The 62,926-nt window shown below is 46.9% G+C and overlaps 1 protein-coding gene across 3 annotated transcripts; it reads left to right on the forward strand.

Annotated features, from left to right (window-relative positions):
* The first annotated feature begins 28,964 nt into the window (after window positions 1-28,964).
* tsen54 (TSEN54 tRNA splicing endonuclease subunit) lies at window positions 28,965-60,476 on the forward strand. 3 transcript variants are annotated; one of them, XM_085963320.1, is made up of 11 exons: window positions 28,966-29,272; window positions 31,258-31,422; window positions 33,958-34,021; window positions 35,116-35,199; window positions 37,159-37,257; window positions 39,411-39,463; window positions 44,757-44,864; window positions 50,198-50,880; window positions 53,919-53,979; window positions 57,325-57,441; window positions 59,875-60,476. In XM_085963320.1, the coding sequence occupies exons 1-11, from the start codon at window positions 29,214-29,216 to the stop codon at window positions 60,023-60,025; spliced, it is 1,644 nt and encodes a 547-aa protein (XP_085819446.1). In that variant the 5' UTR covers window positions 28,966-29,213; the 3' UTR covers window positions 60,026-60,476. The 3 variants fall into 3 exon arrangements, with proteins under 3 accessions (XP_085819447.1, XP_085819448.1, XP_085819446.1); XM_085963321.1 differs by lacking the exon at window positions 37,159-37,257 and having other exon boundaries at window positions 28,965-29,272; XM_085963322.1 differs by lacking the exons at window positions 53,919-53,979; window positions 57,325-57,441 and having other exon boundaries at window positions 28,965-29,272; window positions 59,875-60,024.
* Window positions 60,477-62,926: the final 2,450 nt, after the last annotated feature.

Here is a 62,926-nt window from a genome sequence, read left to right on the forward strand (position 1 = left end):
TCATCAGTTCCAGAGTCTGAGCTGATTGTCTTCACCGAGTTCTCACTCTCTGCTTTGTCACTGTCACTGCTGCATATGCCCTCATCCAATATTCTGGACAATCATTCAGGTTTGACATCTTTTTTTCCGGAATCTACCGTTATTGCTTTTAGGGAGTGCCAGTCCATATTTATTTTCCTGATCCACTCCCGTCCCAGAAGTGGTGGACCTCCCTCAGGTAGTACATATATGTCCATTCCTTGGTGTTCTTTGCCCTTGTGTATCACTTTGACTTTTATCTTTCTGATGGGGTATACTCTTTGCCCCGTGTATGTCTGCAATACTACCTCCGTATCCCGTAGGGGAATATGTGTGAATAACCTTTTGTAATCTTGCTTATTCATGACCGTCAACGCCGATCCGGTGTCCAATTCCATCTTCACTTGGACTCCTGCTATCTGCAGTGTGACCCAGATAGTTTGTCGGTCAGCTTCGTTACTCACACTGTGAATTCTCAGACTACCCAGTTCCTTGCTGTTGGAGTCTGAATCCGAATTCTGTTCATCCGAACTCTTCTCAGCCACCTTATGTACCTTTCTGCACTTTTCCTGCGGTGACTTTTTGTTGCCGGTCTTCTTTCCTGACCGGCATACTTTAGCTATGTGACCAAGCTTGCCACATTTTCTACATTCCTGGTTTTTAAACCAGCATTGGTTCTGATCGTGTGTTGTCTTTCCACAACGATAATATTTCGTTGTACCCAAAGCCATTTGATCTACGCTGAGTACCGCTGCCTTCAGCTGCATTTCCGCAGTGCCTCTCGCTGCGGCTTCGTGCGATGCTGCAATAGTGACAGCCTTATCAAGTGTAAGATCATTCTCTTCAAGCAGCCGCTTTTGTGTTCCTTCTTTCGACAATCCACACACGAATTTGTCTTTCAGTGCCTCTGTCAGGCTTTCCCCAAACTGACAGTATTTCGCTAGCTTACGCAGTTCAATTAAATACTCCGGATTGCTTTCCTCTTTCAGTTGCGTTCTCGCATAAAATTTAAATCGTTCCGCTAACATCAGCGGTGTGGGGTTCAAATGATTCTTCAGGACAGCAACAATATTAGCGAAAGTCTGATCCGCCGGTTTAGCTGGTGATAGAAGATGCTTCAATAGCCCGTATGTCTTCGCACCCATTGAGTTTAGTAAGGTTAGTGCTTTATCTTCATTTGATATTTTATTTGCCTTACAATATATCTCTATGCGTTCTACATACGTGGCCCAATCTTCAACATCGGGATCGAAATCGTTGATGTTACCACGCTTAGGCATCCTCGCAATCTTCTTGAGAAACAAAAAGAATTTTTTTTTTTTTTTACAAAATGGCGGATTCCCGCGCTTGTCTTCTTCCCCCGCCTACGAAAATGGCGGCTTCCCGCGTTTGCCTTTCTCCCCCGCTGGCTGTAATGGCGATTGCCGTATTGCTGCATTCGCCCTCCCCAGCGGTTCTCAAATCGTGCCTCCCAGCCCCTCTTGCAGTCCGGTCCTTTCCCCCCGGCTGCGGCTGAGTTCTCCGCGGTTTTTTAAAATTTTCTCCCGCGCCTTACGCTGTCCCGGTCACTGCGCCTCGCGGCCTCGGTAGCTGCCCGGCCTTTCTCACCGGTCGCGGTCGAGCTCTCTCTCGACGCTGTTGCGTCTCCCAGCCCGCTTGCAGCCCGGTCTTTTACACCGGCTGCGTTTGCATTCACCGCGGCTACCGTGCCTTACGCTGCCCCAGTCTCAGCGCCTCTGGCCCCGACTTCTGTCCGGCTCTTTTCCCCGGCCGTGGTCGAGTTCTCCGCCCTTATATCCTCCGTTTTTCCCTCCCCTACTTCACAGCCAACGTGGCCGACTTGCTGCTCGTCGCTGATCGGCTTACCCACCACCGTGATAGAAGGGATGATCACTGCCTGTTGCTGATGGAAGGCTTCGTGTCAGAATTCTTCCTTTGCTCTGCAGACCCGAGTCTTTTCTCAGCAGAATGATGAGGGCGGATGCCTCTTCTCGACGCCCGTTAAACTGCCTTGGATGTATCTCTGCCGCAGGGTAAGATCGTACTCGTCGCCACTGTTAAGTCTGTGTGTTATAATGAGAATTACTACACAGACCACAAGAGTAAATTTTAACAGGTCTTTACTAGTCGAAGGTCAGGGCTGAACTGCCCAATAAATCATTACACAGCACTTATATACCGGTGTGGTCACCACCGGTATTATAGTATACAGCAGCCAAGATAAAGTAGTGCCACTCTTAAAATAGTTCTCTTAAAGGTGGAACGGTTACATACACCACATATGTACCTTTAAGGGAATAACTGGTCTTAGACTGCAGTACCGGCAGTGACCACCCCTGTATAAAAGGCCCTAGCAGGCTTCTGTAGTTTCAGTTTCAAGCTGCCCCTTGTTCAGTAAAGTACCTGTTAAACTGTTCTCCCGAAGTCCGTGTATTATTGAGGTGCGGACTTTACAGTGGCGATGAGTAAGTTCGAACTCACCTGCAGTGTGGCATCATCTCACGGGGATCTCGCCTGAAAGGAAGGTCCTGGAAGGTCGTAGTCTGAGCAACGGGCGTCAACCGAGGGCAACCGCCCAAAGAATCCATCGGTGTTTGGAGAATTGCGGGAGGGACTGTGGTTCCAGCGAATCGTGCTGGTAACAGGTAGCACGCTGACCCTTCCGGACTGCGGCGGGTTCAAGCTCGATCGAGCGGCTCTACGAAACGGGCCGCGCAGTGTCACCGGGAAAAGAAAACAAGAGAGAGAGGGTGGAGCGCACAGGGCGCGGTCGGTGCTCGAGAACAGGACAGCGTAGAGAAACCAAATGGGGGAGGAAGGAAAGCGAGATGCGCCAAAGCTGCAGGTCACCGCCATTACCCCGTAGAACGCTAGGAGCAGCGTGGCAGTAAGGGGAAGAAGCAAAAGCGCGGGAGGCGCCATTTTATTCCATTGGGGAAGAAGCAAAAGCGCGGGAGGCGCCATTTTAAATCGCCCAAGATGCCGAAAAGTGGCAGTATCACTGCTTTCGACAACGAGGTAGAAGACTGGACCACGTATGTAGAAAGAATCGAAGTGTACTGCAAGGCAAATGAGGTGGCTGATGGAAAGAGGGCGTCGGTATTATTAAATCTGATGGGTGCGAGTACGTACGGCCTATTGCGGAATTTAATTACCCCAGCTAAACCAATGGAGAAAAGTTTTGAGGAGATTGTTCATATCTTACAGGAACACCTAAGCCCTACACCACTGCTGATAGCAGAAAGATTCAAGTTCCATAAAAGAAACCAGCACAAAGATGAGAGCAATGCTGACTATCTTACGGAACTACGCAAGTTATTGAAGCACTGCCAGTTCAGAGCAGGACTGGCAGACACCTTACGGGATAAGTTTGTCTGTGGGCTCCAGAGTGAAGGAACCCAGAAATGACTACTTTCAAAAAAGGACCTGACGCTAGAACAGGCTTTCAGCGTGGCAGTATCCTACGAAGCAGCAGCACGGGGAGCTGCGGAAATACAACAGAAACCACAAGAATACGGCACTAACGAAATGGCGTATGGAGCCGAAAAGTGCAATCGCTGCGGCAGAACAACCCATGAGCAGAAGGACTGCTGGTTTAAAGACAAAATATGCAGGCAATGCGGGAAAATGGGACATATAGCAAGAGTCTGCAGGTCGAGAAAGAAGACCAACACAACAAGAACTACTAAGGAACAGTACAGGAAAGTAAAGAAACTGACAGATAGTAGTTCCGAAGATCAGGAGAGTGATAAGGACTCCGGGAGCAGGCGACTAAGTTGTTTAAAATTACACAACGTGATCGCGAAAGAAGATCACCGAACCATTTGGGTCACCCTCATGATAGCAGGGTCCCCAGTGAAGATGGAATTGGACACAGGATCAGCCCATCTGTCATGAATCGACGAGACTACGAGCGGCTATTCTCACACATACCCTTAAAGGACACGTCCATTGTATTGAAGACATACACGGGGCAAAAGGTCTACCCCAGAGGAAAAATAAGGGTGCCAGTTGAATATAACGGAAAGGAAACACAGAAACTATACATGTATATACTACGAGATGGAGGACAACCATTATTGGGATGTGAATGGATCCGAAGACTACAATTGGATTGGCATTCCATTCTGGCACTAACTGTGACTGACAAAAAAGATGATGACATCGCACCTGGACGTCTGTCACAAATTCTATCTGACGCGGAAGAGGTGTTCCAACAAGGACTTGGGACTCTAAAAGGAGTAAAGGCAACCATAAAGGTTGAGGATAACGCAACCCCAAAATTTTTCAAGGCCAGACCGGTGCCATACGCGATACGCCCAGCTGTGGAAGCTGAACTGGAGAGTCTGGAGCGTTCGGGGGTGCTGTCTAAGGTGGACTGGAGCGAGTGGGCCACACCCATCGTTCCTGTAATGAAGAAAGCAGTGAGCAGCACGCCTGGGGAGCCAAGGAAGGTTCGCATCTGTGGGGACTTCAAGGTGACTGTGAACCCAGTCCTGCACACAGTACAGTATCCGCTTCCGCGGATAGAAGATATTTCCACCTCACTATCTGGAGGGAAACGTTTTACAAAGATTGACCTGGCTCAAGCGTATCTACAAATGGAGGTGGAAGAAGCATCTAGGAAATACCTCACGATAAACACTCACAAAGGCCTTTACCAGTACAATCGACTGGTATTTGGGGTAGCATCGGCCCCGGCTATGTGGCAGAGGGCAATGGAAGAAGTCCTGCAAGGGATCCCGGGGACCCAGTGTTATTTGGACGACATCCTGGTTACGGGCAAAAATGACAATTAACACCTTACCAACCTGGAACAGGTGCTCACGAGATTGCAGGAATATGGGCTACGAGCCAACCGTCCCAAATGCGAGTTCTTCAGGAGACAAATCTCGTATTGTGGCCACATGATTGATGAGAAAGGGTTGCATAAGTCGCCGGACAAGATTGAGGCTGTAGTCAAGGCTCCAGCACCAGAAAATGTGTCGCAACTGAGGTCGTTCCTTGGGTTGGTCAACTACTACCATAAGTTCTTGCCGAATTTATCTACAATTCTGCACCCACTGAACGCCCTCCTTCAAACTGGTGTAACATGGAAATGGAGTGATGAGTGTAAGCGTGCCTTTCAGAAATGTAAATGCCAAATCACTTCAAAAGAAGTATTGGCCCACTACAACCCAACACTACCGATTCGGTTGGCATGTGATGCGTCACCTTACGGTGCTGTCACACAAATTCTGTGACGGTTCAGAGAGGCCAATAGCCTTTGCATCGCGCTCACTAACCTCAACCGAGCGTAACTACGCCCAGATTGACAGGGAGGCCCTCAGCCTGGTGTGGGGGGTGAAGAAGTTCAATCACTATCTGCACGGGCAGAAATTCACCCTACTGACTGACCATCAACCCCTGGTCTCAATTTTTAACCCAAAGAAGGGCGTTCCAGTGATGACGGCGCAACGGCTGCAAAGATGGTCACTTTTTCTAGGGGCACATCAGTATGACATAGAGTACAAAGGTACGAAACAACATGGAAACGCTGATGGGCTGTCGCGCCTACCATTGCCTACGACGGAAGAAGCACCTGCAGTGGACCCGGTGGAGATATTCCATGCGACCATAGTCGAATGTTTGCCTGTTACAAACGCAAGTATTGAGAAGGAAACCCGAAATGACCCGACACACTCTCGGGTCTATGATTTGACGGTGAAGGGATGGCCAGCATATGGCGACTCACTGTTGCCAGCATTCTCGCCAAGGAGGGAACAGCTGTCAGTGTGCCGGGGAACCTTGATGTGTGGATCCGGAGTGGTAATTCCACCCAAGTTGAGAGATAGAGTACTCAATGAGCTTCACGAGGGTCATCTGGGAGGGGTAAAAATGAAGAGCCTAGCCAGGGCGTTTGTGTGGTGGCCGGGAATTGATAAAGAAATCGAGGATATGACCAAGAGATGCACAGGATGCCAGAAGGTCCAAAACGCTCCACCACAGGCCCGCTACATCCATGGGAGTGGCCCTGATCTCCATGGCAAGGGGTACACATTGATTTCGCTGGTCCATTTATGGACTCAATGTTTCTAATCGCTGTGGACGCCCATTCGAAATGGCCAGAGGTCATTAAAATGTCCTCCACCACCACGGAGAAGACTATTGCAGTCCTAAGGACCATCTTCGCCAGGAATGGGTTACCAGAACAGATCTGTTCCGACAATGGCCCACAGTTTGTGTCTGAGAATTTCCGGAGGTTCCTGAAGAATAATGGGGTGAAACATTACACATCTGCCCCATATCATCCAGCCACAAATGGATTGGCTGAGAGGTTTGTTCAGACCTTTAAAAAGGCCATAAAGGCAATGTATAATGACGACATACCACTGCAACACAAGGTGGATAACTTCCTGTTTGCTTACCGGAATGCGACACATGCAGTAACCAACCAAACTCCAGCCGTACTGTTTTTCAACCGGAGACTAAGATGTCGCTTGGATTTGCTCAAACCAAACATAAGACGAGATGTTGAGGATAAGCAGTTCCAGAACATAAATGAGAAGCCAACCAGGAGCTTCAAGATAGGGCAACCAGTCTTGGCCCGCGACTACCGAACAGAAAAATGGCAGCCAGGCATGATATGCACACAGCAGGGACCACTAATGTACACAGTGGATGTTGGAGAGAGCATCGTGAAACGCCATGCTGACCAGATTCTAGAGTCACAGGAACAAACCAAACCTGTACCACAAGCATGTGCACCTGGTAATGAGCCCGAAGTACAGATTGCGTCTACCTCAGAAGCAGGGATATTGGAAGCTGACGAACCAACCAATGACAATGAGCCAGAATTGACTCCACCGCCAGAACAGGATACTCGAGAAAGGCGCTATCCAGTCCGGATCAGGAAGCCTCCTCAAAGACTGAACTTATAAATGACTATTTCAGTTGATGTATATATTATTGAGAAAATTGTAATTGTAATTAGTTATTATTTAGTTGTTAAATGAATGTTATGTACTGTTTATCTAAAAGGGGAGGAATTGTTGTGTATGTACCTTTAAGGGAATAACTGGTCTTAGACTGCAGTACCGGCAGTGACCACCCCTGTATAAAAGGCCCTAGCAGGCTTCTGTAGTTTCAGTTTCAAGCTGCCTCTTGTTCAGTAAAGTACCTGTTAAACTGTTCTCCCGAAGTCCGTGTATTATTGAGGTGCGGACTTTACACTTTCGTGTCTCCATCCCTCTCTCTCCCCTCCCTCCACTGGTCTTGATCTCTTTCCCCGTCTCCTGCATCTCGTCTTCTCGCTCTCTCTCTGTACCCCATCTCTTCCTATCTCTCTCTCTCTGTACCCCATCTCGCTCCCATTCCTCTCTCTGTACCTCCATCTGTCTCCCATTCTTCTCTGTACCCCTTCCCTCTCTGCGTCAATCTTCCCCCACCTCCATCTCTCTCCCCTTGGCACTCTTCCACATCTCTCTCTCGCTCTCTGTACTCCCATCTTTCCCTTTCCCCTCTGTACCTCCATCTCTCTCTCTCCCATTCCTCACTTGTTACTTCCCTCTCTCTCTCTCCCTGTCATTCTTTCCCATCGCTCTCTCTCTCTGTACCTCTGTAATATATGTGGGTAGAACAAATGTTGGACAGAGATACAATGAGTTGCTAGTCCATGTGCTTGTTTACTAGGCCAGAGCGAACTGAGCATGCTCATACCAAACCATGTGACAAACCATGTGATAATACATTATCCTGCTTTCCCCTTAAAAAACACGTATGTATTCCCCTCTCAAATACAACAAAACTATGGTCCCACCTTTCCCAGCATTTACATGGACCACATAACAAAAACTTCTGGCTTTTTTTCTTTTAAATGAACTACAAATCCAGTTTAATAACAGGTTTGCGGAGCCTTCCTGATCTCCTTACAGAAGGTTTTGGTGTTGAACCAATTTTCGGGCTGTTTTGTTTTGGTTCCGAACTCAAAGATGATCCTGTTTCTATCTCAGACTTGTTTGAACCTGGTACTTCAGTTACTGAAGTTTGAAGTGAGTCAAACTCATGCATGTGTTCATGATCAAGTGGTTCAAGATCATGTCTTGGTTCATCTCTAGCAGAGATCATTTGATCTACATGAACGCTTCTGGATTTTGTCACCAATTTCAACTAAATATCTCTTGGTTCCACCAGCCTCTACTCTGGTTCCTACATCCCACTTGTATGCACTCGACTTTCCAGGGCGACTGAGAACATGAACACACTAATTTGTTTGAAACTGCATTCTATTTTTTTTTGATTGGTGGCTGAATAACGTTTCTGACTCAACTGTTTCTGTTCAACTCTTGAGGCCAAATTCAGTTGAACAAGACTCAATCGTGTTCTCAATCTCCTCTTCATCAAGAGTTCTGCTGGGGTATATCCAGTTGTAGTGTGCGGAGTAGTTCTGTACTTCAGCAAGAAATTTGCCAAACGTTGCTTCATGCTGAGTCCCGAACAACCCGGCAACACTTGCTTTTTGAGCGCTTCTTTCACTATTCTAACTGATCTTTCGGCTGCTCCATTTGGAGCTGGATGGTATGGTGGAATGAGAGTGTGTTTGATACCGTTCCGTTTCATGAATTCTTGGAGTAGAGCAGAACGGAACTGAGGGCCATTGTCTGAAACAAGCTCTTCAGGTAAGCCAAGACATGCAAAGATAGACCTCAACTCATCTATGGTATGTTCAGTTGTAGTATTTGAACCCATGTGTTTCACTTCAATCCACTTTGAGTGACTATTTACAAGTACCAGGAAATAATCATTTGCTTTCTCACAGAAGTCTACATGTACTCTCTGAAAAGATCTACTTGGCCATGACCAGGGTTGTAGTGGAATTTTGGGTGGTTTGTTTCTGCAATTTTGGCAAACGATGCATTTGCTGACAAGTGATGTAAGATCACTGAACCAAAGCTTCTTGCAATTGATTTCATACTGACGATCCCTGATGTTCAGTATGAAGTTCGTCCAGAATTATATCTCTCAAAGAAGTAGGTACCACCACTCTGTTTTCCCACTTGATACAACCTTGCTCACAGGACAATTCAGTATGACGGTTATAGAATGGTTTCAACTCTGTGTCCATACACTGATCAGTCCATCCATTCAAGGAGTTTTCATACACTCTTTTCAGTATTGAGTCCTTTTGTGTCTCATTTGCAATCTCAGTTGCATTCATTGGAAAGTCTTTGTCAACTGCACCTAGCGTGAAAATCTCACCTTCACTTCCAACACATGAGTCTTCATGTGGCCACCTGGACAAGGCACCTGAGATTGCGTTTTGCTTTGAAGTGCAATATTCAATCGTGTAGTCATATTGTGACAACAACATTGTCCAACGTTGCATTCTTGATGCGGCCATTGCAGGGATGGCAGATTTGGGCCCGAATATTGCTAGGAGTGGTTTGTGATTGGTTATCAGGGTAAACTTTCTGCTGATCAGGAACTGTTGAAATTTCTTGATTCCCAACACTATGGCGAGTGCTTCCTTTTCAATTTGTGCAATTTCGCTCTTTGTGAGGGTTCGCGATGCGAACGCGATTGGTTTCTCTTGGCCATCGTCCATTACGTGGCTTATGACAGCTCCCGCACCATAGCTGGAAGCATCACACGCTAACTTAAGCTCACGCTCTGTGTCATAGTGCACTAGAGAGACTTCTCTTACAAGCGACATAAGCTTCCTGTTGCGCTTTTGTCCACTTCCACTGGATATCCTTCTTGAGGAGCTCGTGCAATGGAGCTAACATGGTCGCTAACTCAGGTATGAAACTTGCGTAGTACTGGACCATTCCAAGGAAAGATCTGAACTCGGACACATTCTGTGGCTTTGGAGCATTGATGACAGCATCAACCTTTTCCTTCACTGGTTGCAAGACATTTGCATCAACTTTCAGACCAAGGTACACAACCTCAGGCTGCACAAAAGCACATTTGTTCCTTTTCAATTTGACATCATGGGCATTCAATCTTTGAAGCACTATATCTAACACTTCTAGATTTTCTTCCTCACTGCTTGTTGCGATCAGCACATTGTCTTGATTGCATAAGCAATTTGAAACTCCTTGCAAAATCTTATCCATCGTAGCCTGGAAGATTTTGGGGGAGGACTTTACGCCATACGACAGCTTGGTGTATGAGTACAGTCCCTTGTGTGTGTTGATGGTGAGATACTGTTGACTCTCTTTGACAACATTCAGCTGAGCATAAGCTTGTGACAGGTCAAGCTTGGAGAAAACCTTTGACCAAGAGAGTGCTGCGTACAAATCTTGTGATGTAGGCAATGGGTACCGTTCATCGTCAACTGCTTGATTGATAGTAACTTTGTAGTCACTGCACAAGCGTACAGTTTTGTCTGCTTTGGGCACTACCACAATCGGGGTAACCCATTCACTTTTGTCAGTTTTTGCTAGCGCTCCATTCTCTCTCAGTTTCTCTAGCTCTTCCTCCACCTGACTTTTCAATGCATAGGGGACCGGCCTTGCCTTACAATAGACAGGCTTCGCGTTGGACTTGATGCGGATATGCACATCATACCCAGTGATGCCCTCATAACTGTCTGTGAACATGCTTTCGTACTTGTTCAGCATTGTGTCGAGTCGCTTCTTCGAAGCATCTACACTGAAGATGTTTTTCCAGTCTAGTTTTAACTTTCTCAACCAGTCTTTGCCTATGAGGGTTGGCCTGTTGTTGTAGCTCGCTACAATAATAGGCAGCTTTACTGACTGGCCATTGTGTTGAACTGTACATTCCATTTGTCCACATGTCTCTAGGATTTCTCCAGATTAGGTTTTTAACTCTATGGTACTCTTTGTAAGTGGTACCTGATTAAACCTACTCTCATATGTGTCTTTACTCATGATAGAGCAGTCTGCCATTGTGTTGATACATATATCAATATATTGCTCGTTGATCAAAAGTTTTGTACAGAAGTCTTTTTCAAGACTGCTAGCATTGCTGCTAGTGGCATAGATACTGTAGATACCTAGTTCTTCAACATCAGGTGTGTTTGTGATGGAATAAGCCATATTTCAAGAGATACACCATAATATTTCAAGAGATACACCAGAGAGCTTGGACCTGGGAGAGAGCAGAGGCGCGACCGGCGGCAGTTAAAAGCGGCGGCAGCAAACGAGGCCCGACCAGAGAGCTTGGACCTGGGAGAGAGCAGAGGCGCGACCGGCGGCAGTTAAAAGCGGCGGCAGCGAACGAGGCCCGACCAGAGAGCTTGGACCTGGGAGAGAGCAGAGGTGCGACCGGCGGCAGTTAAAAGCGGCGGCAGCGAATGAGGCATACCAATTCAACAGCAGAGGAGAGAGGTAAAAAGTAATCCAAGTGTGACGTCACCAGGAAGCAGGTAAGTGATTGGTTGGTGAGTATTTCTTTTATTGCAAGATTAAATTCTGCGGTTTATATTTTCTTGGGGCTTGTGGTGATTATTCTTGTTTTATAAGAAGCATTGTAATTGGTTGCCTGTTTTCCTGCCTTGAGATATATGCTGTAAACTTATTGGTTAGTTGATTCCATGTGACCTGTGGTGGCCATCTTAAATTCAGTTCTCTACAGTTTGGTTGAGACTGGGTGCTTAACATGTACTGCTGGTTTTTTAAGGTTAATAAAGCCTAGCTTTTGAAAGGTAAGCTACTCTTTATTTCAATGTATTAACCTTTTGCTATAATGGAACGATATCTTCGACCGGAACAATTTAATGCTGACCCTAATTCTGCAGGAGTGGATGATCAATGGAAACATTGGTATCGTACATTTAAAAACTTTTTGGGCGTGTTGGATCAGCAATCTCTGAATAAGTTGGATATACTAATCAACTACATTGCTCCGGATGTGTATAAGTATATTTTGGACTGTGAAACTTATGAATTGGCTATTGCTACGTTGGAAAAAAATTTTGTTAAACCAAAAATGAGGTATTTGCACGTCACCTTTTATCTGCCCGTAGGCAGCAGGCGGGAGAATCCTTGGATGCTTATTTACAAGCACTCCGGCGCCTTGGTGCTAACTGTAATTATAAGGCCATGTCTGCAGAAGAACATAAGGAAGAGTCGGTACGGGATGCATTTATTAATGGATTACTGTCTAGATCAATTCGTCAGCGGATATTAGAAAATAAGACCTTGGATCTTAAGAGTGCTTTTGAGCAAGCCTCTACATTGGATTTGGCTCAGAGAAGTTCGGATTCTTATGGTCTTTTTGATCGGCCTGCGACCGTGGTTTCAGCAGTTCCGGATGAAAGGGAGTCACGTGGATTTAATAGGAGTGGTTTATCAGATTCCGAAACAGTTTCTACTTCGGCAGCTGTTGCCTCTAGGATTCAGAAGTGTTATTTTTGCAGGAACGCCCGGCACCCCCGTCTGAAGTGCCCTGCCCGGGAGGCTGTGTGTAGTAAATGCGGCAAGGGAGGTCATTATGCACGTGTTTGCAAATCGGTTGCCTCCTCTGCGACCATTCAGCCTTTAGATAGGGCGTTTATTGCATCAGTTTCTGCCGCCTTTTCCCATGGCCTAAACAAAGCTATAGTTATGGCCCAAGTTAATGGGTTAGAAGTGAAGGCCCTTATAGATACGGGCAGTACTGAGAGCTTTATAAGTCTTCAGTTTGTGAGGGAGAAGCGTTTGAAAATTTTGCCTGCTTCCTATCAGGTGTGTATGGCTCAGACGACTCTCACCTCACAAGTAGCTGGTTGTTGCCTTGTGAAATTAATTCTCCTAGGTAATACGTATACTGATATATGCCTATCCGTTCTGCCTAATCTCTGTGCGGACATTTTGATTGGTCATGATGTGCTTCAATTACATGAGTCCCTCAGTCTTTCTTTCGGAGGAACTAAGCCACATTTGTCTATTTGTGGATTAACTTCTTTATTCATTTCTCCATTATCACTTTTTTCCAATTTGATGCCGGACTGTAAGCCAATTGCTACCAAGTCAAGAAGGTATAGCAGTCAGGATAAAGAATTTATTAATTCTGAAGTTCAACGTCTTTTATCGGAAGGAATCATTGCACCTAGTTTTTCGCCCTGGCGGGCACAGGTAGTTGTCACCACTAATGAGAGACATAAGAAGCGAATGGTGATAGACTACTCTCAAACTATTAACAGGTATACTCAATTAGATGCGTACCCCCTGCCTAAGATTGATGAGCTTATCAATAAAGTATCTCAATATAAGGTTTTTAGCACTATTGACCTAAAGAGTGCTTATCATCAGATTCCTATCGCTAAGAGGGACAAACCATATACGGCCTTTGAAGCTGGCGGAAAGCTGTACCAGTTTTGCCGAGTACCATTCGGTGTTACTAACGGTGTCGCCTGTTTTCAACAGGCAATGGATGCTTTTATAAGTGATAACTCTCTCTCTGACACCTTCTCATATTTAGATGACATCATGGTGTGTGGCAAATCAAGGGTGGAGCACGATTTTAATCTAGAAAGATTCCTTCAAGTTGCGGAAAAAGTTGGCTTAACTTTCAATAAAGAGAAGTGTATCTTTTCGACCACCGAGGTAAATTTACTGGGGTATATTATCTCGGGAAACAAGATTAAACCAGATCCAGAATGGCTGCGACCACTGATTGAGTTACCTTGCCCTACTAATTCTAAGGCCTTGCAACGAGTTGTTGGACTGTTTTCTTATTATTCTAATTGGATTGCAAACTTCTCGCAGAAGATCCGGCCCCTTATTCGGGTTACGACATATCCTCTATCATGGGAGGCCAGGATGTGTTTTGATAATCTTAAAAAGGATATCCTTGGAGCAGTTGTGCATTCTATTGATGAGCAGGTTCCCTTTGTGATTGAGACGGACGCTTCCGATTTTGCAATTGGGGCTACCCTGAACCAAAATGGAAGACCTGTGGCCTTTTTCTCACGTACTCTGAACAATAGTGAGCAGAGACATTCATCAATAGAGAAAGAGGCGTACGCAATAGTAGAAGCACTGCGTAAATGGAGACATTATTTATCTGGGCGACATTTTACGTTAGTAACTGACCAAAAATCTGTGTCCTTCATGTTTGATGTCAAACATTTCGGAAAGATTAAGAATGATAAAATAATGAGGTGGAGGATCGAGTTGGCATGCTATCATTTCGATATAGTCTATCGTCCGGGGAAGGATAATGTTGCCGCTGATGTGCTGTCGAGGGCTTATTGTTCTGTGCTTCACAGAGATACGCTTATTAATCTTCATAATGCTTTGTGCCATCCTGGTGTTACGAGGATGATACACTTCGTACGCAGTAAGAATTTGCCCTTTTCAGTTGAAGACGTCAAGCGGATGACTTCGTCATGCTCTGTCTGCGCCCAGTGTAAACCGAATTTCTTTAAGCCTCAACGAGCTCATCTTATAAAGGCTACTTCTCCCTTTGAACGCCTGAGCATTGATTTTAAGGGGCCTCTTCCTTCAACGACTCAGAATCGATATATATTTACTGTTGTGGATGAGTTTTCAAGGTTCCCTTTTGCTTTTCCTTGTGCAGATGTATCAGCTGCTACAGTTATTAAATGTCTGACTCAACTTTTTGTCATCTTTGGGATGCCTGCGTATATCCATTCAGATCAGGGAAGTTCTTTTATGTCTTCCCAGTTGAAGGAATACCTCCAGAGTTGGGGAATTTCTACTAGCAGAACTACCCCGTATAATCCCCAGGGTAATGGACAGTGCGAACGATACAATGGGGTGATCTGGAAGGCAGTATGTTGGCTTTGACATCCCGGAACCTTAAGAATACACAGTGGGAAATGATACTGCCTGATGCCCTGCATTCCATTAGACCATTGCTTTCAACGGCTACTAATGTGACCCCCCATGAAAGGCTCTTCAACTATCCGCGGAGATCCTCTATGGGATATTCGGTACCTTCATGGCTTACTATGCAGGGACCTGTGCTGCTCCGACGCCATGTTAGACTGTCAAAGTATGATCCTTTAGTGGAGGAGGTGGAGCTATTGGAGGCAAATTCCCAATATGCTCATATTCGATTCCAAGATGGGAAAGAAAGTACGGTTTCAGTTAAAGACTTAGCTCCTTGTGGTGGCCAGCCCTCTCCTGAGGACATTAACAATAGCCATAATTCAGATAATGTTGATGTCGTCACAGATACTACGAACATTTCCAATCCTATTGCAGACACTTACAATTCTCTCAGTCTGCCCCCGATGGATGTTCATGACCCTCCCAGTCTACCTTCTAATGGGACTTCCAATCCGGAAACCGTTGATAATCGGGATATTGATAGCCTCCCTGCAGAAGATATTTCTGTGTCTCCTGGTGTGGGAGGGCAAGGAACTCCACCAAGGCTAAGAAGGTCGACACAAACAAGATATCCGGTCGACCGATTAAAAATGGACTTTTAAAATAATTAATAATTTAATAGTAAAATTTTAAAATTGTTGAAGGCATTATACATGTATTGCTCTAGTCATAAATAACTAATTGTAAACTGTAAAGGCTACCTAGGTTGAAGTATATTTTAAAAGAAGGGGTGAATGTGGTGATTATTCTTGTTTTATAAGAAGCATTGTAATTGGTTGCCTGTTTTCCTGCCTTGAGATATATGCTGTAAACTTATTGGTTAGTTGATTCCATGTGACCTGTGGTGGCCATCTTAAATTCAGTTCTCTACAGTTTGGTTGAGACTGGGTGCTTAACATGTACTGCTGGTTTTTTAAGGTTAATAAAGCCTAGCTTTTGAAAGGCAAGCTACTCTTTATTTCAGGGCTCTGTGGTGTAGTGGGGACAGTGATAAATAAGCGCCCTAGAGTATATTTTTAACTGGTGGTATTGAATTCATTTAAATTAATTAAAGGGGTAAGTCATGCCAGGAGAGCCCAGCCCCGTGTTGTGCTCCTCTTGCTCTATGTGGGAATTCAAGGATGCTGCCAGTGTCCCTAATGACCATGTGTGCCAGAAATGCATCCAGCTGCAGCTACTAACGGGCCGTATTGAGGCGCTGGAGCTGCGGATGGATAGGTTGTGGAGCATTCACGATGCTGAGAGGATCGTGGATTACACGTATGATGAGTTCGTCACGCCGCAGGGTAGAGCTGCACAGGCAGAAGGGAAATGGGTGACCACCAGGTGGAGCAGTAGGAGCAGGCAGGAAGTGCAGGGGACCCCTGTGGCCATCCCCCTTTCAAACAGGTATACCAATTTGGATACTGTTGAGGGGGATGACTCACCAGAGGAAGGCAGCAGCAGCCAACTTCCTGGCACCGGGGGTGCTTCTGCTGCTCAGGAATGGAGGGAAAAGAGTGGGAGAGCAATAGTGGTAGGGGATTCTATTGTAAGGGGAACAGATAGATGCTTCTGTGGCCGTAGACGTGACTCCAGGATGGTTTGTTGCCTCCCTGGTGCCAGGGTCAAGGATGTCACTGAACAGCTGCAGGGCATTCTGAAGGGGGAGGGTGAACAGGCAGAGGTCGTGGTTCACATTGGGACCAACGACATAGGTAGGAAGAGGGATGAGGTCCTGCAACAAGAATTTAGGGAGCTAGGTAGCAGATTAAAGAGCAGGACCTCAAAGGTTGTAATCTCTGGATTACTCCTGGTGCCACGTGCTAGTGAGTATAGGAATAGGAGGATAGAGCAGATGAATGCGTGGCTAAAGAGTTGGTGCAGGAGGGAGGGCTTTAGTTTCCTGGATCACTGGGCCTGCTTCTGGGAAAGGTGGGACTTGTACAAGTCGGACGGGTTGCACCTGAACCAGAGCGGGACAAATATCCTTGCGGGGAGGTTTGCTAGCACTGTTCGGGGGGGTTTAAACTAAAATGGCAGGGGGTTGGGAACCTGAGCAGGGAGACAGAGGAAAGGAAAACAGGGATAAAAACAAAAGATAGGAAGGAGAAATACAAAAGTGGCAGTCAGAGAAATCAACGGTTTAAATCAAACATGGCCACAGTAAATAATAATTCTAATAGGTCTAAGAGCGTTAAAAAAACAAGCCTGAAGGCTTTGTGTCTTAATGCGAGGAGCATTTGTAATAAGGTGGATGAATTGGCTGCGCAAATAGAGGTAAACGAATACGATTTGGTTGGGATTACAGAAACGTGGCTCAAGGATGGCCAAGACTGGGAACTCAACATCCAGGGGTATTCGATATTCAGGAAAGATAGGCAAAAAGGAAAGGGAGGTGGGGTAGCATTACTGGTTAAAGAAGGGATTAATACAATTGTAATGAAGGATATTAGCTCTGATGATGTGGAATCTGTATGGGTAGAATTGAGAAATACTAAGCGGAAAAAAACATTAGTGGGAGTGGTATATAGACCTCCAAACAGTAAGGTGGAGGTTGGGGATGGCATTAAAAGGGAAATTAAAGAAGCATGCAATAAGGGCACAGCAGTCATCATGGGTGATTTTAATCTACATATAGATTGGGCCAACCAAATTAGTAACAATACCGTGGAGGAGGAATTCCTGGAGTGTTTACGGGATGGTTTCCTGGACCAATATGTCGAGGAACCAACCAGAGATCAGGCCATCTTAGACTGGGTATTATGTAACGAGAAAGGATTAATTAGCAATCTTGTTGTATGAGGCCCCTTGGGTCGGAGCGATCATAATATGATCGAATTCTTCATTAAGATGGAGAATGAAGTAGTTGACTCAGAGACAAGGGTCCTCAATTTAAATAAAGGAAACTACGATGGTCTGAGGAGCGAGTTGGGTAGGGTTGGTTGGGGAATGGCGCTCAAAGGGTTGACGGTGGATAGGCAATGGCAAACATTCAAAGACCGAATGGATGAGCTACAGAATTTGTTCATCCCAGTTTGGCATAAAAATAAAACAAAAACGGTGACTCAACCGTGGCTAACAAGGAAATTAGGGATAGCATAAGATCCAAGGAGAGGACATATAAATTGGCTAGAAAAAGCAATAATCCTGAGGATTGGGAGCAGTTTAGGAGTCAACAAAGGAGGACAAAGGGATTAATTAAGAAAGGGAAAATAGAATATGAGAGTAAGCTTTCAGGGAACATAAAAACTGACTGTAAAAGCTTTTATAGATATGTGAAGAGTAAAAGATTGGTGAAGTCAAGCGTAGGTCCCTTACAGTCAGAATCAGGGGAATTTATAATGGGAAACAAGGAAATGGCAGACCAACTAAATACATACTTTGGTTCTGTCTTCACAAAGGAGGACACAAATAACCCCCCAGAGATGCCGGGGAACATAGGGTCTGATGAAAGAGAGGAACTGAAAAAAATCAGTATTTGTTGGAAAATGGTGTTAGGAAAATTGATGGGACTAAAGGCCGATAAATCCCCAGGGCCTGATGGTCTACATCCCAGGGTAATTAAGGAAGTGGCCCTAGAGATAGTAGATGCATTACTGGTCATCTTCCAGAACTCGATATACTCTGGAACGGTACCCATGGATTGGAGGGTAGCTAATGTTACCCCACTATTCAAAAAAGGTGGTAGAGAAAAAGCGGGGAATTATAGACCGGTAAGCCTGACATCGGTAGTGGGGGAAATGCTAGAGTCTATTATAAAAGATGTAATAGCAGAGCACTTGGAAAGCAGTGACAGGATCGGACAAAGTCAACATGGATTTACAAAAGGTAAATCATGCTTGACTAATCTACTGGAATTTTTTGAGGATGTAACTGGTAAAATAGATAAGGGAGAACCAGTGGATGTGATGTATTTGGACTTTCAGAAGGCTTTCGATAAGGTCCCACATAAGAGATTAGCGTGCAAAATTAAGGCACATGAGATTGGGGGCAAGGTATTGACTTGGATAGAGAACTGGTTGGCGGACAGAAAGCAAAGAGTTGGAATAAACGGGTCGTTTTCCGAGTGGCAGGCAGTGACTAGTGGGGTACCGCAAGGATCGGTCCTAGGACCCCAGCTGTTCACAATATATATTAATGATCTGGACGAGGGAATTGGATGTAATATCTCCAAATTTGCAGATGACACAAAGCTGGGCGGGAGGGTAAGCTGCGACGAGGATGTCGGGAAACTCCAGTACGATTTGGACAGGTTGGGTGATTGGGCAGAAACATGGCAAATGCACTATAATGTGGATAAATGTGAGGTTATCCACTTTGGTGGCAAAAACAGGAAGGCAAAAACATTTGAATGGCAATAGATTGGGAGAAGGGGAAGTGCAAAGAGACCTGGGTGTCCTTGTGCACCAGTCGCTGAAGGTAAGCATGCAGGTGCAGCAGGCGGTTAAGGTGGCAAATGGTATGTTGGCCTTCGTAGCAAGAGGGTTCGAGTACAGGAACAAGGATGTCTTGCTACAGTTGTACAGGGCCTTGGTGAGACCGCACCTTGAGTATTGTGTGCAGTTTTGGTCACCTTACCCGAGGAAGGACGTTCTTGCCATGGAGGGAGTGCAGCGAAGATTCACCAGGCTAATACCTGGGATGGCAGGAATGACGTATGAGGAGAGATTGTGTCGATTGGGCTTATACTCACTGGAGTTTAGAAGATTGAGAGGGAATCTCATCAAAACCTATAAAATTCTGTCAGGTCTGGACAGACTAGATGCAGGAAGGATGTTTCTGATGGCCGGGGAGTCCAGAACCAGGGGTCATAGTCTAAGGATAAGGGGTAAGCCATTTAGGACTGAAATGAGGAGGAATTTCTTCACCCAGAGAGTGGTGAACCTGTGGAATTCTCTGCCACAGAGGGCGGTGGAGGCTGGTTCATTAAATATATTCAAGAAAGAGTTGGATATATTTCTTGAGGCTAAAGGGATCAAGGGATATGGGGAAAAGGCAGGGACAGGGTACTGAATTTGGATGATCAGCCATGATCACATTGAATGGCGGAGCAGGCTCGAAGGGCCGAATGGCCTACTCCTGCTCCTATCTTCTATGTTTCTATGTTTCTATATGAACAGAACTCTGATATTTATTAATACATGAGAAACTGGGTTTAAAAATCTAAAAACCTCAGAGACCCAAGCTGTAAACAGAAATACAGGCTTCTGAGATAAAGATCAGTTGTTAACAAAGTTGTAAAAACCACACAAGCATTGAAATGGGAATCGATTGTTAATGCTAAAACAATGGCCCTATTGAAATAGCAGTTTGGCGCTTCTGAAAGGTCTGCGGTTTGGAACCAGCACAATGGAATGACCCAAGTAAAGTGTTAGAAACTGACACTTCGAACAGGAACAGAATATTAAAAAACCATGTGCCTTTGTAAAAGTAACATCAAATAAGACAGGAAACAGAGCATGCTGGGAACAGCACCAGGCATACCGAAAAATGAGGTGTCAACCTGGTGAGGCTACAACACAGGACTACTTGCATGCCAAACAATGGAAGCAACATGCGTTAGACAGAGCTAAGCGATCTCACAACCATCGGATCAAATCAAAGCTCTGCAGTCCTGCCACATCCTGTCATGAGGGGTGGTGGACAATTAAACAGTTAACAGGAGGAGGAGGCTCCAAAAATATCCCCATCCTCAATGATGGTGGAGCCCAGCACGTGAGTACAAAAGACAAGGCTGAAGCATTTGCAGCTATCTTCAGCCAGAAGTGCCGAGTGGATGATTCATCTCGGCCTCCTCCTGAGGCCCCCAGCATCACAGATGCCAGTCTTCAGCCCATTCAATTCACTCCATGTGATGTCAAGAAATGGTTGAAGACACTGGATACTGCAAAGGCTATGGGCCCTGACAACATTCCGGCAATAGTACTGAAGACTTGTGCTCCAGAACTAGCTGCGCCCCTAGCCAAGCTGTTCCAGTACAGCTACAACACTGGCATCTACCCGGCAATGTGGAAAATTGCCCAAGTATGTCCTGTCTACAAAAAGCAGGACAAATCCGACCCAGCCAATTACCGTCCCATCAGTCTACTCTCAATCATCAGCAAAGTGATGGAAGGTGTCGTCGACAGTGCTATCAAGCGGCACTTACTCAGCAATAACCTGCTAACTGACGCCCAGTTTGGGATCCGCCAGGGCCACTCAGCTCCTGACCTCATTACAGCCTTGGTCCAAACATGGACAAAAGAGCTGAACTCAAGAGGTGAGGTGAGAGTGACTGCCCTTGACATCAAGGCAGCATTTGATCGAGTGTGGCATTAAGGAGCCCTAGCAAAACTGAAGTCAATGGGAATCAAGGGGAAAACTCTCCATTGGTTGGAATCATACCTAGCACAAAGGAAGTTGGCTGTGGTTGTTGGAGGTCATTCATCTCAATCACATGACATCACTACAGGAGTTCCTCAGGGCAGTGTCCTAGGCCCAACCATCTTCAACTGTTTCATCAATGACCTTCCCTCCATCATAAGGTCAGAAGTGGGGATGTTCGCTGATGATTGCACACTGTTCAGCACCATTCGAGACTCGTCAGATACTGACGCAGTCCGTGTCCATATGCAGCAAGACCTGGACAACATTCAGACTTGGGCTGACAAGTGGCAAGTAACATTCGCACCACACAAGTGCCAGGCAATGACCATCTCCAACAAGCGAGACTCTAACCATCTCCCCTTGACATTCAATGGCATTACCATCGCTGAATCCCCCACTATCAACATCCTGGGGGTTACCATTGATCAGAAACTGAACTGGACCAGCCATATAAATACTGTGGCTACAAAAGCAGGCCAGAGGCTGGGAATTCTGCGGCGAGTGTCTCACCTCTTGACTCCCCAAAGCCTTTCCACCATCTACAAAGCACAAGTCAGGAGTGTGATGGAATACTCTCCACTTGCCTGGATGAGTGCAGCTCCAACAACACTCAAGAAGCTTGACACCATTCAGGATAAAGCAGCCCGCTTGATTGGCACTCCATCCACCACCTTCAACATTCACTCCCTCCACCACCGGCGCACTGTGGCTGCAGTGTGTACCATCTACAAGATGCACTGCAGCAACTCGCCAAAGCTCCTTCAACAGAACCTTCCAAACCCGCGACCTCTACCACTTAGAAGGACAAGGGCAGCAGCCACATGGGAACATCACTACCTCCAAGTTCCCCTCCAAGCCACACACCATCCTGACTTGGACCTGTATCGCCGTTCCTTCACTGTCGCTGGGCCAAAATCCTGGAACTCCCTTCCTAACAGCATTGTGGGTGTACCTACACCATGTGGACTGCAGCGGTTCAAGAAGGTGGCTCACCACCATCTTCTCAAGGGCAATTAGGGATGGGCACTAAATGCAGGCCTAGCCAGCCAGCAACGCCCACATCCCATCAATGAATAAAAAAAAAAATGCAACCAATTGAGATAGCTAGAAATGCATGAAACACTCAGTTAAAGTGGTTTTAATTTACCTACAGCACACTTTGAAGATATGACTTCAATAGATGCATCAAGCAATTACATTGTTTTTGTATTGAACTTGGAACACCACGGAGTCACAACGTCTGTGGCCAATATTAAGAATTGAATGAAAGACCTTTGATAAGAATGGCATCAAATAAAGACTACTGTCATAGTGTTTTATGATAAGTTTTTGGAACACCTAAAGGTAGAGATATAATTATGCACGCAGCAGCTAAATTGAAAGTAATAATAGAAAGAATTCAACAGAGAGAATGAATAAGATAATTAGCTTACATCAGCAGAAAACTTCAAAGAATAAACCACTAAAAAAGAGTATAAAAGATAGGATTTTCAAATGGGAAAATAGAAGTCGCTGGAAACAGGCAAGCGATTCTTGGCTTCAGAATCACTCTGTAAGCCTACAACTCTGAGTCTTGGGTAATCAAGGTATTTGATTTTGGTGGATATTCTGGATTAAGAATAAGTAGAAGTGTGGAAATGTAACGAAGTTAAGATTTGAGAATAAGGATCTCTGAGCATAAGATTGTGTAAGCTAATTGTATTTTGAACTGTAAAAGTTGTGATTGAATCAACAGCTGTTAACTGAATGTCAGCTCTTAAATAAAACTATATATTTTTAGAATTGTCTCACAGAGTATTTCTGTATCAATCTCACAAACCCAATTTCTGTACACTCTTTTGTAAGGAGTTGCAGAATTCTGGGGGGTATTCCGGACCCTCATAATATCCGGAAGGTTACAGTCCAGTTAAACTTATGAAGAGTGCTATCTGGAGGACGGTAACATCTTCAGCCATTCCTTTCCTTTAGGGAGAGATAGCCTGAACCTTTAGACCCATTTAAGTGTCTTATAGAATTCGGCTATCTCTAACTTTAGTTGAAGGTGAACGTCTGGGGAATACGCCTGATCTGGCGTAGCCCGAAAAGGGCTAGGACTTGTAATTATCCCTTCATGTTCACTTCAATATTGTGAATTCCTCCCTTTTGTTGTCACTGCTTTGCATTGCCACGAGAATGGTTCTTACTTCCTGCTTTAGATCTAGCTCTGCAAGCTGTTGAAAGATGGCCTTGCTTCTGGCAGTGAAAACACTTTCCATTTCTGTATTGGCAGGACTGTGATGAGTGATTTCCATTGCAGTGAAAACAATTCACTGAACTGCTCTCACCGACATGCTTTTGACCTGGTCTCACAGCTTTAGGTTTGGCGGTGGCTTTGTGACTGTAGACCTCAGCTGCACTAGTCACTTGAGTTGGATGGAGTTCCCTTGCATTCTTAGACGGCATCTCCATAGATAGGGCAATTTTGCATGCTATGTCAAATGTTAGATCTGGAGTGTTCAGTAACTTGGACTGTGTGCGCTCATCCACCAGTCCACACACAAACTTATCTTGCAACGCACGATCCAAAAATATGCCAAAGTTACAATGCAAAGACAGGTTTTTAAGAGCTACAATGTACTCACTGATGGTTTCACTTTGTTTTTGGTTTCTGGTACCAAACTTATAGCTCTCTGCTATTTCTAATGGCTTTGGGTCGAAATGGTCCTCGAGTTTCTCGACAATGTCTTCAAACAACCCATCCCTTGCTTTCCCTGACGTGAATAGGTTTGTCATCCGGTCTGATCTCTGTTAGAAAAATTGCTTTATTCCATTCCCGAATTCGTTTATTTTGATCTTGAACATTCTCATCTGCACATTTGGTCTCAATAATGTTATTAGCCTTAAAAATGTTTCCATCCGCTCAATGTAAGAACTGAATGGTTCACGAGCCCAGTCATACATGTCGAGGGTTCCGATGAATCCCGTAGGCGTGGCCATGATTGTCCCGATCCTGTCGAACAGTGACTCAGCACGCTACCCGTGTACCTGTGAGAACCAACGTCACTGTTGCTGTGTATACATACACGCGAAGGCGAAGCACAGACGATTAACAGTAAAACATCGCAAAAATTCAGTTTAGGTGCCACATATTCACCTTAAACTTGTCCACTCGAATGTTGAACACTGTGTCCTTCCATGATCCCTAAAAATGGCTTTGACATCCCATCCCGTTGCCAAAATGTAATATATGTGGGTGGAACAATTGAAAGATAGAAACATAGAAGATAGGAGCAGGAGTAGGCCATTCGGCCCCTCAAGCCTGCTCCGCCATTCAATGTGATCATGGCTGATCATCCAAATTCAAATGAAGGACAGGGACACGATGAGTTACTAGTCCATGTGCTTGCTTTACTAGGCCAGAGTGAACTGAGTATGCTCATACCAAACCATGTGATAATACGTTACATACCTCCATCTCTCTACCTATCTCTCCCATCTCTCTCTCTGTTCCTCCATCTCTTTCTCTCTGCCACTGTTCCTCAATTTCTCTCTCTCTCTCTACCTCCATCTTTCTCCCATTTCTCTCTCTGTACACCATCTCACTGTCACTCTCCGCCATCTCTCCTTCCCCCAACCAAGTCTCACTCTCACCAGATCACACTCACTGACTCTGCCAAACTGCTTGAACAACGGCTGGAGCTCGTCCCGCTCCACTTCCGGGGGCAGCTTCCCCACGAAGAGCTTCACCATCCTCGCCGTGCACTGCACCGTCACGATGAAACTCGGCCTGGGGAAGGGAGAAGTGCAGGGCTGGAGCCCGACTCCAACTGCCCCCAATTCACAAGATGGTGGCCGTGGCACCGCCTTCCTTGCCCTTCCATTGGCTGCTCCCCGTCACTTCGCTTTGTGACTGGTTCCCTCTGCTGTCAATTAACTGCCAGACCTGTGAACAGCTGTCAATCAAAGAATCTTACAACTGATTGGCCTGACCGAACCCATGTGTCCCAGAGCAGCCAATCACCAAGAGGCGTAATGAAAATTAATTTTAAAAAAATCATGATTTTTCACGGTTAAATCGCGAGATCGTGAATTGAGATAAATTTTCATTAAAAATCGCATGTCTCACGATTAATTCGCAAGAGTCGGCATTACTGCATTCAGCATGCGCAAGTCAGTTACAGCATTGGTTAGAAACAGAGGAAATAACCCCTCTAATACCCCATCAAAGCAGTCCCACAACAGAAATAGCACAGATCAGATGCAGAGCAAATCCTCTTCTACATTGATCCGTAAAACTTGCACAAGTCAGGTGCAGCGTAGGTTAAATGTAATGTAAAGCAGAGGTTCTCAACCAGGCGTCCTCCAGGGGTCCGCAAGAGGGTTTCCGGGGGTCCGCCATAAATAAACTCCGGGATTTAAAAGAAAAGAAAAATACACCGTCGCGTAAAGATGGGATCGAGCTGAGCAAACTGGCGGCTCCGGCCCCCACATGGACCTCTGCTAGCCCCCCCCCTTCCCTCGAACGTCTGTGCGAGGCCAGAGGCAGCTGTTACTGAGAAGGGAGAGAGATGGCGGTCGCTGAGCACAGATCTCCCAGGCTCGAGCTCTCTGCCCTCCCCTCTCCTCGGCAGGTCCTGCTGTATACACAGGCGGACTGGCCTGCTGGCTGAACGGTTACAGTGCAACTGGCAGAGCTCCGCTGGAACCACCTACGTGTCCAACTGATTCGACATCTAGACTCGCGACCAAAAGCGTCCAACTGCACCCTTAACTTATTCTGCGCAATATCGGAAACTCCCGGTTAGCCGATAGATATTAGTAAGAGTGCTGACTCACACTGTAATATCGTTACAAGGCTGCTGGCTGTCCTGGGATGGCAGGAATGACGTATGAAGAGAGATTGGGTCGATTAGGCTTATATTCGCTAGAGTTTAGAAGAATGAGAGGGGATCTCATTGAAACTTATAAAATTCTAACAGGACTAGACAGACTAGATGCAGGCAGGAAGTTCCCGATGGCGGGGGAGTCCAGAACCAGGGGTCACAGTCTAAAGATAAGGGGTAAGCCATTTAGGACTGAGATGAGGAGGAATTTCTTCACCCAGAGAGTGGTGAACCTGTGGAATTCTCTACCACAGAAGGCAGTTGAGGCCAACTTATTAAATATATTCAAGAAGGAGTTAGATATATTTCTTAAGGCTAAAGGGATCAAGGGATATGGGGAGAAAGCAGGGACAGGGTACTGAGTTTGGATGATCAGCCATGATCTCATTAAATGGTGGAACAGGCTCGAGGGGCCGAATGGCCTACTCCTGCTCCTAGCTTCTATGTTTCTATGTTTCTATGTTTGGTACCTAATCTCATTCATTCTTCACCTGCGAGCCTTGACCTTGAAAGTTAGCAGTCTTGCTCCACCATGAAGGGCATCACAGGCAGGCCTGATTGTTCACACCCAATGTTGGTCTCCTGGTAGGCTTTCAACCTTCCAGGATTGTCTTGGAATCGCCAGGAATAAAACATTAATCTGGACACTGCTGTGAACAATTTGGGAGAAAAATCATACGGGCTTGAAAAAAATTGTGTTTTTTTCCCTTTTCCTTTTGTTTATGAGTTATGAAAATATGGGAGGTGGTGGGGGGGCGGCAGGGGGGGGAATGTCTGTTTGACTGACAATCAAGCAGAGAACCGAGAACAGTCGGTGAGGGAGTCGGGGGATTGCGGGGGGAAAGAGGGAGACTGGGGGTCAAGTGATTGGGGCTCATGTGAAGGGAAAGAGGGAGTGGGATGGGCGGGCATGGGGAGCAGTATTTTCTGCAGTGCCGGGATAGCAGCAGCAGCAGCAGTAACATGGTGAGTGGGAGCAGCGCTGAGAGAATTTTTATATAGAAAAAAATACTTGTGTTGCAGGGGGTCCGTGGAATTTTTATAACACAGGAGGGGGGGCCTCAGAAGCAAAAAGGTTGAGAAGGCCTGATGTAAAGCTTGCCACAACAATGGCTAAAGAAAAACCTTTAACCCAGCCTCAGAACTTATCCATTGATGTGTGTGTGTTTTACTGCTTTCATTAAACTTCTTAATTGAAGGCCTCGACCTCTCCCAAAAGCCTAGGCTTGAACTTATTATTTTTGCCCAGGGCTGTAAGTCACATTGCATTTCATCTTTGTATTCTCCACTGTGAAACTGGGAAGGAATAAAAGTTAAATACATAGTAAAGGAAAAATATTATAAAACATAAAGGTTTCCACAGAATAATGGACAGTTAGGAAATTCAATCAATAAAGCAGCACTAAAAATCCCAGATTACATTTTAATAAACAGAACTTGTTTTATTTAGTGCCTGTGAGTTAGTGCCCTTGATTTCAGACCCTTCATGGCAAAAACCTCATTCTCATTAAAACGGCGAATCCTCTGATTCACTGCAAGCCAAACCGTGGGAGATCGGTTTGTTCAGATAATAATTTCCTGAGATATGTCATGTTGGCTGGATTTGTTCTGTCTGTAGCCATAAAAGGTTATTTGGGTGGCAACTATGCATGAACCATTCATAGTCACCCAAACCATTAGGATACTTTCCACATTCTCCCACAGACATACCAAATTCAACCATCCAATGGAACGTTTCATGGAATCGAGATAACCCACTGAAGTGGGCCAGTGTAGCGTACTCATTATTTTTATGTTAACACACAAGAACAAGTTGTATTTGAAGGAAATAAGTGAATCCAATCATAAGTGTCATCTGTATATTCATTCAATGCAAAATAAAGCGGCTGAATCTTTAGTATTAAGTCTTGTCATGCCAAGTGCTCAATCGGATGGCGTAGGAGAGATTGAAGAAATACGCATGTGAAACGCATGGATATCTGGTTGAGGTCAGAGGAGTTTTGATTGTTACCCCACCAGTTGAAGGACCCATAGATTGCCTGGGTCTGCTGATACCAGGTGCACTGCAGGATCTTAGTTGTGTACATATATCAGGTGATGATAGCATTCATGGTCTGTTCAAATCTGGAACATGTTGCAGGGGCCCTGGTCTATGTGGACTAGAACCCAGCAGACTCGTCATTAGCACCGATATAGGGCAAGCATCAAGATCCTGTGGTATCTCTGGTTCGTACTGCGATCAGCGAAGCAGCAGGAGATGGTCAAGCCCCTGGGATATACAGGAACCAGGCAAGTGGCAGGACCCAGGCTGTTTTCACAAAAGCCAGGAAGTAACATGGGTTCTGATGTACGGTCATTGACCTGAAACATTAACTCTGTACCTCGCTCCACAGACACTGCCTGGCCTGCTGAATGTTTCCAGCATTTTCTTTTATTCCATGAAGTAACATCCTGGGATGCACCAATATGATGTGACTGCAGGATCTGATGGGGAACCTGAGATGAATGGAAATATGCTGACACCAGGAGCCAGTGGAAATCCTGCGGTGCCCTGAAGGAGGGCTGTAGGAATCTTTGCAGTGCGCCTATATTGGACAGGCAGTAAGTCATTGCAGAAGCTTGAGATATACTGACGAAGAGCAGGCGGTATGAGTGAGGAGTTGTGAATCTGCACTAATATAAGACGAGCTGAATGACCCCATGGAAACAGGCTTTAAGAATTCATGACTCATAGCCACTTGGAAGGAAGTGACCAGTGGTGTCCCACAAGGATCTGTGTTGGGGCCTCAACTATTCACTATATTTATTAATTACTTGGATAATGCAATAGAGAGCCATATATCCAAGTTTGTCAATGATACAATGATACCGGCGGTAACTCTGGGCTGGACCAACACGAGGCGGACGCGAGGACCCGGCGGTAACTCTGGGCTGGACCGACACTGGGCGGGCACTAAGACCCGGCAGTAACTCTGGGCTGGACCGACACTCGGACCCGGCAGTAACTCTGGGCTGGACCGACACGCGGCGGACACTCGGACCTGGCGGTTACTCTGGGCTGGACGGACGCTGGGCGGGCGTTAGGACCCGGCAGTAACGCTGGGCTGGACAGACACTGGCGGGCACTAGGACCCGGCGGTAACTCTGGGCTGGAGACACTGGGCGGGCACTAGGACCCGGTGCGGTTGAGACACTTTTGTGAATGGAGGCGGACGATGAGCGGGTGTCGAGCGTGGAAGGCCGGAGCGGCCGCTCGCTGAGGTAAAGGACCGGCGGGGAGGGGGTAACGGGTATCGGGCGGGGTGAGCATAGGCCTGCGACTGGGCCGGGCCCGCGGATCGAGGATTGGAGCCGAGCCTGAGCCCCTGAGATTGCCGGGCCTCGACTAACAGGGACTGGGCCCACAGCTGGAACCCTGGGTGCCTGTGGCATTGGGGGGCAAGGGGAGGGGAATAGGCAGGGCAGAGGGGGTGAGGGCAGGGGGAGTGAGGGCAGGGCAGGGCAGAGGGGGTGAGGGCAGGGCAGAGAGGGTGAGGGCAGGGGGAGTGAGGGCAGGGCAGGGGGAGTGAGGGCAGGGCAGGGGGAGTGAGGGCAGGGCAGGGGGAGTGAGGGCAGGGCAGAGGGGGAGTGAGGGCAGGGCAGAGGGGGTGAGGGCAGGGCAGAGGGGGTGAGGGCAGGGCAGAGGGGGTGAGGGCAGGGGGAGTGAGGGCAGGGGAGAAGGGGTGAGGGCAGGGGGAGTGAGGGCAGGGGAGAAGGGGTGAGGGCAGGGGGAGTGAGGGCAGGGCAGAGGGAGAGGGGGTGAGGAGTGAGGGGCAGATGGCAGAGGGGGTGAGGGCAGTGGGAGTGGGAGTGAGGGCAGGGCAGAGGGAGTGGGGCAGAGGGGGTGAGGGCAGTGGGAGTGAGGGCAGGGCAGAGGGGGGATGGGCAGAGGGGGAGAGGGGTGAGGGCAGGGCAGAGGGGGTGAGGAGAGACGGCAGTGAGGGCAGGTAGAGGGGGAGAGGGCAGAGGGAGCCAGGGGGAGAGGGCAAGGGGGCAAGGGGAGGGCACCAGGAGTCTGGGTTTAAAAAGTTGCCCCTTATGCTTTGCGGTCGAAGCTGCTGGAAAAGCACCTGGAATTCCGGAATTGGCAGTAAAAATCCCTCCTGGTAAGTGGGATTTGAGCCATTGAGTCACCAGAGACCGAATGCCCCGGCTGCCCAGTTTTCAATGAATTTTCATCAATGGCTATCGAAATGCCAGCAGCCATCACCTAATATTTTTATCGATATTCTGGTTAGAGAGTAAGTTAATTACAAATTAAAGCTATTCCTGTACACTGTCCCATCAAACACTCCCAGGTTTCGGGCTTGGCAGAGGACGGCGACATACGGCGAAACATTCCTGGCGTCAGAACGTCTGGTAAATAACGGATATCCCGTGGCGCAACTGGATAGTCTGGGATGTGGAACACGGTTGTGATGCGTTAGATGCTGAGCTTAGGGGGTTGTGTTTAACCTGGGGTGTCTCTTTAAGGCTCCTGGTCAGGTATTCCCTGTGGTGCAGTGGTGTAAATGGGCACATGCAGGTAATTGTGATTGTATTCCTGGTGCAAGATCAGAAGAACCTAGCACTGGTTTTCTGGCTTTCTCTCTCTTATAACATTGTTTTGCATGTGTGATTAACAAATGCAATATATCTTCTCACTATTCTCTGACTTAGATATAGTTAGATTAGTATCCTGGAATTGCTGTTGGTAATCGGGGATCATTCTCTTTTCTCAGGGAAGTTTTTATTTAGCTTATTTACCTCTTAAGAAGTCTGGGAGGGGATGATGCAGCCTGTGTGATTTAATAGAAGGACTGGGTGTGACGAGCCAGTCTCTGTCTCTCTCTCCCGCTCTCGTTATTTTGCAAAAATACAGTGTTAGCCTTGGCTCAGAGGTGGCACTCTCACCTCCGAGTCAGCAGGTTTTGGGTTCAAGCCGCCACTCCAGAGACTCGAGCACAAAATCATAATTAATTGGCTCCAAAGCGCTTTGGGATGTCCTGAGGACATGACGGCGCAATATAAATACAAGTTGTTTGTTCTTTCATGTAACAATGTATGTACCTGCCCACCCTACAGAGGGTGAGAGAGACAGGCATGTCTTCAGAGACTTGCAGAGAATGGTTGAAACAGATACGTAGATGTACACGCACAGAAACAATTGAATGCTTCAATAAGCCAATGGCTAAGGTCTGTACACTTTCTTTCACCCCCTTTTGCAGCTCCGAGGAACTGTTTGCGGCGCGATTGCGGGATCACAAGATTCCCCAACGGACCCATGGCCAGAAAGACTTCATCCCGGATCAGTCCGAAGAGCAGGCGGAGAGGCTGCGGGTGTGTCGGGAGGAGCAGTGGCAGCTCCTGTCTGAAGAGAGAGTGGAACGACTGTAAGAACTGCTGCTTATTAATCAGAAATATTGGGGTTTGGAATTCATGGGGGCTGGCGGGTGGACACTAGCAGCTGCCAGAAATCAGTGGTCTGCAGCACACTTGACTGGCCTCACCCCGACAGTAACAGTACCTCATACACACAGACATGTGCTGAAAGCAGGCAGGAAAGGACCAGCAGGAGAAGCTTCTCTTACGTGGGAGTGCAGTGCTGTCGCCTCGTGTTGACATTGAGAATGCACTGGTCAGGCTGTTCTCCCAGTCTCTGGTCCATTATTGAGTGCACTAGTCTCAGTTGTTTTGTGCCCTGCTGCTACGAGATTTCATTATTCAGTTGTAATTAATGCTTCTAATGCCCACCTAATATTTTTATAGATATGCTGGTTAGACAGTAAGTTAATTACAGATTAAAGCTATTCCTGTACACTGTCCCATCAAACACTCCCAGGACAGGTACAACCCTGGTTAGATACAGAGTGAAGCTCCCTCTACACTGTCCCATCAAACACTCCAGGGCAGGTACAGTACGGGTTAGATACAGGGTAAAGCTCCCTCTACACAGTCCCATCAAACACTCCCAGGGCAGGTACAGCACGGGTTAGATACAGAGTAAAGCTCCCTTCACACATTCCCATCAAACACTCCCAGGCAGGTACAGCACGGGTTAGATACAGAGTAAAGTTCCCTCTACACTGTCCCATCAAACACTCCCAGGGCAGGTACAGCACGGGTTAGATAGAGAGTAAAGCTCCCTCTACACTGTCCCATCAAACACTCTCAGCAGGTACAGCATGGGTTAGATACAGAGTAAAGCTCCCTCTACACAGTCCCATCAAACTCTCCCAGGGCAGTTACAGCACGGGTTAGATACAGAGTAAAGTTCCCTCTACACTGTCCCATCAAACACTCCAGGGCAGGTACAGTACGGGTTAGATAGAGTAAAGCTCCCTTTACACAGTCCCATCAAACACTCCCAGGGCAGGTACAGCACGGGTTAGATACAGAGTAAAGCTCCCTCTACACAGTCCCATCAAACACTCCCAGGGCAGGTACAGCACGGGTTAGATACAGAGTAAAGCTCCCTCTACACAGTCCCATCAAACACTCCCAGGGCAGGTACAGCACGGGTTAGATGCAGAGTAAAGCTCCCTCTACACTGTCCCATCAAACTCTCCCAGGGCAGGTACAGCACGGGTTAGATACAGAGTAAAGGTCCCTCTACACTGTCCCATGAAACACTCCTAGGGCAGGTACAGCACGGGTTAGATACAGAGTAAAGCTCCCTCTACACTGTCCCATCAAACTCTCCCAGGGCAGGTACAGCACGGGTTAGATACAGAGTAAAGCTCCCTCTACACTGTCCCATCAAACTCTCCCAGGGCAAGTACAGCACGGGTTAGATACAGAGTAAAGCTCCCTCTACACTGTCCTGTCAAACACTCCCAGGGCAGGTACAGCACGGGTTAGATGCAGAGTAAAGCTCCCTCTACACTGTCCCATCAAACACTCCTAGGGAAGGTACAGCACGGGTTAGATACAGAGTAAAGTTCCCTCTACACTGTCCCATCAAACACTCCCAGGGCAGGTACAGCACGGGTTAGATAGAGTAAAGCTCCCTCTACAGTGTCCTGTCAAACACTCCCAGGGCAGGTACAGCACGGGTTAGATACAGAGTAAAGCTCCCTCTACACAGTCCCATCAAACACTCCCAGGGCAGGTACAGCACAGGTTAGATACAGAGTAAAGCTCCCTCTACACAGTCCCATCAAACTCTCCCAGGGCAGGTACAGCACGGGTTAGATACAGAGTAAAGCTCCCTCTACACAGTCCCATCAAACACTCCCAGGGCAGGTACAGCACGGGTTAGATACAGAGTAAAGCTCCCTCTACACAGTCCCATCAAACTCTCCCAGGGCAGGTACAGCACGGGTTAGATACAGAGTAAAGCTCCCTCTACACAGTCCCATCAAACTCTCCCAGGGCAGGTACAGCACGGGTTAGATACAGAGTAAAGCTCCCTCTACACTGTCCCATCAAACTCTCCCAGGGCAGGTACAGCACGGGTTAGATGCAGAGTAAAGCTCCCTCTACACTGTCCCATCAAACACTCCCAGGGCAGGTACAGCATGGGTTAGATACAGAGTAAAGCTCCCTCTACACTGTCCCATCAAACACTCCCAGGGCAGGTACAGCACGGGTTAGATGCAGAGTAACGCTCCCTTTAAGCGCTCGATCAAAGTAGTCCCAGAATAGCAATAGCACAGATTAGACGCTGAATCAGTGCAATTTTAGTAGGAGTATACTGATTGGCAGGCTTTCCCTGGACTCGGCACCAATGATTAATTCTGGTGACAGTCGAGGGCTTAGTACAGTCGGATACTTAGACTTTGGAGCTTTATAAATGCAGGGGACTGTGTGGTTAATAATTCCCTATTCTGTTTTCTTACTGAGCCAGCAGATTCACGCTGACTGTATTGCTGTGTTTTGTTTTGCGGGAAGTCGCTGCATAAAGTTCTTCTCTTCATTTCATCCAGAGGAAGCCTGATAAAAGCAGAGTGGAAACCTCAAGAGAGCGTCATAGAGCTGAAATCCAACGCAGTGAGTTTACCTTTATTGCCGTTCCTAACGCCAATTGTTCTCGTCTGAACCCTTAGCCTTGGAGACTTCTTTTGTGTTAATCACAAGCCAGAAAAAGACAGTTTATATTTTCAGAAAAAGTATTCCCTTCTATCAGCTCACGCACCCTGTCGTAATGCCCGGGAGAGTGGAATCACGTTTATTAGAAGCTCGTTAACCTGTTTATATGTGATTCCTTTGGATGGCATTTTAACAAAGGTGATAAAAATAAATAGGTTAACTATTTATTTATTTTAAGTAACGTACAAAGGAAAGGCATTCGTTACCAAATGGCGAGCGGCCTGATTTCATCTTTTTAATGCCTCTTTCTGTCACATGATGAGTATTTGATTGCCAATAGTGGAAACCAATTTTGTCATGCCTAACCGAAGTCACGTCTGACCTAATTGTGCCTCTCTGAATCCGTAACCTACCAGCATTTCAGTCAGCTGAGAGACTCGGCTGAAAAGTCGCATTTTACCAAATCTCACCTGAAATCATTCCACCTCACTGGATCGTGTCAGCCGTGGCTCAGTGGGCAGCACTCTCACCTGAGTCAGAAGGTCGTGGGTTCAAGTCCCACTCCAGAGACTTGAGCCCATAGTCTCGGCTGACACTCCAGTGGAGTGCGGCACTGCCGGAGATGCTGGCTTTTGGATGAGACGTTAAACCGAGGCCCCGTGTGCTCTTTCAGGTGGTCATAAAAGATCCCATGGCGCTATTAGAAGAGGAGCAGGGGAGTTCTCCCTGTGTCCTGCCAATATTTACCCCTCAACTAACGTCACTGAAACAGCTGATCTTGTTGCTGTTTGTGGGAACTTGCTGTGCGCAAATTGGCTGCTGCATTTCCTACATTATAACAGTGACTACACTTCAAAAGTACTTAATTGGCTGTAAATCGCTTTGGGACGTCCTGAGGTTGTTAAAGGTGCTATATAAATGCCAGTTCTTTCTAATATTCAGTAACTGAAGATCATTGCAATGATTTTATCTGCGGTATTTAGTGTAACTGCAGCATGTCTCATTCCTTGTCTCTGCTGTATCTTTCCCCCACCTTCTTTCTTGATTCTACACAGGGGAAGTTCTGGCACACCATGGGGCATGTGGAACACGGCAAACAACTGCTGTACCCGGAGGAAGCGCTGTATCTTCTTGAGTGTGTGAGTATGCAAAGCTGTAAGACCTACCGTGTTAAAAGCAACTGCTGTACTGGGGAATTTTAAATTCACGCTTGGGAGTTATTTACACAAACTTTATTGCAGAATGCTGGCCAGTTACTGAACTTTACCAGACCAGGAAAGTTACCAAGTTCGATTCCCAGTCTGTTTGACAGGGCTACACTTTGGCTGGGGGTGTAGGGGAGGGGGGGGGGTTGTTAAAGTTTGGACTAGGCTGTGGATGGATATATTCGCTTGGTGTTGATTGCTATCCTGTTGCTCTCTGCCGGAAAACGCGCGTGTGGTGTGAGCGGTGAATAACAGATCGGGCTTGGCTGCGAAGCATGCTGCGGTGGAATATCCCGCTGACGCTCGCTGTCAAGGCTCTCGGGTGAAGAGTGGCTGCTTGCGTGAGGAACTGGCAGGTGTCTGAAGTATCCCAGCAAAAGTCTACACCTTTTTGGGAGAGGAAGGGGAGGGCAATAAACAGCGTACAGGTTGTTCTCCGCTGTCCTCTCCTCAGACCATGTGCCACCATACATCGTCCTCCAGCTTTCCAGTTCGGCCGGTGATGAGCACCGTCGGTGCAGTGGAGCAGTCTGCTCGCAGGAAGCACAATTCCCGAGGGTGAAGTGGACATTGCCTGTCCTCCTCGCCTCACTTCCACTGTAACCAATAGCCTGACCAGCTGAAAGCAGGCAGGCTTGAGTAACCAGTAATCTATCGGCTTCAGCCTGTGGCTTTCCGACTCTCGCTCGTTACCTAGAACCATTGGCCTCTCTTGGTCTGTCCAAATGTATAGCTGCCCAGAGGCCCCTGATTTAACCAGAAAGGAGAACCACCCAGGCTTTGCAAAACAAACTTTCCACTTGGCCCAAGTTATTAGTTTTATGGAGGGAGAATCTATCTGAGGGTGTAAATTGTTATTTAGAAGCACCCAATGCCTGGATTTGGCTGTGCCAGGAATTGAAGACTGAAAGCTTCCTCCCCTTTTTGTTTTAGTCGTGTTTGGCGCACTTGGATGCCATGTTCAAGAATTTCCAAACTAAACTACCGTGACAGCCACATAAATGGAGTTTCTGTTTACCTGATATGGGGTGCGCACTCTCGCCGTTTACGCACACCTCACTTACCTACCCCCGGGGGGGGTGTGTAGGCAAAAGTTGGCAAGAGAAAAGGCTCCGGGTCCCTGTGACGTGCAGGGCTACTGCTGGAGTTTAACCTGCTACAACTGGGCAGCTTAACGGTGTAGTTAAGCTGCTTGCACTGCTAGGAACCCCCGCCCCACCCCTTACCCGTTGGGCCACTGACCTGTTGGGTTATCAATCAGCTGGGCTGGTTGGTGAATCACCAGCAGGACCCTGGATAGTGCCTTGTCCAAGTATATCCGATTCATTTTTCCCCAGTGCGGCGCCACAGTTTCTTTGAAGCTGTTTCTGCTCTTCCGTTTTGTGTGTAAGTGTAGGAATCTGGAGATGTTCCTCATCTGTTTTAGTGATGCTCCTCAGTCATTCCGATCAGCCGTCCGGATTGGTCGCAATAATATTTCAGCACTGAAGACTTAAGCCCGGATCTGAACTTCTGGCGGGAGCAGGGCAGGAGCAGACGGGATGTCGCCTGGACCACCGCAGCGTGAGGCCCGGGGGGTTCTATTTAAAGTAGGACCCTGCTGCCTTCCGATGCGTGTCCCCCTCTCCAGCTCAAAAAGAACAAGTTAAAATTCCAACCCGTGGGAAGGCAGTGGGTAAGTCGCTGCGGCCATTTTAACATCCCGCCGTGTGTGCAGGGTTAAAATTGCCCCTTTACTCTGTGTTATGGCTCTGAGTCCAGCTGACCTTTGTGTATAGGAAGCATCATTTCAACCTGCAGTTGGACGAAACTAATGCTAAGGTTACCTGTTTGTGTTGTCAGTAAGGCATCTTGTTTGTATAAATACTTAACTGCAGTTTACCTGCCTTCCAGGGGTCCATACAGATATATTACAGAGAGCTGCCATTGTCCATTCAAGAATCGTACGAGATTTTACTGTCTGCCAGAACCATTCCATTGCAACAGTACCAGGTACTGGAAGTGACCTGATTTCTAACACCATCTCTGGGTCATGGGTGCATCTGATTCCACGGTGGACAACGCAATGAGCCATGTCAGTCACAGCGCCCAGTTCGAACAATCTGCGGCACCAGCTGATATTTTTTTGTTGCTTCCCTTAGTTTTTTTGAACATGTACTGGTCTCGGAGCTGACAGTGTACAGAAGCATGGGGGGAGGAGCCACAGGGCTTCTGACGCTACGCTGGACTCTACTGACGTTACACGGGACTCTACTGACGTTACACGGGACTCTACTGACGTTACACGGGACTCTACTGACGTTACACGGGACTCTACTGACGTTACACGGGACTCTACTGACGCTACACGGGACTCTGCTGACGTTACACGGGACTCTGCTGACGTTACACGGGACTACTGACGCTACACGGAACTCTACTGACGTTACACGGGACTCTACTGACACTACACGGAACTCTACTGACGTTACACGGGATTACTGACGTTACACGGGACTCTACTGACGCTACACGGAACACAACTGACGTTACACGGGACTTCTGACGCTACACGGGACTCTTCTGACGTTACACGAGACTGTATCTGGTATCGGCATGCTCCATTGCACATTTTCCATTATGAGTGGACATCGAGGCAATGCAAATAGATGTTCCTCTGGTGGCAAAAAGAGTGCAGCATTTCGGCTTACTCCAGAGGCCCCATTGGTATTTTAAACAGGCCCTGAACAAATAAACCACCGGGTGCACGCACCACGCTCACCGTACGCTCACCACACACACGCCCCACCAACACTCACCAGCCACGTGCACCACACACACTCGCCATCACCTTGAGACTCCGTTGTGCTCAGTCACCTAATTTTGAGAATTCCTAGAGGCTTTGTTATGCTCTCGAGTCTTGTATGATGAGGCAGACTATGCTATGTAACTGACTGCTGTTTACTCCTTGCTAGGGTGCAGCTCGGTGGGCGCAGGGCACCCTCGTCCAGGTGACCATTATTGATGTGTGTTGACTGTGAGTGTCAGAAGGCTATTTGAGCGTGGGGAGCATCAGCGCTGAGTTTGATTGCGTCCTCGCCCAGTGTCCTCGTTCACGGGTCACTGACGGTGATCAGGCGTGAGAGTCCTGGCCTTTTTTTACTCCCCTCCCTTGCATTGAGGCAAATTGTAGGACCATGACTGTTGGCCTGGTTGAGATTAGCTGACCCCAGCACAGACCCCCAGCCTTCTGTAAACATGAGCTGCTTACTGGGTAAACCTGTTCACCCACTGGACGAGCGTGGTGAATTGTTTGTAAAGTGCTGGATAGACGCGGAACACTGCACGTTTTGCACAAGTGCATGCGTTGGGCAGAGTCAGAAACATTTGACCAATGCTAACCAGGAGATCTTTCCCCAACCAAATCCCCCCATTCCCTTAGAGCAGCCGCAGCAACCTGTCTCCCCACAGCACTGGGAGGTTTTAGTTAATGTGTGGGAGATACAGGTGTGGACTTGATGCCTCTCAATGGAAGAAGTATTAACCAAACATCATTACTTATCAACTAATGTACCTGCTTTTGAAACATTGCACACAACTTGAGTTAAGATTCAAATACTGTAAGCTTTCTGTTTACATTTGGATTTTTGCACAAATTATTTTTTTGTTCTTGGAATATTTACCCACTACAGGCCCACAACCCCTTATCCGCAATTCCGAATTTCGAAAAGCTCTGAAAACCGAAAGTTTTTTTGTGGAGCGTCACTCGTGTGCACGACATGACCCGAGTGGCGCCAAACATGACCCGACGCGGCCGATGCTTGACCCACGCAGGTGTGAGGAGTCAGTTGTGTCTTAGCGCTGCTACCAGTCACACGTGTGTCTGCTGCTCTCTGATATTTTTTGTTATTTTGTGATTTTGAGTTTAATTTCACTGAAAATGTCAAAAAGAGCTGCAGATACCCCTACCGTTCTGAAATCCGAAAAATTCCGAATTCCGAAACACATCTGGCCCCAAGGGTTTCGGATAAGGGATTAATAACCTGTACTTCTCTGCTGTGGTGGGGCAATTCACCGCTCCTGGTGTTTAATTCTTTTTACATAACACTGGCTGCAGGAGCTATTTTGCGATATTCTCTCAAACTTTCTTTTCTTTGTTTCCGAAGGTTTACAGCCACTTGAAACGACTGGGTTATGTTATAATGCGGTTCGATCCCAGGTAAAGGCCTTTCTCTGTTAGCGTTCTGCTGTCTTTCTCGTGCGTGAACCGTGCTCCTATATGCACCTCCCTCGCTCGCGCCCTCTCTTCCAAACCTTTGTGACATTACCACGGAAATTTAAATAGAAGCTGTGTTGTAAGTGGAGGGTGCACTATATCAGTTTCTCCCCTTTTTATATCTGATAGTTTGTGTTTTGTTATGAAGCTTTTAGTGAGACACTGTGGGATGATTCTGAGCAGAGTGCCCTCTCAAAGGAGCAGGCACATGCCGCTGACGTCTGCCATGGCAATCCTTGAATGCATCAGCAGAATAGAATGGAGGGGAGCAGCCTAGATTTCTTATTTATTTGTTTATTCTCGGGATGTGGGCGTCGCTGGCAAGGCCGGTACTTATTGCCTATCCCATATCCACTTCAGAGGGTGGTTAAGAGTCAACCCAAGTTGGTCTGTGACTAGAGTCACATATCGGCCAGTGCACAGGTTTCTTTCACTAAAGGACATTAGTGAACCGGTCGGGTTTCTGTGTGACAATCCGACAGCTTCACGGTCGCTTTTACTGATGCCAGTTTTCATTCCTGAATACCGATCAGGAACTGTGATTTGTTTTCTGGAGATGTTTTGTCATTACGAATGCAGCAGAACTCTTTTTCGCCGCTGATTTATGCTGCAGGTCATCGCTTCCAATCGGCGTGCACGCACGAATATGGCGCCGAATCATGCGAAGACAACTGAACGTGATGTTCAACTTGGCAACGTTGGTAGCACTCCTTCCTCTAGGTCAGAAGCTGATAGGTTTAACCCACGCACTGTGACCCGAACACGCAAACTAGACTGGCGCTCCCAGTGCCATACTGCAGGAGTGATGCGTTGTCAGAGTCGCCATCCTTTGGGCGAAGTGGTGAGCCGAGGTCCCGCCTGCCTGTTTGGGTGAATGTAAGGATGTTATGGTACTAGTCAAAGAGCAGGGAGTTCTCCCTGTTTCCTGGTCAACATTTAAACCTGCTCCAGCCCCGTTTATAAAAAAAAAGGTTAACTGGTTGTTCACCGAACTAGTGTTTGTGGGATCTTGCTGTGCACAAAATGGCTGCCGCAGTTCCCTGCATAACGGTCACTTCAAAGTCATTCATTATATGTGAAGCGATTTGAGATGCTTCGGAGAAGTGCGATCAATGCGCCTTTTTTCTGTCTTTGTACTCGCCCCACTCCAGAGACTTGAGCACTAAATCTAGGCTGACACTCCAGTGCAGCGCTGAGGGAGTGCTGCACTGTCGGAGGTGCCGTCTTTCAGATGTGATATTAAACCAAGGCTCCGTCAGCCCTCAGGTGGCCGTAAAAGATTCCATTGCACTATTTTGAAGAAGAGCAGGGGAGTTCTCCGTGTTCTGAGCCAATATTTATCCCTCAACCAACATCACTAAAACTGGTGATCTGATCATTTATCATAGAAACATAGAAGATAGGAGCAGGAGTAGGCCATTCGGCCCTTCGAGCCTGCTCCGCCATTCAATGAGATCATGGCTGATCATCCAAATTCAGTACCCTGTCCCTGCCTTCTCCCCATATCCCTTGATCCCTTTAGCCTTAAGAAATATATCCAACTTGTCTTGAATATATTTAATGAACTGGCCTCCACCGCCCTCTGTGGCAGAGAATTCCACAGGTTCACCACTCTCTGGGTGAAGAAATTCCTCCTCATTTCAGTCCTAAATGGCTTACCCCTTATCCTTAGACTATGACCCCTGGTTCTGGACTCCCCGGCCATCAGAAACATCCTTCCTGCATCTCGTCTGTTCAGGCCTGACAGAATTTTATAGGTTTCGATGAGATCCCCTCTCAATCTTCTAAACTCCAGTGAGTATAAGCCCAATTGACACAATCTCTCCTCATACGTCATTCCTGCCATCCCAGGTATCAGCCTGGTGAATCTTCGCTGCACTCCCTCCATGGCAAGAACGACCTTCCTCAGGTAAGGTGACCAAAACTGCACACAATACTCAAGGTGCGGTCTCACCAAGGCCCTGTACAACTGTAGCAAGACATCCTTGTTCCTGTACTCGAATCCTCTTGCTACGAAGGCCAACATACCATTTGCCTTCTTAACCGCCTGCTGCACCTGCATGCTTACCTTCAGCGACTGGTACACAAGGACACCCAGGTCTCTTTGCACTTCCCCTTCTCCCAATCTATTGCCATTCAAATAATAATCTGCCTTCCTGTTTTTGCCACCAAAGTGGATAATCTCACATTTATCCACATTATAGTGCATTTGCCATGTTTCTGCCCAATCACCCAACCTGTCCAAATCGTACTGGAGTTTCACGACATCCTCCTCACAGCTTACCCTCCCACCCAGCTTTGTGTTGTCTGCAAATTTGGAGATATTACATCCAATTCCCTCGTCCAGATCATTAATATATATTGTGAACAGCTGGGGTCCTAGGACCGATCCTTGCGGTACCCCACTAGTCACTGCCTGCCACTCGGAAAACGACCCGTTTATTCCAACTCTTTGCTTTCTGTCCGCCAACCAGTTCTCTATCCAAGTCAATACCTTGCCCCCAATCCCATGTGCCTTAATTTTGCACGCTAATCTCTTATGTGGGACCTTATCGAAAGCCTTCTGAAAGTCCAAATACACCACATCCACTGGTTCTCCCTTATCTATTTTACCAGTTACATCCTCAAAAAATTCCGGTAGATTAGTCGAGCATGATTTACCTTTTGTAAATCCATGTTGACTTTGTCTGATCCTGTCACTGCTTTCCAAGTGCTCTGCTATTACATCTTTTATAATAGAACCTAGCATTTTCCCCACCACCGATGTCAGGCTTACCGGTCTATAATTCCCTGCTTTTTCTCTACCACCTTTTTTGAATAGTGGGGTAACATTAGCTACCCTCCAATCCATGGGTACCGTTCCAGAGTCTATCGAGTTCTGGAAGATGACCAGTAATGCATCTACTATCTCTAGGGCCACTTCCTTAAGTACCCTGGGATGTAGACCATCAGGCCCTGGGGATTTATCGGCCTTCAGTCCCATCAATTTTCCTAACACCATTTCCCTACAAATACTGATTTCTTTCAGTTCCTCCCTTTCATCAGACCCTATGTTCCCCGGCATCTCTGGGAGGTTATTTGTGTCCTCCTTTGTGAAGACAGAACCAAAGTATGTATTTAGTTGGTCTGCCATTTCTTTGTTTCCCATTATAAATTCCCCTGATTCTGACTCTAAGGGACCTACGCTTGACTTCACCAATCTTTTTCTCTTCACATATCTATAAAAGCTTTTACAGTCAGTTTTTATGTTCCCTGCAAGCTTACTCTCATATTCTATTTTCCCTTTCTTAATTAATCCCTTTGTCCTCCTTTGTTGACTCCTAAACTGCTCCCAATCCTCAGGATTATTGCTTTTTCTAGCCAATTTATATGTCCTCTCCTTGGATCTTATGCTATCCCTAGTTTCCCTTGTTAGCCACGGTTGAGTCACCTTTTTTGTTTTATTTTTATGCCAAACTGGGATGAACAAATTCTGTAGCTCATCCATTCAGTCTTTGAATGTTTGCCATTGCCTATCCACCGTCAACCCTTTGAGTGCCATTCCCCAATCAATCCTACCCAACTCGCTCCTCAGACCATCGTAGTTTCCTTTATTTAAATTGAGGACCCTTGTCTCTGAGTCAACTACTTCATTCTCCATCTTAATGAAGAATTCGATCATATTATGATCGCTCTGACCCAAGGGGCCTCGTACAACAAGATTGCTAATTAATCCTTTCTCGTTACATAATACCCAGTCTAAGATGGCCTGATCTCTGGTTGGTTCCTCGACATATTGGTCCAGGAAACCATCCCGTAAACACTCCAGGAATTCCTCCTCCACAGTATTGTTACTAATTTGGTTGGCCCAATCTATATGTAGATTAAAGTCACCCATGATGACTGCTGTGCCCTTATTGCACGCTTTAATTTCCCTTTTAATGCCATCCCCAACCTCCGCCTTACTGTTTGGAGGTCTATATACCACTCCCACTAATGTTTTTTTCCCCTTAGTATTTCTCAATTCTACCCATACAGATTCCACATCCTCAGAGCTAATATCCTTCATTACAATTGTATTAATCCCTTCTTTAACCAGTAATGCTACCCCACCTCCCTTTCCTTTTTGCCTATCTTTCCTGAATATCGAATACCCCTGGATGTTGAGTTCCCAGTCTTGGCCATCCTTGAGCCACGTTTCCGTAATCCCAACCAAATCATATTCGTTTACCTCTATTTGCGCAGCCAATTCATCCACCTTATTACAAATGCTCCTCGCATTAAGACACAAAGCCTTCAGGCTTGTTTTTTTAACGCTCTTAGACCTAGTAGAATTATTATTTACCGTGGCCACGTTTGATTTAAACTGTTGATTTCTCTGACTGCCACTTTTGTTTTTCTCCTTCCTATCATTTGCTTTTATCCCTGTTTTCCTTTCCTCTGTCTCCCTGCTCAGGTTCCCAACCCCCTGCCATTTTAGTTGAAACCCCCCCCGAACAGTGCTAGCAAACCTCCCCGCAAGGATATTTGTCCCGCTCTGGTTCAGGTGCAACCCGTCCGACTTGTACAAGTCCCACCTTCCCCAGAAGCAGGCCCAGTGATCCAGGAAACTAAAGCCCTCCCTCCTGCACCAACTCTTTAGCCACACATTCATCTGCTCTATCCTCCTATTCCTATACTCACTAGCACGTAGCACCGGGAGTAATCCAGAGATTACAACCTTTGAGGTCCTACTCTTTAATCTGCTACCTAGCTCCCTAAATTCTTGCTGCAGGACCTCATCCCTCTTCCTACCTATGTCGTTGGTCCCAATGTGAACCACGACCTCTGCCTGTTCACCCTCCCCCTTCAGAATACCCTGCAGCCGTTCAGTGACATCCTTGACCCTGGCACCAGGGAGGCAACAAACCATCCTGGAGTCACGTCTACGGCCACAGAAACGCCTATCTGTTCCCCTTACGATAGAATCCCCTACCACTATTGCTCTTCCACTCTTTTTCCTCCCTTCCTGAGCAGCAGAAGCACCCCTGGTGCCAGGAAGTTGGCTGCTGCTGCCTTCCCCTGGTGAGTCATCCCCCTCAACAGTATCCAAATTGGTATACCTGTTTGCTGTTTGTGGGACCTTGCTGTGCGCAAATTGGCTGCTGTGTTTCCTACATCACAACAGTGATTACACTTCAAAAGTACCTCGTTGGCTGTAACATGCTTTGAGGTTGTGAAAGGCGCTATATAAATGCAAGTTCTTTTATTTTTTTAGTACCATTTGCAGTTCCTACGAGCGACACCTACACCCGGATCCTTCTCTCAGTGACACGGACAAGCAACATCGCAAGAGGAAGCGGAGTCGCAGCCGGCACGGTGCAAGGTACAAATTGAGGGGGGGCGGGGGGGGGGTGGTGGGAGGGGGTAACGAGCTGGCTTTTCAGTAATCAAAGCGCTTCTTAAAATGGGTCACCAGATCAGAATAGTTTCACAAGGGCCAGAATGGCAGTCAGCTGGATTACCGCTATAGACTTCCTTTTTTGGCTGTCTTTTGGGGGCTGGAGGTGGAGGGTGTCGATGCCAGGCACTGGAAGGTTTGTTCTAGTTTTGTCACCCAGCATCAGGCTTCCCCAGGCCAGGCGCAGTATGGTTGCAAAGCAAAGGTCACTGCTGTGCCAGAACAGTGCCCTTTAATCCCAAACCACAATACGAGCACTCCCTTCTGCATTGGAAGGAATATCGGAAACATAGGAACCAGAGTAGGAGTAAGAAACTTGGAAATGAATTCTTCCTGTTTGCCGTTGGGTGATTGGGCAGATGTATGGCAGATGCACTATAATGTGGATAACTGCGAGGTTATCCACTTTGGTGGCAAAAACAGGAAGGCAGATTATTATCTGAATGGCAATAGATTGGGAGAAGGGGAAGTGCAACGAGACCTGGGTGTCCTTGTGCACCAGTCGCTGAAGGTAAGCATGCAGGTGCAGCAGGCGGTTAAGGCGGCAAATGGTATGTTGGCCTTCGTAGTGAGAGGATTTGAGTACCGGAGCAAGGATGTCTTGCTGCAGTTGTACAGGGCCTTGGTGAGACCACATCTTGAGTATTGTGTGCAGTTTTGGTCGCCTTACCTGAGGAAGGATGTTCTTGCCATGGAGGGAGTGCAGTGAAGATTCACCAGACTGATACCTGGGATGGCAGGAATGACGTATGAGGAGAGATTGGGTTGATTGGGCTTATACTTGCTGGAGTTTAGAAGAATGAGAGGGGATCTCATTGAAACTTATAAAATTCTAACAGGACTAGACAGACTAGATGCAGGAAGGATGTTCCCGATGGCGGGGGAGTCCAGAACCAGGGGCCACAGTCTAAAGATAAGGGGTAAGCCATTTAGGACAGAAATTAGGAGGAATTTCTTCACCCAGAGAGTGGTGAACCTGTGGAATTCTCTACCACAAAAGGCAGCTGAGGCCAATTCATTAAATATATTCAAGAAGGAGTTGGATATATTTCTTAAGGCTAAAGGGATCAAGGGATATGGGGAGAAAGCAGGGACCGGGTACTGAACTTGGATGATCAGCCATGATCTCATTGAATGGCGGAGCAGGCTCGAGGGGCTGAATGGCCTACTCCTGCTCCTATCTTCTATGTTTCTATGCTGCCTTTGACCTGGCTGCCGACTCTAGTCTCACTCCGAAAAGTTGCTGTTGTGGGAGCTTGCTGTGAACATAAGAAATAGGAGCAGGAGCAGACCATTGAGCCCTTCAGGCCTGCGCCGCCATTTACTAAGATTATGGCTGATCTTCTCAGCCCCACCTTCCCGCACTATCCCCATATCCTTTGGTTCCCTTAGTATCCAAAAATCTATCGATCTCAGCCTTGAACGTACTCAACGACTGAGCCTCCACAGCCCTCTGTGGTAGAGCATTCCAAAGATTCACCACCCTCTGAGTGAAGAAATTTCTCCTCATCTCAGTCCTAAATGGCTGACCCCTTATTCTGAAACTGTGACCCCTGGTTCTAGACTCCCCAGCCAGGGGAAACATTTTCCCAGCATTAACCCTGTCAAGCCCTGTAAGAATTTTATACATTTCAATGTGATCACCTCTCATTCTTCTAAACTCTAGGGAATATAGGCTTAGTCTCCTCAATCTCTCCTCATTGGACAATCCCCCCATCACAGGAATTAGTCTAGTGAACCTTCGTTGCACTCCCTCTGGCAGGTATATCCTTCTTTAGCTAAGGAGACCAAGCCTGTACACAGTAATCCAGGTGTAGTTTCACCAGAGCCCTATATAATTGTAGTAAGACGTCTTTACTCTTGTACTCCAGCTAACATACCATTTGCTTTCCTAATTGCTTGCTGTACCTGCATGTTAACATTCTGTGATTCGTGTACAAGGGCACCCAGATCCCTTTAACTACCAACATTTCCCAATCTCCCACCATTTAATAAATATTCTGTTTTCCTATTTTTCCTACCAAAGTGGATAACTTCACATTTCCCACGTTATATTCCATCTGCCATGTTCTTGCCCACTCACTTATCCCTTTGCATCCTCCTCACAACTTACTTTCCCACCTAGCTTTGTATCATCAGCAACCTTGGATATATTACACTCGGTGCCCTCATCTAAGTCATTGATCTAGATTGTAAGTAGCTGAGGTCCAAGCACTGATCCTTGCGGTACCTCACCAGTTACAGCCCGAAAATGACCCGTTTGTCCCTACTCTGTTTTCTGTCCATTAAGCAATCCTCAATCCATGCTAATATATTACCCCCAATCCCATGAGCCCTAATTTTGTGTAAATTGTGTGCAAATTGGCTGCCGCATTTCCTACATTGCAACAGTGACTACAATTCAAAAGCACTTCATTGGCTGTAAATCGCTTTGGGACGATCGCCTGAGATCATGAAAGGCATTGTATAAATGTAAGTCTTTTTAATAAAAGTTACCAAACTACTTCACTGAGGGCATTCTAGGGCATTCCCCTCATCTGGTGAATAGATTCATTGCTATGTCAGCCTTCTAACTGGGTGGTACTGTTTACTGACGTTGGTAGGCGGGAGCTACTTTATTGCAGTGAGTCACTATTTGCCTGGGTGCATGATCAGTTAAAGCTTGCAGGCACACAACATATTTTCCTAACCATTGCATTCAGGTCGTTATAACTGACCTCTGACCTCCGCACTCTTGGGCTTGGGGGGAGAAAGATCGGCCAGGGATTCCCCCTCCTGACGTGCTCCCCGCTGGAAAGTGTGCCTGTGTGGATGTGACTAGCTTCATGGCTGAATAGCCTGCCAACACTCACCGTCTCGGCTGACTTACGGAACATGGGCACCAGCGTGAGTGCCCCAGCAAGAGGCCAACGCCAGGGGAGGAGAGCAAAAGGGCAGAAAAGAATCCCAACTCCTTTAACATGCTGCTGTTTCTCTTTCTGCTGTCTTGGTTTATGAAGCTTGCGTACAAACGGAATACTTCAGCGAGTGGTCTGGCAGGAGTTACTGCGGCTGATGTTGTGTGAGTTCAGCTCTTCAAACTGTCAGGCTCAGTAACTGATCTTTGCAACAAAAAAAGTCCCCCCTTCCCCCTCCACTGATTTGCCATCTGCACAAACTCCTCTTGTTTTGCAGACCACATTTTGGAATCTTTATTCTCGTGTGTTTTGTACTGATGGAGGCCCTCCCTTCCTCTCCCAAGCATGCAGTTGAGTCAGCCTGGGCTGCTGGCCAGTCCTCTTTCAGCGAGGAAGATTGGTGTTAGTCATTGACATCTTGTTTAAAAAGACAAACACGCCCAATGTTGTGGGCATTCCCTTCAGAAGCACCAGTGATAAGTTAGTGGTCCTGAAGTGTGACCACTCACTCCTCTTTCCCTCCCCACCCCCGCCCCAATAAAGAATTCTCCATTACTAAAATTGCCATGAAGAGACCCTCATTCCATTGATCAACAAAATGCCTCATCCTTGCAGTAAAAAAAAAAAATGTGTTGGCCTTGCCTTTGGGTGGTGTTATTTTGCCGCCAGGATGGGGCGTTTTGTTCCCATGAGTCACAAATTGCCTGGAAGCGCATTCGCTCAAAGGATACAGGCACAGTGTACATTGCTTAACTTTCAGACTATTCGGAGTGCTCATGGGTGTCCCAGTTCAGCAAAGTTTGAATCAACAGTTCAAAGGCTTGAAACTTTGTACTCACCTTATCTTGTCCTTGGTAAAAGTTGGGGAGTGAGTTCCACCTTTTATATCAGCCTTTTTGCTCATTTGATTGGTGCCCGTCTTCCTGTTTTCATGCTTCACACACTGCAGCTAATCCAGAACTCTACAGCCTGAGTGATCTTGTGTACAAAGACCCACATTCCCATCAATGCCAAGCTCCAGGGTCTATCCTGTCCTGTACAAAGACCCACATTCCTGTCCTTGCCAATCTCTGGGGACTGTCCCATAGAGAGATCCAATCTCCAGGGCCTGTCCTGTCCTGTCCAAAGACCCAATCTATAGGGCCTGTCCTGTACAAAGACCCAATCTCCAGGGCCTGTCCTGTCCTGTACAAAGACCCAATCTCCAGGGCCTGTCCTGTACTGTACAAAGACCCAATCTCCAGGGCCTGTCTTGTACAAAGACCCAATCTCCAGGGCCTGTCCTGCACAAAGACCCAATCTCCAGGGCCTGTCCTGTCCTGTACAAAGACCCAATCTCCAGGGCCTGTCCTGTACTGTACAAAGACCCAATCTCCAGGGCCTGTCTTGTACAAAGACCCAATCTCCAGGGCCTGTCCTGTACTGTACAAAGACCCAATCTCCAGGGCCTGTCTTGTACAAAGACCCAATCTCCAGGGCCTGTCCTGTACAAAGACCCAATCTCCAGGGCCTGTACTGTACAAAGACCCAATCTGTAGGGCCTGTCCTGCGCAAAGACCCAATCTCCAGGGCCTGTCCTGTACAAAGACCCAATCTATAGGGCCTGTCCTGCGCAAAGACCCAATCTCCAGGGCCTGTCCTGTACAAAGACCCAATCTCCAGGGCCTGTACTGTACAAAGACTCCATCTGTAGGGCCTGTCCTGTACAAAGACCCAATCTCCAGGGCCTGTCCTGTACAAAGACCCAATCTATAGGGCCTGTCCTGTGCAAAGACCCAATCTCCAGGGCCTGTCCTGTACAAAGACCCAATCTCCAGGGCCTGTCCTGTACAAAGACCCAATCTCCAGGGCCTGTCCTGTACAAAGACCCAATCTCCAGGGCCTGTCCTGTACAAAGACCCAATCTCCAGGGCCTGTCCTGTACAAAGACCCAATCTCCAGGGCCTGTCCTGTACAAAGACCCAATCTCCAGGGCCTGTCCTGTACAAAGACCCAATCTCCAGGGCCTGTCTTGTACAAAGACCCAATCTCCAGGGTCTTTTCCATGCAAATACTTACATTCCCATCTGCGCTCAGCTCTTGGTCCTTCCCTGTACAAAAACCCACACGAGGGGTGTGAGAAGAGCTTCAATACCACTAACCTTCCCTCCTTAGGCTGAGGTTGACACAGTCACCACCTTGGGCTCAGGAGGCCTCTCATGTAGACATCAGATGAGACTAGTATTTGAAGTCTGGTCTGTGAGTTGAGACGTCTGCACGTTTGCTTATTGTATATAATATTGTGACTGGTGTATTCCTCTTTTTTGGATCAATATTATTTTAATCCAGGAACTTTCTTTAAACAATAAAACTCTCTTTCAGATCCAAGAAAAGCCACTCTGACCGACCTGCGGAGATGGAGACTGACCAAAGTATTACTGAGAGACAGCAGCAGTGCGAGCTCGGTCTGCAGGATGCCACTTGCAAGGCCCTGGACAAGGGCGCTGATAAACCGACTCTCGAACCCCCACAAAACAAAGCAGACAAATTGCAAGAGAGCGAAGGCAGGCCTTCGGCGGGCATCAGCGGGCAAGAGGCCGAGCTGGAGCAGACAGGCTCGTCTCAGCGGGTGTCTGAGAGCTCCGTCGCACCATCACCCGGGAGTCCGCTGGCGAGTTCGGTGCCCGTCGGGAAACCCAGGTGGGACTTCGGCAAGATAAAGTTCCCCAATATCGGGCGCGACTGCCCGCGGACCAAGCTGGCGGCGCCCGACCAAGCCCTTCTGCCGCCGAACGTACTGGGCCGAGCCTCCGACGAAACCGCCTGGCAAGAGAAAATAAACCAGAAGCGTGAAAAGTTGTCCCGGCGAGAGCAGGAGAGGATGAAGAGAGAAAGCAAGTACAAAACCGACGTCAATAAGGACAAGCGGGTGAGGCAGTGTGCCAACTGGAAGGAATACAAGGAGCTGCTCAGGTGGAAGCGCGGCAGGAATAAAAAGTTGCCCGTCCACCTGTGGAAGGACAAGGTGGCGCCGCTTCTCAAACCAGGCCAAGCCAGCTCACCAGGTAGGTGTAAGTTTGGCTCGGGATTGATGGACCCACCCCCCACCCCACATAAACAGCTGTTGACACCGTTTCTCGCGGGGGGGGGGAGGGAATATACACCTCAGAGATTCGGGGACCCCTGTCTTTAGAACAAATACATGAGCCTATCGTTTTATCCCCATCGCTCCTGGTACTCTTGGATTGCTAATTTCTTGGGTGCTCCCAAAACCTTTTGGAAAAGGAAGAATTGTAATCCAATAGTTAACTGGTGGCATATATGTTGTGAGGAAGCCTCTGAACTTTATTATTTTATTGATCTCCGATTTAGAGAGATTCTAAGTGTAATAAAAAAAAGTAAATGGAGAGAAGCTTTTTTAGTAAAAGAAAGAACTTGCATTTATGTAGCGCCTTTCACGACCTCCGGATGTCAAAAAGCACTTTACAGCTAATGAAGTGTATCACTGTTGTAATGTAGGAAACGCGACAGCTAATTTGCGCAGAGCAAGCTCCCACAAACAGCGACGTGATAGTGACCAGATAATCTGTATTAGTAATTTGGTTGAGGGATAAATATTGGCCAGGACACCAGAGAGAACTCCCCAGCTCCTCTTCTAAATAGTGCCGTGGGATCTTTTACGCCTACCTGATATGGCAAGTGGGGTCTCGGTTTAACATCTCATCCGTTGATGGCACCTCCGACAGTTCAGCACTCCCTCGGTACTGCTCTGGAGTGTCGGCCTGGATTATGGGCTCAAGTCTCTGGAGTGGGACTTGTAACCACAACCTTCTGACTCAGAAGCGAGAGTGCTGTCGCTGAGCCAAGGCTTCAAAAAGCAGTGACAAACAGCAATGATAATAATAGAGTAGCATCATATAGAACAGGTGCTGCTTGTAATTTCCCCAACAATCATCACTTGGTATCACTGACTGGGAAATGTGATGCTGTTTGCTACTTACAGTGAAACCATAAAACTGTATTTTTACTTCATTACACGCAAATGATTTGGCTACAAATAGCAAACCTTCCCTCCAAATGTTCATAACAAGATGGGTGAGAATGAAGAAGTCCTTCAGCCCAACTAATTTTAACTGTCCAGAATAGCTACCCTAACGTCTTCCCATTACAGCATTCAGCTGTTTCCTAAATCAGCCCAGTATCCTGGCCTCAAGCACCTTTACCAGCTACCTGCCCTCTGTGTAAAGAAATCACTTCCTGGTATTTGCTGTGTACTTGCCCATTCACAACCCTGAGCATGTGCCCTTCGACTTGAAAGTATTGCTGCATGTGTACTTCCTCTATCCCATGTCTGAGACTAAATAGCTGAGCTTGTTTGACTCCGCTCTCCTCTGCACTGTCTCTATGGCCCAGAAACAGTGCCATGGGATCTTTTATGTCCACCTGTTATGACAGATGTGATCTCGGTTTAACATCTCATCCGAAAGACGGCGCCTCCGATAGTGCAGCACTCCCTCAGTACTGCACTGGAGTGTCAGTCTGGATTATGGGCTCAAGTCTCTGAAGTGGGGACTTGAACCCACAACCTACTGACTCAGAGGCGAGAGTGCTACCCACTGAGCCACAGCAGACGCTTCTCTCCATTTACTTTTTTGAAGGTGCTGATTCATGCTGGAGTAAGTTCCTTGGTACTGGCAGCCCTCTGGCGCCTTGCCTAAGTGACCGTTTATTTCTGCACCATTTTAATTTTTGTGAAAAAAAATAGTCCACATGATGAACAAGCCTCAGCTAAGATCGTTGTCTTGCAACCTTCTCCCAGGTTCTGTCAGTGCTGCGCTGTACAGAGAAGAAGTATAGGAGAATGGACCTGGAGATGACTTGATCTGTAACTTCACTTTCTTCCTGTGTAACCAGGTACTCTCCACAGTGGAATTCCAGCACACTATATATCTAGAGTTGTTATCCCATTACCAAGGTGATTGTCAATGCAGAGAGAGAGTGTGTGCTGGGTCACTTTCTGTATTTTATTCCTCAGAGCAAAGTGTTTCCTTTTTTTAAAGTCTCAACTTGGCTCAGTTGGTAGCACTCTGACCTCTACTTTAGTACTTGAACCCACAACCTTCTGGAGGAGTGCTGCACTGTTGGAGGTGCTATTGAAGATGAGACGTTAAACCAGTTTTACTGTGTGTTGTGTGTTAAAAAGCGAGAATTGGAAAACAGCAGGGTTGATATTCTGGGAGGATGAGGTAGCACTGGACTGAAGGGCCTTTGCCATCCAAACTGCGTTTTGAAAACATCCCCAGTATACATCACTTGTTTTAAATTAATGTAATTTGGGTTTCGATTTCCCAGGCACATTGAAAATGCCACAGCAAAAGTTGATGATGGAACTGGGAGGGAACGCGCAAATATAACATTTCTGTAATCTGAGATGCATAAAATGACAATTACAAACTGCTTTGCGTGCTCTGCAGCCGCATGCTACTGGAGCTCAGTCATGTGAGACATCAAAGATAACCGCAGCTAAAAATCACCAGAGCATTTCTCAATTGTCTGTAACCCAAATTAATGCCAGTCAGAGCCATTGTAGCCCACAAAAAGATACATTGACGTTCTCGATGACGGGGGTAGGCTAAGGTGATTGTCAGTCATGGCTCCGTTTGCAACACTCTCGCCTGAGTCAGGAGGTTGTGGGTTCAAGTCTCACTCCAGAGACGAGAGCACCAAATCTCGGCTGACACTCCAGAGCGATACTGAGGGAGCGCTGTCTTTCAGAAGAGACGCTAAACCGAGGCCTAGCCTGTCCTCTCGGATAGACGTAAAAGATCACACGGCACTATTTTGAAGAAGAGCAGGTGAGTTCTTCCCGGTGTCCTGGCCAATATTTATCCCTCAACTAACATCACTAAAACAGATTATCTGGTCATTATCACATTGCTGTTTGTGGGTGATTGCTGTGCGCAAATTGGCATCACAACAGTGACTACACTTCAGTAGTTTATTGACTGAAGTGCCTTGAGACATCCTGAGATTGTGAAAAGCGCTATATAAATGCAAGTCGTTTTTCTTTTTATTAATCTATTATTTTCTTCCCTTCACCAAGGAGAACTTCAGCAACATATTTGCATCATGCAGTCTGCACACATTTTGGATAGAGCTCCTTGGTGAGTTGTCACTGAGCATTACCTCTGCAATTGTGCTCCCTGAGATTTATTGCACCCGATTGACACTTTAGTCCTTTGCCCACTGCAGTGATGCACCTTCTGGCGTCGCGGCAGAGACAGACCCAGAGTGCTTTGTGCAGTTGTGATTGGTTACAGCTGTCACATTTATCACAGTGTGGTTAGGACGCAGCTGGAGTAGTGTGGATAGCTCTGGTCATAGAAACATAGAAGATAGGAGCAGGAGTAGGCCATTCGGCCCCGCGAGCCTGCTCCGCCATTCAATGCGATCATGGCTGATCATCCAAATTCAGTACCCTGTCCTTGCTTTCTCCCCATAGCCCTTGATCCCTTTAGCCTTAAGAAATATATCCAACTCCTTCTTGAATATATTTAATGAATTGGCCTCTACTGCCTTCTGTGGTAGAGAATTCCACAGGTTCACCACTCTCTGGGTGAAGAAATTCCTCCTCATCTCTGTCCTAAATGACTTACCCCTTATCCTTAGACTGTGACCCCTGGTTCTGGACTCCCCGACCATCAGAAACATCCTTCCTGCATCTAGTCTGTCTAGTCCTGTTATAATTTTATATGTTTCAATGAGATCCCTTCTCATTCTTCTAAACTCCAGCGAGTACAAGCCCAATCGACCCAATCTCTCCTCATACGTCATTCCTGCCATCCCAGGTATCAGCCTGGTGAATCTTCGCTGCACTCCTTCCATGGCAAGAACATCCTTCCTCAGATAAGGCGACCAAAACTGCACACAATACTCAAGATGTGGTCTCACCAAGGCCCTGTACAACTGCAGCAAGACATCCTTGTTGCTGTACTCAAACCCTCGCTACGAAGGCCAACATACCATTTGCCTTCTTAACCGCCTGCTGCACCTGCATGCTTACCTTCAGCGACTGGTACACAATAACACCCAGGTCTCGTTGCACTTCCCCTTCTCCCAATCTATTGCCATTCAGATAATAATCTGCCGCCTTGTTTTTGACACCAAAGTGGATAACCTCACATTTATCCACATTATATTGCATCTGCCATGCTTTTGCATCTGCCATGCTTTTGCCCAATCACCCAACCTGTCCAAATCATCCTGGAGTTTCTCGGCATCCTCCTCACAGCACACACGCCCACCCAGCTTTGTGTCGCCTGCAAACTTGGAGATATTACATCTAGTTCCCTCGTCCAGATCATTAATATATATTGTGACTAGCTGGTCATCTTCACCCCACCCCCGCCACAAGCTCTGTGCCCTTGCCACTGATTTGCCTCCTCCAACCCAGCCATTGTCTCAGGTTGAACCAAACTGTTTGCAACCTCACCTTCCTGTGCAACCCAGGGCCAAGCTGAGCTTCCAACCCCGTATCCTCTCCATCACAGAGACTGCCTACTTTCACCTCCATAACATCGCCCTCGTCCGCCCCTGCCTCAGCCCATCTGCTACTGAAACTCTCATGTATGCCTTTGTCACCTCCAGACTCGACTATTCCAACGCTCTCCTGGCTGATCTCAGTTTATCCATCAGCCCTGCCTCCACAGATCTACAATCCCTCAAAGTCTCAAAATTAACATTTTCATCCTCTTGTTTAAATCTCTTTATGGCCTTTTCCCTCCCTGTCTCTGTAACCTCCTACAACCTGCCCTGTACGCCCCATTTATCTGTCTTTGGCCTCTTGTGCTTCCATAGGATTACATAGGATATACAGCACAGAAACAAGTCATTCCATGCCGGCATTTATACGCCACTCGAGCCTCCTCCTGTCTTTCCTCATTTAAATCTATCAGCATAACCCTCTATTTCGTTCTCCCTCACATGCTTGTCCAGCCTCCCCTTAAATGCATCTATACTATTTGCATCAACTGCTCCCTGTGATAGCGAGTTCCACATTCTCACCACTCTTTGGGTAAAGAAGTTTCTTCTGAATTCCCTATTGGATTTCTTGGTGACTTATCTTATATTGATGGCCTCTAGTTATGCTCTTCCCCACAAGTGGAAACACTCTCTCTATCAGAACATTTCATAATTATAAAGCCCTCTATTAGGTCACCCCTCAGCCTTCTCTTTTCTAAAGAAAAGAGCCCCAGTTTGTTCAGTGAGGCATCAAGACACTTAAATACCAATCACTGTGCACAAACTGATGGGTAGGGTGTCCGACCGTCCCGGATTGACCAGGAGACCCAGCCTGTTCATCCTTCGCATTTCTGCTATCATCCCTGTAAATCTTTTTTGCACCCTTTTCAGTGCCTCTCTATCCTTTTTATAATATGGTGAACAGAATTATACACCGTACACCAGGTGTGGTCTAACCAAGGCTCGACACAAGTTTAGCATGACCTCCCTCTGGCCATAGAGGCAGTGAAGAGGAGAGCGGAGTTAAATAAGCTCCGCTTTTTAGTCTCCGACATGGGATAGAGGAAGTATACGTGCAGCAATACTTTCAGGTAGAAGGGCACATGCTCAGGGTTGTGAAGGGGCAAGTACGGGCCAAATACAAGGAAGTGATTTCTTTACACAGAGGGCGATTGGCAACTCGAACAGGTGGCTGGTAAAGGTGCTTGAGGCCAAGAGACTGGTCTGATTTGAGAAACAGCTGAATGCTGTAAGGGGAAGATTGTAGGGTTGCTATTCTGGAAGGTTGAGGTAAGATGGGCTGAAGGACTTCTTCATTCTCGCCCATCTTGTAATCCATAGAGTACGCTACTCTATTAATGTCATTGTTCTTTGTCACTGCTTTTTGAAGCCTGGGCTCAGTGGGTAGCACTCTCTCCTCTGAGCCAGAAGGTTGTCGGTTGCAAGTCCCGCTCCAGAGACTTGAGCCCACTATCCAGTCTGACACATAAGAACATAAGAAATAGGAGCAGGAGCAGGCCAATCGGCCTCTCGAGCCTGCTCCGCCATTCAATAAGATCATGGCTGATCTGATCCTAACCGCCAATCTACTATCACAGAATAGTAGGGAGTGCTGCACTGTCGGAGATGCCATCTTTCGGATGATACGTTAAACTGAGGCCCCCATCTGCCCCTCAGGTAGACGTAAAAGATCCCATGGCACTATTCGAAGAAGAGCAAAGAGAGCTCTCCAATATTTATCCCTCGACCAGCATCACTAAAAACAGACGATCAGGTCATTATCTCATTGCTGTTTGTGGGACCTTGCAACGTGCAAATTGGCTGCCGCGTTTCCCTCGATTACAACAGTGACCACACATCAAAAGTTCTACATTGGCTGTAAAGCGCTATGGGACGTCCTGCGATTGTGTAAGGTGCTATAAAAATGCAAGTTCTTCTCTTTCTAATTGATGTGTGTGAGCTTATCTTTTTCCAACTGTGCTGCTCAGGTTGCAGGAAGCCTCTGAGACCATCAGGATCTCCTTCGATGTGTACCAGGCTGACACTGTGGCAGAATTCCGCAAAACACACCCTGGGAAACCCTTTTCAAGAATGTGTATTTGCAGGTATAGCGCAGTCTGGTGCTGAATTTCTGACTACACCCCTGTGAAGCACCTTGGGGTTGTTTGTTCTGTGTTAAAAGCGCCGTACAAATGCAAAATATTTTTTAAAAACCAACATTAAAAAGGATTCATGTGCCATGAGCCCACCGACCAGCATGAAGGTCGGTAGTCAAGCTGCTCCCAGGCCTCTACCAGTGAGTTCACGAATCGGTTAATGGGAGTTGCCATGGTGATCTGATTTCCTCCTGTGCCCTATTCACGTATGGATTGGGGAAATGATACTGGGGCTTAAAGGGTTAAATTATGAGCCCCCCCCCCCCCGCTCATTTTTGTCTTTTGGCAGTGTGATGCAGGGGAACTGAAAACCACACGATGGACCATAAATTATACTGAGTCCTTTATTTGAGGTAAAGGCAAGCCCTTTTCAAGATGCATTTGCTGCTGACACCTGCTGGCCATTGAAGTCACATACGTTCCCATTCTCTCTAACCTGTCAATGCTATTAAGCAATGGTACAAATCCCTCTTTATGGTTCAGCCATTTAGTATGTAATGGCCCAGAAATTCGGGTTGGGGGCTTCCCGCGGGTGCAAGCCCCCGACCTGCACTTACCTAGCGCGCTGGCCGTTGAGCTGTGGGCCCGCGTGGGATTCCGATCCTGGGCCTGCTCCAGCTGCCGGCGCGCAGTGCTTGCGTATCCCAGGGGCGCAGTTAGTTCGAAGCGTCCCCTGGGATCACGTGGGCCATGGAGAGCCAATGGTAGCAGGGAATCTGTATTCATAGATTTGACAGGAAGAGCTGTCAAAACTATAAATACTATAAGCCCCAAAACATAACTAATACTTCAAATACATTTTTTTTTTAAATCACATTTTAAAAATAACTATAAATTACATAAAATAACTATTTTAAACAATAATTTAAATTTTTGAAAAAATTAATTACAGTTTCTAACGGGACTAAAAATAAACTTAGCTTTCTTTAAAGTATTTAAATATAATAAACCTGTGGAAAATATGTTTTAATTTTACTTAATTCACCACTTACCTTGTTAAAAGCAGGCCTTGCGACTGCTTTTTAAAAGCGTAGCTCCTGGAGACTTACCCTCCCGGAGAAACCTGTTTTAAAAAAAAAAAAACAGAAGTTCCAGGCGTACGCGCTGCCTGTCCGGCGCATGCGTTCGACCTGTGAACCCCTTCCTTTAAGGGAACGGAAATTCCGGTTTCCCGCGCATGCACGAAACCGGCACTTTCGTTGGGCCTACGCGTGAGTACTCAGCGCGTACTCACCCATGGGGACCCGAAGTTCTGGCCCACTAGTGTGTTTATCTGTAAATTTGTACACTTGCCAGTAATCAAAACCAAATCTATGTCTGATTGTCATGAGCTGTACTCCTAAATATAAAATAGCCAGGACCAATAATTTGATTAGCACCTAGAATTCAGATTCTGCATTCTGACTTACCAACAGACCAAAGACTCTGCCTACCTCTCGCAGAGAGATGGCATGCTTCAGCCTCTAAACTGTAATTTGGTCATGGGATGTCTTCTTCTGCCTTAACTCTAGTTTGAAGAACAGATCATGCTATTTCTTTCCCCTTTGATCCAGAATTAAAATTCTGCTTCCATAGAATCAGATAAATGCCAGCACAAAAGGAATCCATTCGGCCCATCGTGCCTGAGTTGGTGCTGTTCTTCATCTGAAGCTGCCTAACTCCGTTTCCTTGCCCTTTCCCTGTAATATCGCTCGTTACATATACCTGCTGATCTTGAAACTTAGTACATGGGGAGAAATTCCAGGACAGAAGATGTGTCCTCAGTCTAAAGCACTTTCTCTTATTATTGTTACAACTATATCACAATTGGATATTTTTTTTTGCCGTGGTTATCATGAAGCTTGACGTCCTTGCTCGGCATTACGTTTCCTAGTTCCTAATGCGTCAGCTGTGGCTCAGTGGGTAGCACCCTCGCCTCTGAGTCAGAAGGCCGTGGGTTCAAGCCCCACTCCAGAGACTTGAGCACAAAATCTAGGCTGATACTCCAATGCAGTACTGAGGGAGTGCTGCACTGTCGGAGGTGCCATCTTTTGGATGAGATGTTAAACCGAAACCCCGTCTTCCCTCTCAGCTGGTCGTAAAGATCCCACTGCACTATTTTGAAGAAGAGCAGGAGAGTACTCTTCGGTGTTCTGGCCAATATTTATCCCTCAACCATCATCACTAGAAACAGATTATATGGTCATTATCACATTGCTGTCTGTGGGAGCTTGCTGTGCGCAAATTGGCTCCTGTGTTTCCTAAATTACAACAGTAACTACACTACAAAAGTAATTAATTGGCTGTGAAGTGCTTTGGGACGTTTGAGATTGTGAAAGGTGCCATAGAAATGCAAGTCTTTTTCTTTCTAATATTTCCCCCTTTGGCCTGATGTATCTGCAGCTTTGATGGGCCGGTGCCAGACCTGCGTGCTATGAAGAAGCTCGCCTTTCAGAGCGGTGAAGTTCCTGTCGTGTTTGCTGTGGTGGACAATGGAGATATCTCCTTCTATACCTTCAAGGAATTCAAACTGCCTGTGGATGCCGACCACTGACCCTGTTGGAAGGCTTGGGCGGCTGGCTGTTCCAGGGGCCCACACACTCAGGGATATTCTGGACACAGACTTCGGGGTTAGGAGGCCTGGGTTATCACCCATCATCAGATGGGTCTATTCTCCTTCTGCCGGTGTGGAGTATTTGATGGATCGAGCTAATTGAGTAACAGAACTGTTGCTGAGATTGCAACCATTGGCCATGTGCAAAGAAGCTCTCAAAACAGCATTTCAACCTCTCTGACAGGCAAACAGTCTCTGTTTGAACAAAGTGTTCTAGCTTTAAATGAGCCCTCCCCTTACTCCCTGCTAAAAGACAGCGTATTGTTATCCTGCTCAACACTCTAATTGGTACCCACAAAAAGCCAGTCGAGATACAGAATCACGATAGCAAAATACTGTGGATGCTGGAAATCCGAAATAACAACAGAAAACGCTGGAAAAACTCAGCAGGCAAGGCAACATCCGTAGAGAGAGAAACAGAGTTAACGTTTCAGGTCGATGACCTTTCGTCTGACGAAGGGTCATCGACCTGAAACGTTAACTCTGTTTCTCTCTCCACGGATGCTGCCCTGGCCTGCTGAGTTTTTCCAGCGTTTTCTGTTGTTTGAGATACAGAATTAGTTGGAAGAGAAAAGCCCCAAAATAAAATGGCTCGTTTTAAATGCAAAATTAATTCAGGATTACGCCGCCGGCATCTGAACCAAATGCGCACTTACCTGTTGCGAGGCTCCAAACGAAAAGTTGCTGTCAGACGCTGCAGGGTTCTGCGCAGCGCAGTGGCCCACGGATCCCAGGGGCGCACCGTGTGCGGAAACGTACCTGGGACCACGTGGGGCGGTGCTCCAATCAGATTGTACACCTTCCAGTGACTCGAATGGAGTGGCTCTGGAGGAAGGCCAGGGAGCAAGTCACTTGTCTCCCCTCTTGGCTGTAGATGGTTCATGGCCAGCTGCTTCCAGTTTGGAAAAAGGGAGAAAGTAAGATTGCTGTGGAGTCCTCGCAATAAAACAATATTATCATATAATGCAATAATATTCATTGCTGAACTGATTTTTTCCTAAATCCTGTTTAAGCGTCAAAGTCTGCAGACAGCTAATAACCATTAAACAGGCTGCTGCCCCTGTTTGCACCAGCCATAACGTTTTAAGTCGTAATTGCTGGGCAGTTGGTGGGCAATTAGCTCATCTCTGTGCCAGCAATTAGGATTTCAATGTCGGTGCAGATCATCTGTCAAGTCGAAACTTCACAGATCACAAGTTAGCGCATGTGGAAATCCCAAACTTGCTGTCCATTTCAAAGGCGGCGAGACGGCGTACTCAGAGAGTACGTAGGCATCCCGACTGCAAAATCCGGGTCATTTCTGAAACCGTGTCTCCCAGTCCTTCTGCTCTGTATTAGCGCTGAGCGGTCATCATGGGTTCATGTGATAATCCCTCTCCCTCCCTCACACGTAAAAAGATGATTCATAAAACCGTTCCGTTGTCTCCTTCCTTCCTATCTCGGCAACAACAGGACAATCTCTGTGTTGTCAGCCTACCCTGTGTGCTGCAGGATTTTCTAAGAGCAATGCTCCTGTAGCTCTTACGACATCTGGATTTTTTTTTTAGTTTGGGACGACTTTAATTGGGGGTTTTGATGGCTACTGAGTATCAACTCAGCAGGCCAGGCAGTTTGGGGCGGGTGAGGATGGGAGGGATTGACTGGAGTTTCCCTTTAATTGATATTTCTGTCTTTTTTGTTGCTTTTTTAAAAATATTCGTTTGAACAATAAAGTTTCACACGTGGCATTCTGTGTTTGAGATAAAATCGCGTGGCGATTGTTACTGGAGGAAATTTTAGAAGTGAGTTTTAAAAAAAATTAACGGGGCAAGGAAATCGAGCAAAATGTAGCGTGTGCTTCACGGGAAGCAAGAGTTTGTTTATTAAAGGCAGGAGGTTTAATAGCGATTGATTGATTGTTGAATGAACGCTGCTTTGTAGCGAAAGATCTATGGCAGGATAGAATTATGCTTCCATATCGATCTCCCCTGCACCGTACACTGCTCCCAGACAGGGAGGACTGCCCAATTCCTCGGCCTGCTGACGTTTCTGCCTCCGCAGTTGTCTGAGACATCTCCGTCTCTCACCGCCTTCCATGCATCAGGTTTCACTCGATCAAATTGTATGTATGTTGATTATTCACTTTAGATTTGACATGTTGACCACATAACGCCGCCAGCATGCTTTGAGTTCGCTGACTTCTCAGTTCAAATGTATTTGATTTCTGGTACTCCGCTACTGCAAGACATAAGACCACAAATTGCCATAATATAATAAATGAATCAATAAAAGATAATACTGTGGGCTTTACCCGTATAATTTTTGACCTTGTATGGCTGAGGGAGATTTTATTTTTTTCGAACCAAAGGCTTTCCTGATCACCAGCATTAACTCTCTTAACTCTAGAAATTCAGTCCACAAATTGCCAGCCGAGGCACAGTGTGGTTAGATCTCTCGCCTCTGAGTCAGAAGGTTGTGGGTTCAAGCCTCACTCCCGAGACTTGAGCATAAAATCTCGACTGACACTCCAGTGCGGTACTGAGGGAGTGCTGCACTGTCGAACGTGCTGTCTTTCAGATGAGACGTAAAAGATGAGGCCCCACCTGCCCATGGCACTATTTTGAAGAAGCGCAGGGGAGTTCTCCCCAGTGTCCTGGCCAACGTTTTATCACTAAAACAGATTATTTGGCCATTATGACATTGCTGAATGTGAAACCTTGCCGTGTGCAAATTGGCTGCCGGGTTTCCTACATTACAACAGTGATTACACTTCAATAAGTATTGACTGAAACGCTTTGGGATGCCCTGAGGTTGTGAAAGGTGCTATATAAAGACAGGTATTTTTTTAAGGCTCTTTCATTG

This window comes from Somniosus microcephalus, chromosome 21, assembly GCF_052327205.1.
Source record: "Somniosus microcephalus isolate GS21.2 chromosome 21, FLI_Smic_1.0, whole genome shotgun sequence".
Taxonomy (NCBI): domain Eukaryota; kingdom Metazoa; phylum Chordata; class Chondrichthyes; order Squaliformes; family Somniosidae; genus Somniosus; species Somniosus microcephalus.

Excerpts from the sequence above, each read along its gene's own strand:
- tsen54 (XM_085963320.1), top strand. The coding sequence starts at position 29,214 with ATGGAGGCGGACGATGAGCGGGTGTCGAGCGTGGAAGGCCGGAGCGGC. Across the intron at positions 35,200-37,158 it reads CGCTGTATCTTCTTGAGTGT|GGGTCCATACAGATATATTA; the intron begins GTGAGTATGCAA and ends CCTGCCTTCCAG. Across the intron at positions 53,980-57,324 it reads ATTTTGGATAGAGCTCCTTG|GTTGCAGGAAGCCTCTGAGA; the intron begins GTGAGTTGTCAC and ends TGTGCTGCTCAG.